The following is a 68,533-nucleotide window of genomic DNA, read 5'->3' as shown; positions in this document are numbered from 1 at the left end:
ATCGTCCTGAAAAAAGTGATCACTCTGAGAAATATTACAATTATTTATTTTTTCTATTGGAATTTCACAGACTAATAACGTCTGGCAGTACAGTCTACTGGAACAGGTAGTAAACAATAATAAATTTTAATATGTTGTAATCCGTATCTTACCATTAAAATATTTATTATTTTTGAAATTGTTATTAATTAATCTTGAACAGAGTATACCATACTTTTATCATATCAGGAGATAGACGCCCATTGTAAAATATAAGTCTATCTAAGATATCTAAGGGATATACCATAATCGCCACGTTTTGACAGGCGAATTGGCGATCAGTGTGGTATATTATCAATATCGTGATAATTTTTTAGCCAATAGAAGCCTTTATCAAGACATAGATCTTTCTAAGGGATACCAGAATCGTCACACTTGTCAGCCGGATTGAAGATCGCAGTGTGGTATTATGGTACGCAGAGGACACTGGTATCCATCCTTTGGAAACTTGTTTGTGATCAGTGGCGATACTATATAATTAATGCACAAAGTGTGAATTATATAAGACTTATAGAGAATCGAGCCCGTGACCTAGGATCGCGAGTCTCAGTCCTCTAGCGCTGGACTACCACTAGTATATGTAGGACAGAAAAATGTACTAAATGTAGTAATGTAAACGGAGTGTAAAATGATTTCTCAACGACGCCTGTATAAAAGAGATAGATTACTGCGGAAGTATAGCTCTTTCTCTCTCATGTAACGCCGCCATTGTGTAAGACGTAATAAAATTTTCTCCTGATTAAAATTTTTAATAATACTAAATTATCGCCTGTTATTTGGAACCACTCCCATATGTATATGAAATAAATAAATCATCACAATTAGCATTGTTATCATGGGGGTGATATGTGTAAATCGATAAGATGTCTGTCTTCTTTGCGAGCATACGTTTCTCGATTCAGGTGTACTACACTGTAAATAAAACCTAAACTTGACTTCATCGAATTTACAAAGGTTTCTTTAGATAAATTATATGTTTTAACAATCTCTAAATCACTAGGCTGTGTAATAACCCTATAAGACAAAGTGTGAATTATATAAGATTGTATATATAGAAGTAATTATTTATTGTAAAATATTTATAATGTAATATTTGTTTAAATGATATAATTCTTAGACTGTTTCTCTGAAGAAAATTGCAAAGTGGAGGAATAATTTTGACATTAAACGCTCTTTAGGTTCCTATTACACACGAACTCTTTTTTATACGTATTTGATTCTTTCTTTTATTTTTATAGCGTTTCTTTTACAAATATATATCAGTATATTTAAATGTCAAAAAGCTTTTTTTATTCTTTATAGGCGAAACATTTTACTGTCTATATATTGTTCTGTCTCACCGTTTTTAAGCGATCACGAGGTATATGGTAAATGCTTGCCTAGAAGTAACCTTATTCACTCTTGTCTTGAAGACTCCTTAGTTATAAATGTCTGGAAACAATGACGCCGGAAGGTTTTTCCACTCCTAGTTGTTCGATCTTTAAAAGTATTAGCAAAACTCTTAGTGCGAGTGGAATGGAATTTCAACCGTGTTTTGTTCGATAGAAAAAAAGTACCACTGTACCATAGGTTACTGTACTAAATGACTTTACATGGTGTTCGCTTCCCTGCTGTTTCTAAGTTAATTAAGTGTGTAATTAATTTATTTACATTTCTTAAAAATATAGTCATGCTGAGTTTCCTTGGCACGTTTTTTGGATAATAAATAAATTTTATGGGTTTAATAAAAATATTGGAGACTGTCCGGATTAGTGGGAAAAGTGTGGTGAGCGTACAAGTCGCGAGCTATCCTGCTCAAGAGCACCACATGGCCCCGCGTCTGGTGCTGGCGGAAGCACGCAATAAACTCTCCGAATTATATATACAACCTGTGCTAACGTACAGAAATAGAAGCGGTTTTTACTCTGTATCATATTTTTCGAACGCTGCCGTGCGTTGGGTCGCAGGCAATGGCATTCTATTTACTTCTCTTATATTCAATTCTACAATATAAGAAAGCATTCTTTCCTTTTATAATATATAAGTACTTATATATACATTTATTATTCAAATTGTCGATTCCTTTTAAACCTTTATTCCACCATATTTTAAGGCTTTGACATTACAAAATACTTACACTTTGCTTTACCGACCGGCGACAGCAATAGACGCCATCATAACACAATTAGTAACAGCGCCATCTATGAAGTGTCAAGGTTAAACAGCCACTGCTTTACCGACATTAAATAACCGCGGTAAAATACAAAAAAATGTTAAAGAAACTAATTTCGTTATATATGTACGTATATATTTGTGTATGTGTATATATATATATATATATATATATATATATATATATATATATATATATATACCCTTATCTTCTTCCAAACTCACCGATACGTAATAATCAACAGGATTATATGACCATTACGCACAAATTGTGCAAACACAAATTATACAGTGTGTGGGTTATAAATGAAAATGCTTGGTTGAACGTATATCTCAATTCCTGTCAATTCATGTATTGAACATCTTATGCAAGAAATAATAGTTTCAAGAAATAATAAATAGTGTAATGATATTACAGCAATGAAAAGTGTTTTCAAATTTCGAATTGAAATATATTAAAATTAATTAATAATGTTTACTTCCTGTCCCTGCACACTCTGTACCTCCAGAAGCTAATGTTCTGCCATATCCTAATAGAAAAAATAAAATAATGTAACATATATACGAATACAAATATGCTATACATTCACTAGTTTAACGTTTTTACACCTATCGCTAATCAACTTGTGTATCTTCGAATTGTAAATGATAGATTTGCTAGCTTATATTTCATATGACCATAAATACTGTTAATAAAAAACGGAAAATTTACATTCTTTTAAGACCGTTTATTGTTTTTTTTTTTTGTGGTTTTCTTTATTTTGTGGTCAATTGACGCAAAACAGGAATGAATAACACGCGGATCATTAATTCTAAATATGAATTTGGTTTATTGCCTTTCTCTGATAAATATATTGTTATAAAATGGTGGCAAGTGCTAAGCTAAAATAATTATTAAATAATAAACACCGGTAGAAAATTGACTGTTGTTGGCTTGTATCGAAAAAACGTCGCAAAAATTTCAAAATAAAATTTTCAGGTGTATTCGTTTTTCCGTTCTTATCATGTTTATTTTTATATTGCGTTAAAATTTGTATATTTACTTATTCTAATGTTAATTAAAAAGAAAAAATTGTAAATAATTAAATTGGATCGTTGAATGAAAAGGTTGTTCACCCCTGACGTACAATATTTAGCCCTGCAGACTGTACTGCGAGAAACTACTGTCCTATCACATTCCAATTATTTCAAAGCAATCAACTTATACATGATGATTAAAAGTAAGTGAAATAGTTTAAAAGCTTTTTCATTTGTTTCAAGTCGCCTTCAATTCTTTAAGATCTTTTATATAAAGGAAAATAAGTTAATAAACATCTTATATAAAAAAAATTCTTACTTTATTTATTACTTCTATTCTAAAAAAAAGTCTTTTATTTATTATCATTTCATTTTGGGCAGTTTAATAATTTATTTCCGGTTCATTTATTATTGTTCTCTTTTATTCCTTTCTATTTACATTACATTTCTAAATCCTTATTTATTTTATTCAAATTTATATGTGCAAGATATCTATTAACCTTTGCTATTAGCCTTTGCTTATACTTTTCGTCTATTATTCTTACTTGCTATTATATATTGCTACTGGTGTATTTCTATTTCTCTACTCTATTATCTACTGCTTTTTATAAGATCCCGTTATTGGGGACCTCGCGTGCGAATTTACTGACCTCTCGTCAACATTTGAACCGTATTCATTTATTCAATTATTCAAATATTAACCCAGAATGATTTACCACGACTTGTGTACATCATGAGAAGAATGAATGAAGAGAAATATTTGCTAAAATCAAGAATCAGATTGAACCTTCCTATAACTAACTTCCTTACAAGTCTCAAAGAACTCTAAACTATTTTTTGTGGTCATTTTTTTCTCTTTTCAGTTGATAGATGGCTACTGTAAGATATAGGTCTCCGCCAAACATCGCCATGATCACCAGTACCTCGTTGCCCGCATCCAGCGGCTTCCTGACCTTACGTTGCCGGTCCACTTAGTCGAGAGTCAACCCACACCGCTTCTACCGGCTTCTGGTCGCCACATGAGCATCTTTCAGTGACGCTTACATCGATTGAAATAATCACTGTCGTATATATATACATACATACGAGTGAGACCTATGCAAGAAAAGGACCAATATATAGCTTAACTTGTGCCAATGCAGCAGTAGTCATGCAATAAAGTGCACTGCTCGCCAGCGAGTTGAAAAACCTGAGGCAAACTGTGTTTGGCACTAATCGGTGTAACATTACTCCCGAGGAGGGATGCAATGCCCCGTGGAGGGGTGAAACACGTGTTGAGTGATTTAACGGTGGTAGTTGTGTAATTCGCATTGTTTGCCGCACGCGCATTTATCAGCGGGCTGACGAGCGGTGCACTTTATTGCACTACTACTGCATTGGCGGAAGTAGTTATATATTGGTCCTTTTCTTACTTAAGATGGACTTCCGCAAAATAACGCCTGAATTCATTAGATATTTCAGACCTATGCATTATAGTGAAATGATTTTCAGCTGAAATGATGATGATAATATATATTCTGACAATAATTATACTTTCTGTTTTTTTTTAATACATTTTTATATACTTTTAAATATGTATTAATCCCGTGCGGAAATATACTAAAAAATGTACAATCAAAGAGTTTGACCACCCATGAACTTGTATAAATGTCTAATCTACTAAAAATTTATTGGTATCTATGGTCTCGTTTCAAGCGTATGGTATAGTACATGTAACTTTTCTGGATTGTACAAAAAGAGCCTGGAACCTTCGAGGAGGTTACACCATGACCTTCCTCCCAACAAAATTCCTGCTAAGGAGTGATCCTGTCCAAGTGGGTTTTAGACCTCTGAGGCGTTAATATGCTGGGAGAAAGAAAAGGTTATGTGGAATCCGGCAAACGCATTGAAGAAAATAGGAGTATTTCTGGAGTAGACACGTGTCCATCCCTGTGGTCCACGCTGCCGACCCAAGCCGCAAACACATCATCAACACTACACAGCTTTACTCGGGTAGAGCGGTTCACTACGTGCGAACGTCATCAACTAGAACGCATCTGTCCAGTTTCTGGTTTATTTTTAAGTTCACGGAACCTTCAGCTCCGTGAACTCAGGTCCGATAATGCTGTAACAACCCCCGGGTTAACACGTTCACTGCGGGCCCAATTTTGAAGAACTTTCAGCTAGTGCGGCTGAGGTCGAATCAGCCTCAAGCTGAACTTCCTAGTAGTGCGGTTGAGGCCTTTTCTGCCTCAAGTTTCAATCATTTCTTTTACAATATTGAGTCAATGCTTCGCAGACATAAAGAAAGCTATATTTGTCTTTGTCATACCTCATACGGTTGAGTGTAAACAGCCGCCGCACTAGAGAGAAAGCACGAGTTTTACGCGCCGCACCAGTGCAAAGTTTACCATGAGGCTGAATCGATCTCAAGCCGCAGTGAACGTGTTAACAACATCAACTTCAACCGAAACCAAGCCAAGTTGTGGATGTTCTTACCATGTCCAGCATGTACTGTGGTAGCTATAATAAGTTGCCTCCGATACTGAGGGTATAGTTTCTCCATGAAAAAAAAAACTTGATAACCTGACATCCTTACAATTGAGCGGAGATCACAGACTAACAAACACATATATATTGTTATATATATATATAAATATATATATATATATATATATATATATATATATATATATAACGTAAAACATCAGCCCACAAGGTGGTCAAACGACCATGTTTGTTTTTTAAAAGGATCTATGTTCCGCAAACATTAGCGTCCGTGTCTCTATATTTACATTTATGTTTAATATTTCGGAACAAAAAATTTTTTTTTTACTTGTTAGTACCTTTTAATCTTTTTACTAACTTATATCGTAAACTATTTGAAACTAACTTAAAGTCAACTTATAATTATGATTTTTTTTTAAATCATTGGTGTATGTAAATTTGTATATGGTTGAGGTAGAAGCAAGTGTTATAACTGGAAAAACTTTCTACGACCTCCTGAAGGATTTAGATCTATTATGATCGAACATTAATTTATTTTCAGATCGAGCTTTTTTCAAAGCAAAGTTGGCAGAATTATTATAATTATTTTCAGTTCGAAAGACATTAGCATCCGTGCCTTCATTTTAAAATAACGTTTAAAATTTTCTGAATTTTTATTTTGCTCGCTTTTCTGCATGTTTCACATTGTAAACTATTTCCTTACTTAAATCTTGAATCGCTGAAGTTTTATTAGTTTCACACGACTCCCTAACAATATCCAGTTTTTAAAATTGCGTCTCGTGCGACCAATTCCTCATACCTCCTCTGTATTGCCATCATCAGGTTGTTACGCTTAATGCTGGATGCATTGTGCTTCTTATCCTTTCAGTGTTCTAATCTACTTGGGCAATCGAAAGAGGTTGTTGAGATAGTTCCAAATTTTTACCATAACTTTCTCACTCTGATCACTTCTCTCTCTCACTGACAAGCTTGCAGTATTATAATGAGTAATGGAAAACTAAAGTAACCAATATCACCCAGCATTTTACCAAGCAGTGGAAAGGCCACGTAGGAAACAAGTGACCACGGGGGCCTCAAGGTGATATTGCAGAGGCAACGAAATAGTAACTACATTGGGTCGACAGTCAACCTTTTTTAAAACCGGAAGACTTTAAATCAAGCCGCCAAGATATCTATGAAGAGGTGTCAAGCACTTGACGTGAAATAACTAAAATAATAATAATATTCCTACAAGAAAGAACACGAAGCAACTAAAGTGATACAGAAATATATCTTTGACATTACATATCGTATTAATAATTCACGTACGTTTTATTACAGTGCAATAAAAACATAAAACTCTCCGTCGTAAAATGTTTACAACTTCTGCATTTTTAACTACGCTTTTTTACAGTTTAAAGAGATATTAAAAAACAAGTTGTGTTATTTTAATTGTTACATCGTTGAATCGTCCGTATTGTGAATAAATATCTTAGAATTATACTTTATATGTATAAATATATTTTTTAGTTTAAATATTACATATGAAAATGTTTATACGCAATCTATATATTATAAATATTTTCATAATGGTAGTCCAGTGGTAGAGTAATCATACTTAAGAAAATCGCAAGTTCGATTCCTGAGATACAATCTTATGTAATTCAAACTTTGTGCATTAATTATATAGGATTGCCACTGAACAAACAGCTAACAGAGGATTGGTAGCAGCGTCCTCTGCGTACCATAATACCACACCGCGATCGCCAACCCGCCTGCCGAGTGTGGCGATTATAGTATATCCCCTAAAGATATCTTTAATGAAGGCCTATGACTTGCAGTGGGATACTAGTATACTTCCAGAAAGTACTATTAATTAGGTTCAGTTTGGTAGAATCTATTTTAAAATTTAGAACCTTTATGTGTTATAAATTTAGGGTAGACATTTTTAAATAGGTTAAAATTTTGATAAATAAAACAACATAATTCGATAATAATTTTATTTCTTTGGTATTTCATTTTCCATATTTACATCTTTGGTTTATCGTATATATAATAGACAGTTTTATAATATATTTAATTATAATTATAAATTATCTACGTACAAATGTGTCAAAGTTTTGGCGCCAAATTTGACAGGTGTCATTTTTTTAATTAACAATTTATTTGTGAGTTAATATTACAATGACATTTAGGAATACGTTTCTATTAGGGGAAGCGGAAAGTAATGTCGTTTCTGTCGACATATTTTACAGAAAAACCAATTGATTTTTACCGCTCCGGAATTGATTTGTATTCTAGACGGCAAAAGGTTGTTGATAACGAAGGTGGATACATTGTTGATTAGAAATAACTTATTAAACATGTAGTCGTGTGAATTTAACTTAATAAAGCGATATTACTTTCCGATCCCTCTAACATATACATTGTAAATATCAAAACATTGTAAATTGAACTATCAAAAATTTTAAATTTCAAATATTTGAATTTAGATTGAAGCAATTAGAATAAAGGTGTTTAAAATCGCTATTACCTATATATTTTTACAATAGAATAACAAATGTAAAATTCTTTGCAATCAAATTTTCCTACCAGTTTTCACATATGTTTTCTTCTATCGAACCTATTTATCTCCTTTAAAAAAAACTAGACAAGTTAACAACTGCATTCTGCATTTAACCTTCAGAGCAAAAGTCAAGGATGTAGCTCGAAGAATTCCTCGTCTGAAGTCACAGTTGGCGGAGTACACCGCTCAAGGAATCGTTAGCCTTTGGGTCCATAAGGCCACGAGCTGGTGGGCGCGGCGTGAGCTCTCCATTAACACGTTCACTGCGGCTTGAGGTCGATTCAGCCTCATGGTAAACTTTGCACTGGTGCGGCGCGTAAAACTCGTGTTTTCTCTCTAGTGCGGCGGCTGCAAAAATATTGATGAACATGAGGCAGAAAAGGCCTCAACCGCACTACTAGGAAGTTCAGCTTGAGGCTGATTCGACCTCAGCCGCACCAGCTGAAAGTTCTTCAAAATTGGGCCCGCAGTGAACGTGTTAAGAGGACTGTCGACATAGTCAAGTTCTCGAGCAACATAAAAGCCTCGGGAGGCTTTCGTGGGCTTTCCTTGCCGTGGGCGTTTATCCTGTGTAAAACTTTGCCTACCATCTTAACACGATATTTTAAATTGCGAGAACTTGAGAGAAATTTTCTTTCTTTTTAACCGACATATGTCCAATATAAGACATAGGTTTTTCCCAAAGATCGACACGATGACTTATCTGTGATGATCTTTGTCAGTCATCCTGGCGGGATGATGGTTCAGTTCCGCATTTACGGATTCGTGATCTTCTTCTATCAATATGCAAGGATTCACGACATCCATACATGGTTGAGATCTCTTCAATTCGCACTAAACGTTTTCCAACTTTTATGGAACTATATGCCGGCGTCGTTGCTTTCTACCTATGACTTGAGAGTCTTCAATATTTAATGGAATCAGGCGTTACCTCGCGGAAGTCCATCCTAAGTAAGAAAAGGACCAATATTTAGCCACTTCCGCACATGCAGTGGTTGTCGTGCAATAAAATGCACCGCCCGCCAGCCCGCTGATAAATGCGTATGCGGCACAGAGTTTCTCTGTGTTTGACACTAATCGGTGTAACATAACTCCTGAAGATGCCCCGTGGAGGGGTGAAACACGTGTTGAGTAATTTGGCGGTGGCGGTTGTGTGATTCGCATTGTTGGCCGCATACGCATTTATCAGCGGGCTGGCGGGCGGTGCATTTTATTGCACGACTACCACTGCATGTGCAGAAGTGGCTAAATATTGGTCCTTTTCTTACTTGAGAGTTTTTAAGTTAAGAGTGAATTGGTTTATTCTAGGCAAGCATATAGCGTCGTACACCTCGTCGCTTTACATCAGACAAGAGAGATGTCCAATGTTTGGCCTATTATCCACACACTGCAGTAAGTGCTTTTAGAGAAAAATAGCACTTTGTATTGTAAAGCACTTGATGTGTTCAAAGAGCTTTTCTTAATTTATGAATACATAGACTAGAAATTTACCTAAGCCCATAATTACCTATATTTTTATAATTATCTTATTATAAATATATTTAAATGAGATTTTCGTATTTGTGTTATATTAGTAAATATTAACATCATTACTGTATACAGGGTGATTGGTTATAGATATAAAGGATTATTGGGGTGAATGTATTCAAATTAAAAATAAATTGATGGAAAAGGCATATTATTTAATAAACGAATATTTAAATGACAAGAATCCTTGGCAGCGATGTCGCTTGATTGTTTTGATTTCATTTAGGCTATATCTGATAAAGTGTATATGTATGTATGTTGTTAAACTTTATTGAAAGATGTATTGTTGTAGAGTTTATTCCTGCTTTTTCTCCAAAACTATAAGACTTTTCAAAACATAATAGTGTCAAAAATTAAATATTTAAAAAGTTGGTGATCAATAGGAATTCTATTAATAATATGAATGTTGAATAAATGAATTTTAACTTTATCTTTTATTCAAAGATCAATGGTTTCAATAACAATAAATAAAGTAATCAAAATTAGTAGTACGACATATTAAAATTAATAATTGTTTACTGTCTGTACTTGCAGACTTTAGTGCCAGAAGTTATTGACCCGTTGGATTGTAAAAGAAAAAAATAATAATAATTTGGTAACATATTTAAAACCTTTAAAGTTTTTGCTGACAATTAAGCATTATTTTATATAACCAAACACGATGTATACTTTGATTTAACTATAATTAGTTTTAAATTAAACTTTACAATAAAATGACCATTGAAAATTGTAACCAAAAGTTTTAATGTTCGAATGTTCTTTGAGTTATCTTCTTCTCTTATGATTAAAGAGCATATATCTATAGCATTCACGCTACGTATAGCTGGCCACTACAGCCACGATACATTTATGAAAAAACATTATCGCGCGTTCAAATTCAAATATCGAACGCCGATTTGAATTCAAACTCCATCAGTGACGTGCTCGCTGTCGTCGTGTTAGGTCGTGTTAATTGTAAATACTCTGTCTACATATGTGAATATTTCCTCGCCAACGTGTTCGATCGGTATCTCACTTCCGCCCACTACACTAAACTATACATGTCTACATTCGAACGCCGATTTGAATTCGAATTTAGAACAATTCTACATAAAAGTATTGTGGCGCTAGTGGCCAGCACTACGAAATGAACGCTTCACACCAATTATTAATATCCAAGAAATAATTAAATACGAGTGAAATAGAAACACACCTGAAATTTCCGAACGAAAGTTTTCTGTGTTGCTATATATTTCAGCAGCGTGTGTAATTCTCCCACTAGGTGGACCGAGAAAGATCGGTATTCGTGCCCACCTTTGGGGGAAGCCTTGCAGTGGGTGTATATACATGATGTTGCAATCGCAACACTAGGTCTGAAGATTCTGTTCACTTTTTAATTCCAACGCCCAAACGTGTTGCGGCCAGCCAGTGCGTCCTTTGGCCTTCTTTTCTACTGCAGCGCTGTTCTGAAACAAATTAAAAAAAATATTTTACTAAACACTGTCTCCAAGGATACCTGTGTTTTGTTTCAACACTTGTCTTATGTTAGTGAACGTATACAGGATGAGTTTTTATTGGTGTAACAGCTTTAAAGCGGTGAATGTATAGCTTATTTATCAATGGTTTCAAAAATAATATATAACGTAATGATAATAAAGTAAGAAAAAGCGTTTTTAAAATTCATATTATTTTTTATTAAAACTAATAATTGTTTACTGTTGTCTGTGTCTGCAAACCTTATATAGATGCTATTGGATTGTCGCATTGTATTATAAAAACTGTATTAATATACAGGATGATGTGAATGAATAAAAATTATGTATCAATGTATAAACTGATTGATCATGATATCTAAAGAACGGTAAGGTATAGAGAATTGAAATTTTGTTAAAAATATTTCTTTTGCAGCCGTAAAAATGAACTAAGAAGTGATTTTATAAAATTCTACACACAAATGTAGTTGCGAAGTGTTGATTGAATTCGCCTTTTTTATAAGAATCACTGCTGTCCAAGTGGCATTTGTAGATTCCGCGGGTACGGAGTGGTAGGAAGCAGAATGCGTCTAGTCCACGACTTCTTTTAAAGTAGCAAAGCACCATGGCTCCCGGGGTGGCGTCGTCTCATGCCGCTACATACTATTTTATCAAATTGGGACTGGGGATTGGGGTTTTTTTTTTTATGATCCCCGCTATTGGGGGCCTCTCGTACCCCTATCTTATGGTGGGACAGGGACTTATTTTACAATTATATTTTTTCACATTCATTTTTTTATTTTCTTTCTCTTCTTTCTTTCTTTAAATTTTCATTTTCTTTCAGTCTATTTTCTCTCTTTCATAGAACAATTCATCTTTCTTTCTTATTCGCTCTATTCAACTTTCATTCTTTCCCCTTTTCTTATTATAATTTACATTTTTTATTTTTATGTTACTTTTTTATTTTTACATTTATTTCTTACTTCATAATTATTTTTCATTTATCACAGATTTATGTTTCCTATTTTATCATTTTATTTTCTATTTTCTATTTATTCATTGTATTTGCGTTTTATTTTTGTCTATAGCTTTTTTTGCAATTTCCTTAGCGAGGGTCAAGAATGTATGTTTATATTCTCCGCCTATCAGGGAGGCTATCGAGTCCTCCCTGATTTGAACGCCAGACCGGCACTCGAAATCGTGCCGGAGTCCCCCGAATGCGGGACACCGGGCCACAAGGTGGATCACGGTCTGGTCCACACCCGGTTCACAGAAGCACGAGGGGTCCTCCTTGAGCTTGAACCTGTGGAGGTACTCAGAGAACCCCCCGTGCCCCGTGAAGAGCTGGGCCGAGACCGCGGGGATTGGGGTTGCCAGGCTCTGACATCGCTTTGGTGAACGGTCCATGGAGTGACTAGCCTTAAGGGTCCCCTAAGGAGGATTTCGGCTTGGTCTGACACATTTAACCCTTAATAGCCTAGAGTTTCAATTTTGATACCAATCTTTTAAACGCAATATTCACATTACTATTAGTTTTTTTTATAGGTTGGCTGTACGAATTTTACTGATGTATAATATTCTTTTCAACGAAATTAAAAAAAAATCTATTTTTTCCTTCATCTAGACCCTCAAGCGAACACAGTAATATTTAAAAAATAAATTTCGTAAATCAGGCTATTAAGGGTTAATAATACCTGCTTAGTATTCCGTCTGGCTGGCGACAGGCGGCTGGCTAATATCACGACTGCCACTTCGGAAAGAGAAAGAGAGTCCACTGGGAGAAGAAAGAGAGGAAGAAACTCCAGAAACGGTTCTCTCTAGTATGAGTAAACTACTATAAAACTACTGCTACTAAAATACCATTGATTATAACATAAATAAATAACATATAACTAACTAGGAAATAAAAACTTTATTAGTAAAGGTGTTCTGGAATTATCAAAACATTTTATTTATGAATAAAGAGATGATCGTGTACAGATATCCCGTTTCACCGCAAATTATATATTACAAGTAATACGATGGGAAAGAAAACGGTGAACAAAAAAAAAAAAAACAACCGTAATTTTTTTTTTCGGGCGCGTATCGTCTAAACAAGAGACGCATTGATTGCCAGCACGTGTTCTCGAGTGGCTGAACGGAGCTTTTGACTTTTGACCAAAAAAAAAAAAAAGCCAAAAAAGTCAAGAGAAAAAAATCGCTCCCGCTTTCATGTTACATCGTTTCATTAAAAAATTGATTTATTAATTAAATCGTGTTCAAAAACTTAATAAATCTTAAAGATCTGCCTGTACGCATATATAATAAATTTTCAGGAGATATCTCAGACCAAAAACTAAAGTATATTAATAAATAAATCTTATTATAGCGTTCATTGAAATTTATCGAAATGTGTGACTACTACTTGGTATGTTGATTCACTTACATGGTTAATATTATTATGTACACATAAAAAATTGTTAAATGTCATTTAAAAAGAGCAACTTTTGTGTTTCTGGCCGACTCTTAACAGATTAATGTTCCGAGTCGATGGTACCTTACTGCTTATAATTAAAGGTACGGAATTTTCGCAAAAAAAAATCACCAATTTCGCATTTATATTTTTCAAAATTTGCAAATTTCGCATAAATTTCGCATTTATACTTTAAAATTATAAAATTTAGGTAAATTAGGCATTTATTAAACAAAAATTTTTGTTTAGTAATTTTATTGCTAAATATGAAAGTAAAATTTAAAAAAATTTTAAAGTACAAGTCTTAACATCAAACAGTTTTAATTAATTCAAAGATAACATTGTAAAAAATAAAGATTCGACTTTTTAAACGTCGTTTTTTGGTCTGTACGACGAGATTTTATATGCAGATGAAGCGTTAAGCGTCCACGCTGTTAATTGCACTATGTAATGCTGCTTCAGCAAAAATACGAAAAGTTGCATTTGACGGCCAACAATATGTCCTGCACATTGGGGTTTTTATTTATATTAATGGACCGAATAATTAACCTATGACAGTGTGCATATTCATCAATTAGCTCATTTTGAGTAAGACCTTGGAAAAAAGAAAAATACCATACATTTCGCATTTATTCGCATTTATGAGTAATTTTCGCATTTATTCGCATCTATTTCGTAAATACGAAATTTCCGTACCCCTACTTATAATGTTAAAATAATCGACAATTCAAAAGCGCATATAAATGCCTGTTTGAATAAAAATGTTTTGGACTTGAACCTCCATAAATATCTTTTTTTGGAATAATTTTATATATACATAAAACTATAACATAGTTATGTCGTATTGGTGATAGCATATCAGCCAAACACCGAGTGATCACTATTTGCACGGTGTAACATTACTCCTGAGGATGCCCCGTGGAGGGGTGAAACACGTGTTCAATTTAACAGTGGTAGTTGTGTTTCGCATTGTTTGCCGCACGCGCATTTATCAGCGGGCTGGCGGGCGGTGCACTTTATTGCACGACTACTGCTATATAGCGGAAGTAGCTATATATTAGTCCTTTTCTTACTTAGGATTCCGCAAAGTAATGCCTGAATCTATTATATATACCACAATGACTTCCCGCGATCTTGGCTAAGTCGTTATTTATGCCAATAACTTAATTTATTTATAGAAGAATTATACTTGAAAACACATGTACTAGAAAAGTGGTAGCCTATTCGATAACATCTGAGTTTTATAGGTTCAAATCCCGGTTGGTTCAAAATCCGAAATGTCATCACAATCATATGACGTCCACGGCTAAACATAAGCCCTTCTTCCACTTAGAGGATTAAAAAGAATATAATATACAAATATTTTACTTTTTTCTTTAAGCCTGGCAAGAAATAAAATCTGATCTTAAATTCATTAAAACCTCTTTATTGAATATGAAAATACACCCCACCTTGAAGATTCCTAATATAGGTCATTTCTACCTGCCATCAAGACAGAATGTTTACAATCAAGCCAAGCACGTGCGGTCTGGTTACCGTCAAACTGCAAGTCATGTTTACATTCCCTGAATTTACAACTTACTGAACAAAATTGTTTTTTATAACGATTTTTTTTTTGGTCATAAAATTCGACGGAAACTTCCTGTGAAACTTGTTAACTGACTTTTTATATTTTGTCTATCTCTGTTTATATTTACATTCAGTTTCAACAAGTCCATGGGACTTATTTAAAGGAATTGAGCTCGAAGGTGAAGGTGTTTCGATTCGAATCATTAGTTCAAATAATGTTTTAATAATGCAAAATGTAATCGCCAATGTAGCTTGCATAAATTTAACATTAATCAAAATAAAAAAACACTTGTCAGGTTGTTATAAAATAAAAATATAGTCTAGTGCAGAGTTCCCCAAACTTTTTTGTGTCGTAGACCCCTTGCCATGTTTTTCCGTGTTGGGTAGACCCCCTACTTACCTGATATTGATTTCCTGTAAATTTATTTTTTTGTCCCACATTCGTATTTATAGAGTGACGAATTGAACAAGTCAGTGCAAGGTAGCGAAGCTCTCAGACTGCGACTACAGGTTTTATTGTATTGCGACCACAAAGCGAATACCAACATCCTACAACTTACACAATTTTATAAACATATATAATAAATTTTTCACTTCATAGGTACTTTTATAAATAATGTAAATGTTTTGATATTATAAGATAGTATGATGTGAGTAAATAGGTACTATCAGTGTATGTGTTGAGATCCACTATCGTGGAACCCCATTTTCATTTTATGGATCCCCAAATTTTTTTTCGCTGACGTAGACCCCTTACAGGTTGTCATAGACCCCTAGGAGTCGATATAGACCACTTCGGGAATCACTGGTGTAGTGCAACACACAAAAACAAACATTGGTTTTTGGTAATATAGAAATCAAATTTAAATTTAAAATTTATTCAAATGCCCTTTTGTATCGTCGATTATTTTAACATTATAAGTAGTAAGCTACCAACGGCTCTGAATGCTATACTAAGCGCCAGAAACTCAACAGTTCCTTTTTTAAATCAAATTGAATAATGTTTAATGTGTACATTATTATATCAACCATGTAAATGAGTCTACAAACCAAATAACACACGTTTCGATATTTAATCACATTATTACAAAAGTAATAGTTGTAATATTAAAATCAAAACAACATCACAAGTACTGGTAGCCCAGTGGTAGAAGACTGGGAATTGCAATCGAAGGAGTTCGATTCCCGTAGACACTCCTCAAAGTTTCCAGAGGATGGGCAGCGGCGCCCTCTGCGATCGCCTATGCTACCACACTGCGATCGCCAAGTCGCTTGCCAAGCGTGGCAATTATATCCTTCTATAGGTGGTGAAGAAGATCTATGCCTTGCAGTGGATATCTAAGGGCTGATGACGACGTTGAGAAAGATTCATCACCTACTTACTGGACAGTTTCAAAATATCACAGTCTTTAAAAGATATCGTACCGAAGAATGTCATGTTTTATCATTTATGACGAAGCGACGGAGAAGATATATATATATATATATATATATATATAGAGATTATTTGTAAATTAATTTCTTTTTAATCAACATCATTACAAGGTATATTGTATCAGTTTACAATTGGTCTTATAAAATACAATCGACATCTGTAGACGGTATTTGACCAGGGTGTGTTGCCGGTGATGACTTGTGAACTGTTGTCGCTGGTGTACTTTATATGAAGACTCCAGGTCATCTAGACAGCATCGAATATTAGGAGCTTATTGAGATCGGATCAGAAAGAAAGACACGCGCAGTCACCGATTTCTAAGAATAGCTTGTACGAAGTTGCAGTGGGCAAGACACATTGCTTTCGTATCCGACGTTATTTGGTATCGAAAGATCATCAAATAATAACCAGGAGGCAGTAGACGCGGTGTAAATAAACCCCCCATTAGGTGAACAAAAGACATCACCGTTGTGATCTTTAGAGGCAAGCCTATGACTTGCAATAGGCATGTAAACACTGACATAATCATAATGATGATGAAACTATATTAATATTTAAAAAAAAAACATTTTGTGATCATATTGTATGTTATTTTAATAAAATCTGGTTAACAAAAGGAAAATAAACTTACATAATAATAATTCAATAAATACTTTTTTTTAAAATACGAATGCCTCAGATTCCATTGACGCAAAAAAGAGGAAATTAAAAAAAAAACCTACGTAACGCATCCTAAACACGGCGCGTGTTTTATTTCCCGCCGTTAAGTTCTTATTGACCAATAAATAGGCGTTAATCTTTAACAGACGCCCTCCCAATCTAATCGCGAAACGCCACATGGCCCTATTGAATTTTCTAGTTGCAGAGATCGCGAACCTTTTTTGTGCGGCGTACAAATTTACTGAGGCATTTTTATTTGAAACACGGCTATTTTTTTGTGTGTTTTTAATGTGTTGCTTGCAGTGGCGTAGCTATGGTATTTGGGGCCTGGGGCAGATTGGGGCTTGGTGCCCCCCCCCCCCCAAAGAGTATAAAAAATTTCAAAATTCAGAACAAAATGTAGTTAATATATATTTTTTTGGTTCCAAATAATAATAAAAATATATAAAATAACATTAGATCTTAATAAAATTTATTGGGAAAATTTAAAAACGAACATTCATCGCTTTTTGGCCTGCAAAGTCATTAATCACATTTTTAAAATCAATAGTGTCGACTAGTTCATGTTCTATTGACATTATTGCAAGATTATTTAATCCATTTATCATTAAATAATCTTGCAATAATGTAATAATTTATTATTTTGTCATTTAGGGCCCTTTTAAAAAACACTATGTGTTTTGTGAATGAAAAGGCTTAAACACTGTGTATATTATAATTTGTAACCGTTTATTTTTTTTAATGTTCATATTATTTAACAACTTTTTTAGCATAAAAATAGTGAAATTCGATATTCTTTTTATGTTATTTACTTTAATTTATGGTTTTCATTTTTCTTCTAACATTTCATTATTCATCATTCAAAAAAAATTCAAAATAATTATTTTCAAATTTGGTGCCCCCCCCCTACTTGTGGTGCCTGGGCCGCCCCCCCGCTCGCAACCCCCTAGCTACGCCACTGGTTGCTTGGTATATATACAATTACCATTTATTATAATAGAACATAGAATAGAACATTCCAGTTTTGTACTGCCCACATTCAGTGTCTTTCAAAGATCTTATTACATATGTCTCTCTGTTGTGAGCGAATGTCCTATTACACGCTCGCCTACCTATGATCTTCGCTCCAGAACTTTAAGACTTCAGCGGCCTTCTATTCTGCGCACTTCAAATAATCCAGTGGACTGTGTAGTTTCGTCATTCTATGAATCTCTTCACTCACAGATGTTTAACAATACATTCTTCTTCTTCCTTCTTTTCAGCCGACGGACGCCAACTTTAAGTCATATGTCACCCAAAGATCCTTAAAGATCCTTAGGAAGAACTTATTTACGTCATCAGTCCACTTAGTTGGAGAGTGTACCCACGCCGCGTTTACCCACAAGTGGGCGCCGCTTTAGATGGGCAATTCTTAGAGCTATGCCAGTGATCTTGGTTCTTCTGTGGATATCCTCATTTTGATTATATCCCGCATCGAAACTCCATAGCCTTTTCAACTGCTATCTGGGTGATCTTGAGCCTTCTTATTAGACCCGTCATAAACCACCACATCTAGGATACGTATGTCATCACCAGCAACACACATTGGTGAAACACCTTCGTCTTTAAACATAGCGGTATTTTGGACGAGAAGAGATTTCAAAAAATCGATTATTAATAGCGTAAATGTAATATATAAAATTCTCGTGTCACGGTGTGCGTGATTGAACTCCTCCGAAACGGCTCTACCAATTTTCGTGAATCTTAGCGCGCCTATCGGCCTGGAATTGGAAAACATCTATTTTTCATAAATCTTAAGGGAGGTCCACTCCTACATTTTTTTTTATTTATTAGGCGAAATTTTTTCCCCTTAAATGTTAAGGGTGGTCCACCCCTACATTTTTTTTATTTATTGGGCTAAAAAATTATTGTTTTATGATACAGCATACAAAAATGTATATAACCCTAAAATTTCTACGATCAATTCTCTACGATCAACTCTTATTTTTTATATGTTAATTAAAAACTTTAATTTTTTTGCAAAACAACGTTTTCATGATCAGCTAGTAAAATATATAATACATTAAAATATGTAACACTTTAATAATTTTATTTAAAAAGTGACCAAAGGTTTGCAAGCACTGGTACACCGTGTCTGGCATGTACGTAATTAGATGAGAGTAATATCTTTATTAGATGAAAGTGTGTCAGAGAAAATCGTGGAAAATTTCAGAAGGAAGTCTTTCTTGTAAATAATTCTTTGTTGGTTTTCTGATTGTGTCAGAAGGAAGTATATCCAGCTGTTGTTTTTTTTTTAAACAGTAATTTTTTTTAAACGTAATGAAATTAACGAAAACATTTTTTTAAAATAAATGGAAATAAAAAACGGTTTTGTAACAACTCATAGTTACTTGATGTCAAAAGTACATGTTTATTATGGACTACATCAAGAATACTATCCTAACCTAACATAGTATATCCCCAATTGTTTTTTCCTGAATAGATAAGTTTTAGTAAATACTGTCAAAATGATAATTAAAAAAAGTCTGAATCTCTGTTAAAATAAAAAAATCGGTAAAAAAAGTATAATTATTTCAAAAAAAGAACGTATCAAATAAGAATTGGGCATAAATTCTTTATTTAAATTCGGACGAAACACATATTACGAAAGTCAATAAAATAGAAAAGGTGATTCGAAGATAGATGCTCTATACCAGGGGTGACCAAGCTTTTTGATAATGCGAGCCATTTTTCGAATTTTTATATTTTTTTACTAGAAAATTTTACAAAAATCATCTTAATATATATAAATCTCGTGTCACAATGTTTATACTCAATGGACTTCTAAACCACTTAACCGATTATAATAAAATTCGCACACCATGTGCAGTTCGATCTAACTTGAGAGATAGGATAGTTTAAATCTCAAATTATAGTCGCAATTTTAATTTATTGCTAATTATTGTCCGTTATTATTTGACAGTCACAATTATCTGTTAACTCCAAATGATTCTAACAGATGTCGATACCTTTCGACTGGGTTGAGTAAGTAATCAATAGATGGCGCTGCTATGGTAAATCTACGAACGTGTCATATAAGCTACATTTTAACAGCATAATTACCACGTGTTGTTGACGCTATAAAATTAATTAAATTTATTTTGTAGTGAACGAAATACCGTATAATTCAATTATTTCCGCTTTTTAAATTTTCACAGCAACGCGTGGCCGGGTCAGCTAGTATATATTAAAATTATTTAAATAAAAGTACAAAACATTTGTATTGAAGTTAGATATATGCACACGTATTTGACAGCACTCCTAATAATACTTAAGATGCCGGTTAGTTAATTATGATCGGTGTTTGTATGTATTTTGCTAAATCACTGGTAGAATAATATTAATTATTTACACCAGTAATTTGTTTCAATTTCCCTGGAGCTGACATGGGTTATATAAATTTAAATATTGAAATAATTCGACAATCAATCGGAGCCAAAAATAATCGTTCGAAGAGCCGCATGTGGCTTGTAGGCCGCAGTTTGGCCAACCCTGCTCTTTACTATTAACCTTATTCTTATGACTCCCTCTCTCTATATTTCTCTCTCTCTCTTATACAAATCGGACACGATAACCTTCATATTCGATCCTTAAATGTCAATGGTACAAAAAAAATTAAAAAGTAAGTTGGATTTGCGTTCTAAGCATTCGATTTTCAAATATATTTTTTAAAATTATAGCGCTAAAATTAGATTATTTTGTTCACTTTCTATCAACTTTTTCGTCTTACTTAATAATTTAAAAATTACTTTGTCACTGGCAACATAAGGCTTTGAGAATTTAAATATAGAAAGAATATACAGTATCCGGCGATAGATATTGCACATCCACCTTTGGAAAGAGACAATCGGCTAATTTCGGCTTCGTAGAGCGTTATCTCTGTGGGTAGTGTGGGACAGAAAAGCTTTAATCTTGTAAACTCATCACCAATTACTCGTATATATACCATCTTTATTATTATCATTGTATTATATTAACACGTTCTCTGCGGCTTGAGGTCGATTCAGCCTCATGGTAAACTTTACACTGGTGCGGCGCGTAAAACTCGTGTTTTCTCTCTAGTGCGGCGGCTGTTTACACTCAACCGTATGAGGTATGACAAAGACAAATATAGCTTTCTTTATGTCTGCGAAGCATTGACTCAATATTGTAAAAAAATATTGATGAACATGAGGCAGAAAATGCCTCAACCGCACTACTAGGAAGTTCAGCTTGAGGCTGATTCGACCTCAGCCGCACCAGCTGAAAGTTCTTCAAAATTGGGCCCGCAGTGAACGTGTTAAATTATGCCGAGTAATGGTTAGCTAAGGGTCTAGTACATATATAAATATATATATATATATATATATATACACACAAATATTTTTTAATATGTGTAATAGCTATTGTTATTTAAAACTCCCAGGCATAAGGAAGGCAGGTTTTTTTCTTAGGTTAGTAGGAATGTCTATAACATTAGCCAAGCGTCTGTTTGTCAAAAAGTTTAATTGTCTCCGAGTTCGCCTGATTGGGCTCCGTGGGATTCTGGTTGTTCAGCAAACTCAAAAGGCTAATGCAGGGACACCGTTTTGACATGATAAGGAAATGAAAATGAGAAAAGTCGAATAAGGTCTTGAAGTCTATAAGGAAAGACTGGAAAAGGCGTTGGCAATTTCATCACACGGGGGTTACTTTAGAGGCGATGAAATTGATTTGAAAAAATTAATAAAAAAAATTGAAATTTCTTTACAAATTCATCTTACTTTTTTATCACAGTTATACAATATATATATAGCAAACAAAATTAAAGATTAGATTTTAAACAAAATGCATCTCTAACTAGCCAACAAAAATTTGTAACTTGTTATAAATATGTGCATAAACTTGAAAATAAATGTATTTATATTAAAAATACATCCAAAACTATTCGCTTTCCAAAAGAGAAAATAAATTAGTATAACACTTTTCTCAAAAATGAGCACATTTGAATCTTGTATACCTATAACAAATCACGCTGTACACAAAAGTAAAATAAAGAATAAAAAAAAGGGTCGCATAAAGCCTTATTACAGGATAAATGGTCAAATACATAATTGGTAATTAAATATATAAATAAAAGTAAAAGTAAAAAAAATATAAACCAAATGTTACCAGCTGTAGATGAAGTAAAAAAGTTGTTGTAAAGAAAAAAAATAAAAAGATTGAAAAAATATATTTTATCCCGAAACTGTAACGTCCCAGCCCACACAAATGGAAGAACGAATATAAAAAAAATTCACGCTGTATATAAGACAGGTTGATTTTAAATATGTTCGTATTTGTTTTGAGTATCGAACACGTGACACGAGAAACTAATTTTAAGATAAATACGATAATAAGTACAAACGTACATCCAACACAAGTGGAACACTCGAATGCATTAGTAAGTTCACTCGGGAAAAATATCTTCTTATCTCTCTGCACTTGGACGAGAAAGCTGTGGCGCCGGCTACCGTCTAACTTCATATTAAACTTGACGGATGCTGAGATACCTTCTCGAGTGAGACGACGTGAAGAGCTTTGAACACCGAAACATTTAATAAACAATATCTTGCATTTGTATATACACTAGCCTTTGCCTTTAAAACTGTACCTTCGATGGTTACTGTGAATTCAACTTTCTAATTATTAACTATATTGGTTAAGGGGAATGAAGGGGTGAGGCGTTTTGGATTGTTAAAACATATAATTTTTCAAAAGAAACCTTTGCAAATTCGACGAAGTCAAGTCAAGGTTACATTAACAGTCTAGTAACCACCTGTAGCGTTGAACGTATGCTAAGGTAGTCGAAGGTCCTATTGATGTACACATATATCATCACCACGACAAAGTTGATTGTGATGACTTATTTATTTATATACGCATTAGTAGTCCAGGGTTAGTGAACCGTGACTTTTTGTTCGATTCACAGATGCAAATCTATTTTCTCACTGTGCCTTAATTGTATAGAATTGCTATATACTATTGTTCAGATATAAGTTTCTAGAGGATTGGCTGGGATCGCCAACTGGCCAGACATGAGTGGCGATTATGGTATATCCCCCCATAGATATCTTTGGGGGGGGCCTGTCTTGCAGAGGACCTCTATGGGCTGATACGACGATTGACCTAATAATCCAAGTTCCAAATATTTCGATCAACTAAACACTCTTGAATGCTATACATAGATTTATTTGATAATAATTTTTTAATTTTAGATTTATAAATGCGAAATTAAAGGTCTATGATACCTTGTGAAACTATTATGTATGCGTACACACAGACATATGGATTTATAAATCTGAGTTTATTTTTTTATATATATATTTATGTTTTGAGGTATAAATAATATGTTATTAAATACGTATTGAGAAGTAACCTATAGACAATGTAGATTTTATACACCGCCTTTACCACTCTAGTATAATATAGAAAAAAATATTTATTTATTACAATATAAATGATCTGTACAATGAACTTATATGTATAAAATTTTCTTTAAAGTAAAATGTATCTCTTTTATGAGACTTTACACATTTTTTTATAATGTATAGTATTGCCACTGATCACAAATAAGTTCCTAGAGGATCCAGCAACGACTGCGTACCATAATACCACACTGCCATCGCTAAGCATCCTTCTAGGCGTGGCGATTATGGTAAATATCTTTGGGATATCTATGCATTGCAATAAGCCTATGCATTCTTGGGCTGAAACGAAGGTATGAATCCGAATTTTGACAACGCTTTTTCTTACTATGTTATCATCACCTTATTTACTGTTTGAAATGCAAAAAACAAAATTTTATTACCTGCACAGTAGGATCAGTAGTTCTTCTCCTCGGCGGTGTGTGATGAAGCTCTGCTCTGAAACCGCCAGCTGGTTCTCCATCAGATTCGAGGACTTTCAGAAGATATGAGATATAAGATGTGGCCAGGCGAAGTGTTTTGATCTGTGGATAAAAGAGATTATATAACAAAAACTGTCTACTTTTCTGCATCAGGGATTCATTTGGGAGGGAGAAATTTTTAGGATCTGAACTAGAATCCTTCTAGGGCAGGACAAGAAGTGCGGTATATTTTTTATTATTCGATTCAAAACTCGGAGTATTCAACAATATTAATAAATGACCGAATGACATTATCCAACCAGACAGACCGAACAAAGAAAAGTATATGACACCATTCGCAAGGAACTATCATCCAAGAGCTCGAAGATATTCGACATTGATATTAAACAAAATAAATTTCTAACGAGATGTCACTTTAAGTGTAGAACTCCGATGTAATTACTCTTCACAAAGTATAATGTAAATATATTAAGCTTTTTAATAATTAAATAAATGCATGTAAATGTAATACATCTACGTATATTCATTCTGGTAAAAAATATGTATAAGAGCGACTATTTTCTCCAACAAACTGCGTGTATTTGTATTTTTTAATTGAAAAAATCGTGAAAAATTGACAAAAATAACCTTATAAAGATAATTTAAAATTATATTACATTTAAAAATTTGTCAAAGTTACATTTAACAGAGGCCAGGGAACCTGACAATACCTGTGTTAAAAATGTAAGGTGAATTTGTCATTTAAAACTGTCGGGCAGTAGGAAGGTATTGATTATTTTTCCTAGATTGGCATGACTGTCTATAACATTTGCGAGACGTTTATTAGTCAAAAGTTAGAACAGTGATTCCCAAAGTAGTCTATATCGACCCCTAGGGATCAAATAGCCTTTTAGTCGCCTTTTACAACAGGCAACAAATACCTTAGCCTTATTCCAGTGAACCCAGACTTAAAAGTAAGTTCCTTTCTAACCTAACCTAACCATTATTTATATCAGGGAGGACCCCTCGTGCTTCCATGAACCGAGTGTGGACCAGACCATGATCCACTTGGTCGCTGACAGTCCCGCATTCGGGAGGGTCCGAATCGAGTCCGAATACCGAGTAAGTATAAAGATTTAAGAGGCAATAATTGTCTCCATAATAGCTGATGAAGGAAGCAGAACACACTTTCTCAGATTCTGAAGGAGGATTGTAGATAGCGTTATAGAAAGGAATAAACGTTAGATTAAAACGATCGGCTAATAATTAATAATAATAATGTAAATGCGAATAAATATTAAAATAAGAAAACAAAATAAATGTAAATAAAACTGAAGATAAAAAACAATAAAATGAACCTAAACTGTATGAATGAGGATACGATGTAAGGTGATGAATAAAAGGTATAAAGATAAATGAATAATGTAACAGAGCAAATGTTAAATAGCGAAAGAAGAGAAAGAAACTTTTAAATAAAAAGAGAACTGAAAAAATTATTGCTCGAACAAAACCCTGTTCCCAAAAAAATAGTTTAAAATAATAATGTTAAATTTCAATAAAAAAATTGTATGTATTTCAATTTGTAGTTTAAATTATTTATTTTTAATTTAAGTTCGTCGTATATATCAAATAGTAGGGTGAATGTAATAGGCTAATGTTGCCCTTCTATAATGGATATAATTTTTTTTTTATTTACAGTTTATGTGGGTAAAGTTCCTATTTTGTGGGCAATTGACCTAAATAAAACCTAAAACTATAACTATACATACACACTCACATATAATAATATATGTGTGTGTGTATTGGAGTAGGCTGAATATTCTGTTACCTTTTACTTTTTTTTTTCTAATTTTTAGACGCTCTTTTATTACTAATGTCTAAGAAAGGCTGTCAAAACAGTAATTAAAACGAGACAACGTGTTTTGTTTTTTAAAAGAATTTTTTAAATTAGTCGCTTATTTTTAATCTCGACTTCCTACATATATTTTTTTATATTTCTGTTTGTTATCTGTGCCTCAATAAAATAAAAAGAATACATTAGAAGTGTCATTCAAGTATGCTTTTATTAAAAATCCATGTCTATTTTATTCATTGTACTACATTTCTCTAATTAAGACATTTGAAACGTTTCAGAGTTAATTTATTTATAATATAACTGACCTTGGTCATCTTTGTATCGGGTAGAACGCTTGGTATTCTGTCCCTGAGGTTCGAGAACGCAGTGTTGATGCTCTGCGATCTCTTTCGCACCATCTGGCGGGCGTACAAGTATAAATGAGATAGCATACAGGTTATTTGACATCTTCTAATCTAGTTCGTAATTTATAAATGGAATTATTTATTCTTAATTTTGGCAATTTTAAACCTCTTTTGGTTTATCGATTTGGAATTCCAAATTTAAATTTATATAGAATGAAATCTACATATGCAATTTTTATTTCTGCAATTATATTAAAACGAAATCGTCTTATTTATTCAATACGTAGAAATTTATTTATGCATTACTAAATCCTCATAATAAGAATTTTATCGATTTAAAAATAAATAGGTCAATAGGAATAAACGTATCTAAATATAAGCGTGATAAAAGTTTCTTCGTATTTGTTTTTTTTTATTTATATATAATATACATGTGACGATTTATTCGACGGTCAAATAGGTAGTGATGTTACTGCAGAAATACCTTAATTGTTTATAATGGATTATTACACGAACCATAATTACTTTCTAAATACCTTTTACATTATCCACTAAGTCTTTGATAGTGATACAATCGTCTCGCGCATTTATAAGCTTAAAATTTTTTCTTCATTTTAACTTATTTCTCAGCTTTTTTTCCCTAAATCTAACATTGAAATTATGTCCAACGGTGGACTTGACCGTGGTGGACGTAATTACTAGCTGTCATGAGTATGGAGGGTTTAGAGTGGCTTGTGTAATGGAAATGGTTAAGAACATTGCTTGCAGCATCATCGCTTCTTTTTTTTTGAGGAGGAAGGGAGCCGTCACAGTTCCTTGCGGTTTTGTTGCAGGGTGATGGGTGATGTAATTAAGCATAACATAATCGTGTATAACAAGAAATCTGGCGAGGGATGGGAGGCGATGCGGGGGTGTAATATAAATGAATGCTATGAGAGTGATGGAAAATATGAAGGTTGAAAGAAGGAAGAAAGAGAGAAATTGTAAAGGACAAGTGAAAGTGTAAAAGAAGATTAATATTCCTGTTCCAAAAATAAGATGATAGAAAGAGACAAAAAACATTAAACATCCATTGGTATTCAGTTTCGTGACTAGTTTTGAAGTGATATCTAGCAACTCATATACACACACATATATATATGTGTGTGTATGATATTTCTTCTCTGATACTATATTTATATCTCAGCAGAAATTTTCTTTGCGGAGACTTCTTTTATAATTGACGCAATGTTGTTACAGTTTCTACTTATAGCCTATTTCAAGATATAGGTACATAAAATAACTTGACACACGGATTGATGATCGTAGTGTGGTACAGTGGCGTACCTAGGGGGGGGCGGTGGGTGCGGTCCGCACCGGGCGGCACTTACCTTGGGGCGGCATTTTTTAAATTTACTTGTAGTTGTAAAAAGCAACATATTCATTTCATATTTATTTTCTTTCTTGAATAATAAATTAAAATTCTGTTCCCAACATTGTAATTTTGTTAAAAATTTTTTTAACAATTTCAATCAGTGTCGGTAGTTGCGAAAGAAGCTTCTCAAAATTGAAGTTGATAAAAAATTATCTTCGTTCTACAATGAGTCAATTAAGACCAAAAACTCTTGCAATATTGCCAATAGAACAAGAAATTACAAATAATTTTAATTTTGTGAGCATTATACACGATTTTTCTAGTATGAAAGCTAGAAAGAAGAGTAGATATTATATAAATATGTTTACGAGTGCATACACATATGTCTAAAAAAATTTACTCTGTGTATTAATTAATATTGATTAAATAACTTAATAATTTATTTATGTGTATTAATTTATAAAAAACCACTATTTGATTGACTTATAATAGAAGGGGCGGCAAACTGGAGATCGCCCCGGCCGGCAAAAGTTCTTGGTACACCACTGGTGTGGTATTATGGTACGTACAACAGAACACTGCTGCCCATCTTGTAGAAACTTGTTTGTGAGCATTGTAAATCTTATGTAATTAATGCACAAAGTGTGACATAAGACTATATTCCGGGAATTAAATCCGCGACCTACGTCCGCAAGTCTTATTAACACGTTCACTGCGGCTTGAGGCCGATTCAGCCTCATGGTAGACTTTGCACTGGTGCGGCGCGTAAAACTGGTGTTTTCTCTCTAGTGCGGCGGCTGTTTACACTCAACCGTATGAGGTATGACAAAGACAAATATAACTTTCTTTATATCTGCGAAGCATTGACTCAATATTGTAAAAAAAATGATTGAAACATGAGGCAGAAAAGGCCTCAACTGCACTACTAGGAAGTTCAGCTTGAGGCTGATTCGACCTCAGCCGCACCAGCTGAAAGTTCTTCAAAATTGGGCCCGCAGTGAACGTGTTAAATATCCTCTATCGTTGGGCTACAACTGCCCTTGTTTCCATTTCGGCCAGATAGAATTTTATGTTGACTGAAGGAAAACAACAAAAATCAAAAACGTTTTAGAATATTCTAAAAAACTAAAACAGAATTTTATGGGTCATATTGCACGCATGGACTAGGAAAAACGGACACCAAAACTAACTACCTGGCAAGGACCAAGAAATAAAAGTTTAGGAGGTAGACCAAAGTAAAAATGGATGAAATAAAAAGCAGGGCTGGTAAAAACTGGATCATCGAAGCAAAAGACAGATTTGAAGCAAAATGGAGGAGGCCTTTACCCGTAGAGGGGAGCCATAATGATTTATGATTTATAAAAATTCATTCTGATTTTGATTCTTTTTCATTTATTTATGATTTAAAATAATAGGTTGTCAAATATCTCCCTTCCGCCTTTTTGTCTTTTGAATTTCGCGGCTATGTACAAAGCGCTACAGAGCTCGTATCTGGCAATACTATACAAAATTTGAAAGGTCTTGACATAACCTACAAAACGATGCTATGCATGATTAGTTTGGATATTGCGTTCAACAGTTATAGACGTGTAAACATGGAGTTCACTAACGCCAAAATTCGCGCTATTTTAAAGTTTTCCTTCGTTATGATTGGAATTATAAATTAATGATTATTAATAGTAATATTATATTTTAATGCATTCACATATTACGTAATAATTAAGAATGTGATATAATTGTATAATATATTATTCGTTATGCAAATAAAAAGGCTATGATAATAATAATAATTATTATTATTGACTGGAAACCGTATGCGGCATGCGATCCGCGAGTTTGACACCCCTGAGTAACGAAAGTTTTATTTAAAATAAAAATAAATAACTTTTACTTTTAACAATATATATGACTAGATAAAAAATAGTTTATAGTGGTATTATAACTTTAGATAATTAATGAATTAATATACATAGTGATATATTTTAGGTGTTTTATATATCAATAAGACATGGGTAAATAGCAGCAAGTTGATTCTATGTTGTGGGTTTGTTTGTTGTCGGGGATACAGTCTTAAATAATTATCATTTTGTGCGATAATTATATAGAATTACCACTACGCATATATATGTTTCCAGAGGAATGATAGCAGCGTCCTCTGGGTACCATAATATTACACTGATCGCCAACTCACCTGTCAAGGTTGGCGATTCTGGTATATCCCTTCAAAGATGTCTTTTGAGGCCTATGACTCTCAGTGAGCTTCTATGGGCTGAAATAACGATATGACTTTATAGAAGATGGCACATCTTCGGAATGATGTTCGACTCCAGGTTTTTTCAATGTTTTCTGCCTGTTTATATCAGATCAGAGGCTTTTATCATCCGAACAGGTAGTAGAATAAACTTGACATCGATTAGTTATAATTTACGGGAACCGGAAAGTAATGTCGTTTCTGTCGACATACTTTACAGAAAAATCAATTGAAGATTTTTACCGCTACGGAATTGAAAATTTGTTTATTAGGTGGCATAAGGTTGTTGATAACGAAGGTGAATATATTGTTGATTAGAAATAAAAACATGTTAAAAATGTAGTCGTGTGAATTTACATTTATAGATACCTTTAGAGAGAATTATGTTTGTCTCAATCTATGGGCTGAAACCAGTCAATGAAATAATAGAAATGATTCAATAGTTGCGTCTGTGGCGTTCTGGTGTGAAGACCACAGACAGACAGGCGCAGTGAAGAGCGTTACTTGACCTAACATCTGCCACCTCAACCTGCAAATCCGATGAGATACACCGGTAACTTTATCTCGTCTATGTATCTCATTTGTGATTTGATCACATTATCTAATATATAAAATTCTCCTGTCACGGTGTTCGAACTTGAACTCCTCCGAAACGGCTTGACCGATTTTTACCAAATTTTACATGCGTATTCAGTATGTCTGAGAATCGGCTACTATCTATTTTCCATAACCCTAAGTGATAAGGGTGGTCCACCCCTGAATTTTATTTTTAATTTTTTTAGACAATTTTTTTGGTTTTTATTTTATTATGATACAGCATACAAAAATACATACAAACCTAAATTTTCACCCCTCTACGATCAACCCTTATCTTACATTTGTTAATTAAAAACTTTTTTTGCAAAACAACGTTTGCGGTATCAGCTAGTTATTTATATAAACTTAGTGATTCTTTCTATATCCGGTAGACCTTGGGTTAATGACATCTCGAAGTCTGAAAGTAGAAGTGTGTATATTCATTTACAGTACTGTACTGTTTCGAAGATGTTTGACCTGTTAGCCCTAAGGCTTTTACGGCTTCGTCTGATATGGTGCGGAAGGGTCCGTGAACTATGCTGTAAACTAAAGCGTTCGTGTTTCAGAACCTATATTTGACATTCTAATGAAGGTTAACACGTTCACTGCGGCTTGAGGTCGATTCAGCCTCATGGTAAACTTTGCACTGGTGCGGCGCGTAAAACTCGTGTTTTCTCTCTAGTGTGGCGGCTGCAAAAACATTGATGAACATGAGGCAGAAAAGGCCACAACCGCACTACTAGGAAGTTCAGCTTGAGGCTGATTCGACCTCAGCCGCACCAGCTGAAAGTTCTTCAAAATTGGGCCCGCAGTGAACGTGTTAAGGCAGCTAAGACGAGGCTTACCTGGTCGTGTCAGTGTTGATGTTGGTGAAGTGCGTGTAGAGTGAGGATTACAGGGCAGTGTGGACCACTCGGCAATGGAAGGATACTGATCCTACCTTGGATCGCGCATACTGTTATTACAATTCAGTACAGTACATCGCACGAGTTTTTTCATGCGATGATCGGACGTCAATGGAGACGAGGACTCTGTGTTTAGCACTAATCGGTGTAACATTACTCCTGAGGATGCCCCGCGGAGGGGTGAAACACGTGTCGAGTGATTTAACGGTGGTAGTTGTGTATTTCGCATTGTTTGCCGCATGCGCATTTATCAGCGGGCTGACGGGCGGTGCACTTTATTGCACGACTACTGCTGCATGGCGGAAGGCTACTTCCTATGTAGCTATATATATTAGTCCTTTTCTTACTTAGGATGGACTTCCGCAAAATAACGCCTGTATCCATAAGATTGTGGAGATATTCATTCGTGCTTCGCCCGTATTTATACTAACGTAGATGAACAATTATATTTCTGTGGAATTCCCCTTTTTCAACGCTCCGCTGACGTAATGTTTCTCCTACTCGCCTTCTCATAAATATACACACTTCTACTTCGTGTTGTTACTACCACAGACCTACTGGCCCTGGGTAGAATCCTACAAAACTTTTTAATTTTAATTGTGCGTTTATTATTTAAACGTTCTAAATTCATATATTAAAAAAAAACTTTTTGGTAATAAATACAGATTGTAGGGAGTTATCCTTGATCCTCCTTCACTTCTTATCTTCCACTACCAGCCCCAACTTTGGAACAACACAGGCTTATTCCAGGCCTTTAAAAGCGCAACGTCGGAAGTCTTCTAAAGACACTAGATCAGTGATTCCCAAAGTGGTCTATATCGAACCCTAGGGGTCTATGACAACCTGCAAGGGGTCTACGTCAGCGAAAAAAAATTTGGGGGTCCATGAAATGAAAATGGGGGTCCACGATAGTCGATCTCAACACATACACTGATAGTACCTATTTACTTACATCATACTATCTTATAATATCAAAACATTTAATATTACGTATATTTTACATAACAGATACAAAATTTTATTTTGAGTAGTTTTAATTTAAATTCAATTAATAAATGTATAAATTAACATGTGTTTTTACTTTAAGTTATTAATACTAAACTTCACTACAGTTAGAAATTTACAGGAAATCAATATCAGGTAAGTAGGGGGTCTACCCAACACGGATTAACATGGCAAGGGGTCTACGACACAAAAAAGTTTGGGAAACTCTGCACTAGATGCGTTCTGCTTCTAATCCGCCTTATTGGAAATCTATAGGAGGAGACCTTTTTGTCCAGCTGTTGATGCTATAACTGAAATTTTCAGTTAAATTATTTTTTTTAAATTAATCTCTAATCAATACTAAAACTATGAATATATGTAAATCTTATCTATATGTTTATTTTTAAATTATATAGTTCATTATGATTTTTTTCTGTCCAACAGTGGACTTATTTTAGCCGAAATTATATTGACATTGTCTAGTCATTTTATACTTTTTAGACTAATCAATGCGAATAAGGTTGTTGTTTATATCTGGTAGAATACTTGAATCCCAGCAGTGGAACTATTAAACAAAGAAGGTACTCCCACTTACCTTGGACAGCTTAGTGTCGGGAGGTACATTGGGTATGCACTCCCTGAGATCAGTGAACGCAGTATTGATGCTCTGCGTGCGTCTCCTCTCCTTCTTATTCGCTGTTGTCCTTCTCTTAACGACTCTTACGAAAGAAGAAGGAGACGGTCTCTCGTATCGGAGCGGAAGAGTCTGCATCTCGCAGTCTAGACCTATTGATGACAATATTATAAATGATACATGTATGAAATAATTGATCCAAATAAATTTTAAAACAGTAATACCCCGCTTTACGCGAGGGATACGTTTCAAAAAAATCGCGTTAACTGAAATTCGCGTATAACGTTGGTTTATGGTTAAACATAGTCAAAAATTATTACAAATAAATACAAATCATTTTAATCAATCACTTTAATTCTAGGAACACTTGCAATACATACTCTAATTTTTTACGGAAAAATACATCTATTGTCTTTTGGGTAACGTTTTGTTTACGTTCTTGTAAAATACGTTCACAACACCCAACACTGTTTTTAATTGTTTGACAGATGGTCAAACAACATAGAGAAGTTGATGACTACATTATATTTATATGCACTCCTTCGCGTAATTCGAGGCATTTGAGCGCGAAATTTGTAATTTGCGTTATAGTGAAACCGCGTATAACGGGGTCGCGTAAAGCGGGGTATTACTGTATTACATCTAAAGCAATTCTTCCCAACCTTTTTTGTGTCATGCACCTTATGCCCCCCTATGAAACATGCTATGATTAAAAAGTAAAGTGAAATTGTCATTTAAAACCGAAGTGGCATCAAAAAATCAAGGATCTGGTTCTTGGAAATCTAGTTGGAATATTATTTGACTGAGCCAAAACCTGGAATGATTTTGTCGGAACTTATACTGGAAGGTAGCTGATGTAACATGAAGTATTATACTCGTAGGTCACTTTTAAAAAAATTCTTAAAAAAGAAAACTAATATTCTGTAAAATTTTAGAACAGCAAAAGTCACGATTTCATATCATTTGCAGGGTAGCATATCTATGTGATTTATTAACAGTAATCATACATGAATATGATGATAAAAGTAGCCTTTATTTTAGAAAAAATCTTGTCCGGAAAAGAAAAAAAAACTAAATATATTTTAGTTAGATTCTTCGCGGATGGAGTCGCAGGCATAGCTAGTATATACATATGATGAAATGATGATGTATATACATATAATGAAATCTCTTATATATATATATATATATATATATATATATATATATAAGAGATTTCTGATATATATATATATATATATGATCTCGTGTGAGATCTCTTATATATATATATATATATAAGAGATTTCCACGTATGACCTGATTCATCAGGATAAACGTCGCACCAACCATATCCTTCCAATACACCCAATTTTTTCAATAATATTCTGGCTAAAAATGGCGAAGATATGCAAAGTTATTTTTTTTTCTCTAAATAAACGAAATAAAGTATGAATATGAATATAAAGATTATAGGAAATAAGTAAAAACTTTACTCCAGTTCGGCATGCTAAGAATAGATACATTTATTACGTTATAAATATTTTCACTGCTTTATGTAGAGAAAATTTTTGAGACAAAACCAATATTAAGTTTTTCGTCTCTCCTGAAAAGTTGCATTTTCAGACTAATCTTTTTATTTGGTGGGAATGACGATATCTCTGAAAACATAAGGCTCAGAGATATGAAATTCATTTGATTTTTTTTTCTTTATCTTAAATTTTAGTATATTTAACTTATTTTTTAATATAAGTTCATAAAAGTTAATTCTTTTGAATAAGCTAATTTACTTTTACATATAAATTGTAAGTGAATTTTCGTTACGTAAATTGATGCTATTTATAATTATTATTATTATTATGTTTTCCTCGTAGTAAATAGGTTATTAAAAAGCGAATCTTTACTTCTCTTAGAAAACTTTGTGTTGCAACTGTAAATGATATTGTTAAGCACCCCTGATCTACGATAATTAAAGTATTATCGTAGATCAGGGGTGTCAAACTCGCGGCCCGAAATAAACAAGTTTGCGTTGTAAATATATCCGAAGCAAAGCGAAAATCAAACAGAGGAAAAAGTCAGGAATTAAATCAGTATAAATCATCTTAATCATTTTTGGAGTTCTGCAACAAGGTAATACAGAGATAACAATAAGAACTTATAAATAAATAAAAAAATAGAAGAAGAATAATGAAAACAATAAACAAGAGTGGTAAAATATCTTTGATAATAGAAATAGAAATTAAATGCGATATAGATATTTAATAAGAATTAAGAATAAATAAATTGTTTAACAAATTATTTAAATAATAAACGTGAAATTTTAAAACTCAAAAGTGAAGACGAAAGAAGTGGAGGCGATGCATGGAATATAAAGTATATATAAAGCATGGAAATAAAATAAAAGAAATATTCCACAAACAACATAAATACTCGAAAAATTCACAAATATACATATATATATATATGTATATAATAAAGTTCGTCTTGACGTTGATTTATGGGAGTCTATGTATTTTAATGTTACCGAAATCGCTATACCGCGCCTGTACGTGTCTGTGAATTTTATGAAATAATAATACTAATAGTATATATATATATATATATATATATATATATATATATGCGCTCCACGTTTGGAAGTACTTATCAGTGTGAACAATAATTTTCTGCTATGAATGGAAATAAACCTCCTATCCAAACATTGATAACGGATTGGGACTTGCGATCGTATATCGCAGATTTGATTCCCGGGATATAGTTCAGGCTTTGTGCATTAGTTATATAGGATTGTCACTGCTCACAAACAACTTTCCAAAGGAGTTTCGGAGTCCTCTGAGTACCAATACCACGCCGAATCGCAAAAGATTTAAGGCAGCCGTCATAAATCTTTATCTCATATTAATATAGCATATACTTTTGTAATAAAAGTAAGGTAAAGTTACTTTTAAAATGTAAATTCTTTATTTATTCTTCAAAATTAATTTCATACTTCATAGTAATCCATGTTCGATAAAACACATTATTGCCCACATTTTTTCCAGCTCTCAAAACCGTCGCAACAGTCTTTTTCCGATGCAGCCTACAAAACCTTTGTCGATTCGGTTTTTATCTCAATAGTGAATAAAAATCGGTATAAAAACTTTTAAATTAAACGGTTTTTTAGACGGTTTTATTTGATACCCATATTGTGGTGGTTGTGGAAAAATATGTATCTAGTCCGCCATATTGGAACGGCGTCCATCTTGAATTTTAATTTTTGACATAATCATCGTGTTTTACTAGTGTAGCCCTTTTATTTGATACCCATATTGAGGGGGTTAAGGAAAAATATGTAGTCCGCCATTTTGTATCGGCGGCCATCTTAGATTTATAATGTGATGATTTTATTATATTGTATTGTCATCTAAATTAAATGTGTGTACCAAATATCAGATCAATCTGATAACGGGAAGGTGCTTAAATTTCAATTTCTTATTTTGACCCAAATAAATAAACAAATAAATTCCGTACGAGTCGAACTAAATAAAACCGTTTAAAAATCGGCGTCACCGCATTGGACTTTTGAGTTTGCTGAACAGCCAGGAGTCACACGGAACCAAATCAGGCAAATGTGGTGGTTGAACGACTAACAATGAGACAATAAAACTTTTGATAAACAGACGCTTGCATGTTGTAGACAGCCCTACCAACATAGATTAAAAAATTATATGCCTTCGTAATGCCCGGGAGTTTTATATGACAATTTCAAAATACGTTAAAACTTTTTAACAAGCCTTAAATAATTATATATTGTAGAAAATAAGTTAAAAGCACATTGTTTTAAATGATTTTAATTTAATTTCAATATATGGGTGCGTGATTCTGAAATTAAATATTGTTATTATTAATATGTATACAATATCCTCACCTGGATTTGCCTGCGCGAAATTGTGATGAATTACATTGTGATGATAGGTGTCGTATGGTTCGTTGCCTGGTATTTGCATGTCGTCGTAGCCTAAACAAAAACATTTTTAAATTAACCTCCTTTCAAGATAAAAATGATTTTTTTTATTTATATACTGTTATATGTAAACCTGCTTATTTTGCTTGCGTGTTATTTTGGGAGCGAAGGAGAAGCAAGAGAAATGATGTATAAAAGAAGGCTAGTATTCCAGAAGAATGGGAGATATTGTGAAGAAAAATAGAGGAATATACAACTGATTTAGTGACAGAAAAAATGTGATTAAAATAAATGGAAATAGACGTGAAATAATTATTGATTTGTTAGGTCTAATGGTTTTATTTGGTCCCTAATAACGGAGGTCACATAAAAAGTATGTTAACGAATATATATATATATATATATATATATATATATATTTCAATATAAACGTGGCTAACATGACAGTGATTATCTGAATGAATGTAAGCGTCACCATCCTGTCTTTAGTGAAACGCAGGGAGTTGGCAGATATCATGTATCTAGCTAAAATTTTAAATAACTCAGACGATTGTCCAGAGTAAGAAAAGGACCAATATTTAGCCACTTTCGCACATGCAATGCAAGTCGTGCAACAAAGTGGATTTCCAATAAGGCCGATTAGAGCCAGAATGCATCCAGTGTCTTTAGAAAACTTCCAACGTTGCGCTTTTAAAAAACTTGGAATAAGCCTGTGTTATTCCAAAGTTGGGGCTGGTAGTGGAAGATAAGAAGTGAAGGAGGATCAAGGATAATATATCCATTCAATCTGTATTTATTACCAAAAACTTTTTTTTTAATATTTGAATTTAGAACGTTTAAAAAATTAAATTAAAATTGAATAGTTTTGTAGGATTCTTCCTAGGGTCGGTAGGTCTGTAGTAGTAACAACACGAAGTCCGAAGTAGAAGTGTGTATATTTATGAGGGGGCGTGTAGGAGAAACATTACGTCATCGTTGGCGAAGCGTCGAAAAAGGGGAATTCCGCAGAAATATAATTTTTCATCTACGTTGTATAAATACGGGCGAAGCACGAATGAATAATATCTCCACTATCTAATAGATTCAGGCGTTATTATGCCAAAGTTCATCCTAAGTAAGAAAAGGACCCATATATAGCTACATCCGCCATGCAGCAGTAGTCGTGCAATAAAGTGCACCGCCCGCCAGCTCGCTGATAAATACGCATGCGGCAAACAATGCAAATTATACAACTGCCACCGTTAATTCACTCAACACGTGTTTCACCCCTCCACGGGGCATCTTCGGGAGTCATGTTACACCGATTAGTGTCTTATTATATATATTAGTGATTGTTCAGAGATTGTTAATTCTATATTTTTACATGTTCCATCTTATTAGCAGAGATATCCTAAGCCATTCTGTTCCTAATGGTCGCAGTAACTGTCGAAATAACTCATTTTTGTTGCGTGTAAATGGATTTTTTTTATTAATTCTAATTTCTATCGCTACTGTTTTTACAATATTTATTTTTCGCTTTAACTAAACGCAGACAGTTGGGAGAGAGTTGCCGCTATTTGATACGGATCTTTCTTCTTCCAGCTGCGAGGCACGAGAGCGTTTTATAATTTTTTACAATTTTTCTTACACAATTTTCCCTTATGGCTAAATACAGCTAAAATTTATATATATATATATATATATTAACAATACAATTTAGAATACTTAATTATATATTAGTTGGAACATTATTTTATTTCAAGTCGCTTCCCAAGCGCTACAGACCATTAAATGCCTTGAGATTTAGGACAATGTGCCGGGCCAACTCGTCAAAAGATTCTCCTGTAGATTTTTTCTTGAGAAGGTCCGGTAAGTTGAACGGAGGCATATTAAGGTTTTCACATAAGGTCACGTGGTTACGTCTTTCGGATGCTAATCGGGAGCAGTGTCTGAGTAAGTGATCAAAAGTCTGTGTCTGTGGAACCGTCACATGGGCAAGTCTCATTATCGATTATTTTAAAACGGTGCAAGTACTGCTTGCAGTGCCCGAGCCCGCTTAGTAGTTGTGTGAGATGGAAAGATGTCTTGATGAGTTTTCGCAGTTTGTTTATGTCGGTGAGTTTCGAAAGGAGTCCTATGGTACGTCGACCCTGAACCGAGCTCTCGTATCTAGTGTAAATGGATTAGTCGATGAATTAGAATTTGTCGTTTTTATTATCCATCCATATGCATGCAATGCAAATACAAGAACAATTTCTTTAATTCTCGAATTTAAAATACAACTTTTTTATTTATTTATACACTGTATGCATGTATATATGTGTGTATATGTTTATGTGTATCTTGTTAGATTGTTGCACATCCTGTACCTTCTATAGAGTAACTTATTATGTAGAATTATGATCTTTTAGCACATCCTCACAGTCTAAATAATGCTAAAGGCGGAAACTTGTAATGACCCATTGTTGTATAAGTCGCCTGTTTTAGTGTAACTAGTTTTTAAGTTTCCTCAGCAAGTAAAAATAAAATAAAAATAAAATAGAAATAAAATAAAATAAAAATGTGGTAGTACTGAGAAGTCGCTGTGAAGTTACCGTGGCGATCTTTGGATGAACCCTATATACCTTGCATTGGTATATTGTTATCAGCTGACATGATAATTTATTCATACAATATTAAAATTGATTTTAAATCTGTTTTTGTTTAGTCATTACATTTACATTTACATTGCATTTTGATTTGTTATAAATAAATATATATTATAAATCTCTTACCATAACCTCTGCTGATGAAGTTGTTGGTCTCGTGGTACAGATCTTGGCCTTCATACTCCTGACCCTCGCCGCTGGAGCTCTGCCAGTATATTCCACCGTCCATGGGACTACCTGATATCAAAAGTAATTTTTTTTTTGTCAAATAATGGCGAACATTAAATGTCATAATAATAATAGAAAGGTATCAATCTGTAATATTAAAAGATAATGATAGAAATGTAAGAATAAAATAAAGATTAGAAATAAAATTGTACCTAGCCACCTAAGAGTAAAATAGATGAGGAAAGGAAGGCGATGAAAGCAAGAAGGAATGAAAAAACAAAAAAAAAAGCCAGATATTGTGAAGGATAAAAGGAAAGAATAAAAGAAATTGAGAAGAATGAAAGTGAGTGTAGAATAAAGATAAAACCGTGAAAAATAATTATTGTAAATAAAGTCCCTGTCCCAAACAAAACAAGGGTACGAGAGGCTCCCAATAGCGGGGGCCATATAAAAAAAAAATAGAAAGGTATCGATAAGGAAGAAGTTCTTCCCGGACGCCATCACAGCTTGTGTACTGCGCACAGTGAATCTGGACACGTATCTGGCCCAAAAGTTCACGGAGCACGAGGGATGCTCAGGGTGCCTGTATAGGTGTAAGCTCAAAGGGGGTCCTCTTGCATCTGTGTCCCAGCGGTGGACTAGACCATGGTGTACGCAATTACTTGCTGTCCCGTACATGGAGGGCTTAAAGTGACTTGCGAAGTGGAAATTGGGATGAGCATTGCTTGCGGCAGCATCGCTTCCCTTTTGGAAGAGGAGAGCCACCACACTCTCTTGCGGTTCTGTTGCAGGGTGATGGGTGACGTAATCAGGCAAAACAAAATCGTGTAACAAGAAGTTTGGGAGGAATGGAAGGCGATGCGTGAATGTAATATGAGTGAATGCTGTACGTTGCATGTTTGCTGAATGATGAATGAATATATGAAGGATGAAAAAGGGAGGGTGAAACTAGGAGATATCTGATATATCTCCCGAAAACAAGATGGGGGAAAGAGTATTAAAAAAAATAGAAATGTTACTACGGTTAAAATGGTCGACTATACGCCATTCTGACCTGTATTTACACTCAAAAAACCACGTACCGAACAAATTATTCCCGTAGTATATAGTCACAGGAAATCCAAAGGGTGATTGGTTATAGGTGTAAAAGTTTTAAAAAGGCAAATGTATAGTTCATTTGCTATCATTATATATACATATATAATCTTCCTATACAAAATCGATCATTTCAGGTGTTGTAAGAAAAATCATTGTGAAAAATCCTCCAGCAACATTTGAAATTTAATAATTGTTTATTATGGATGTCAACCATAAGTTTCTGAAATGTCGCAATATTTTCACACTATCTATATCACGTTTAATTAACATTTTTATTATGAGCTAATTTAACACACATTTATTACAAAACTGAATATAAGCCTAGCGACACTCCTCCTAACTCATCAGTGAAGTGATGTTTTCCTCTTTTCTCTCTCTTAACCAAGACTTAAATTCTGCTCTTACTTTGCGGAATATGGGACAGGAGTAAGTATCTCTAGGTCGCGATCAATGGTAAGGTGATGGGTTAAGGATATGAAATGGTGATGGAATATTACCTTGATGCGGTGGTTGGCAGTAGAATGGTGGTTCATATCTGTCGAAACCCTCATCCGAGGGAGACATGCTTCCATAGCTGGACATTGATTCTGTTGGCAATAGAAATTATGTTAGAGGATTGAATTTATCTCTTGAAAAATCGACAAAAAATATACTTCTTAATAACTGACAAATAACAAAAATAATATATCTCAAATTATAATCAATAATCAATAATCAATATCTCAATTTCCTTCGAAGTATGACTTCCTGCGTAAAAGATAAAAAGATAAAATTTGTTTATTAAACATAGGACCTTTTAACAGAATTTGTGACGACAAAACTTAGGCGAGCTTTCATTGTACATTTGCAACCTATTGAACGTATTAGGGCTACCGGGAAGTAATGTCGCTATCTTAAGTTAAATTCACACGACTACATTGTTTAACAAGTTTTTATTTCTAATCAAGAATATGTTCACCTTCGTTATCAACAACCTTTTGCTTATACAAATCAATGCCGGATCGGTAACAAATCAATCGGTTTTTCTGTAAAATATATCGATAGAAACCTTAATAATAAGTAATAAGTTACTGAACAAACGGATATTAACTCTTATTGATGGTCAACTATCTATTTACACTTTACTTCGCAAGTTGTTAAAGTTGTGTAGAAGAAGCAGGAAGAAAATCCATAATACAACAAACATAAAGATTTTTGAACGTCTCCGTTCCCCCGTGGTGTTTTTTATTTTATTCTTTATTTTCACTTTCTCCTTTCATCTTTCAGAATCTCTTATATTACAATATTCTTGGAAGCGATATACATGAAGCCTCTTTCTACAATCATAATAAAGTCGACTGTCAACCTTATGAGGGAAGTCTTACACTGCGTTTGCTGTTCTATTGTGCCCACATCTGAACCCTAGCACCCCAATAGCTTTCCGTTCTGCGTGCAATTACGAAAAAAAAGTCATAATTTTTTTTTTAAATAAAAGCTATTAAACTAAAAAACGTTTTAAACTAGTCAATAAGAAGAACTATGGATGACATATATTATATATGTAAGCCGGAGATCTATTTATGTTTGATATATAGCATGTATGCACAGATCGCAGCCCGCCGGTCGAATACTGGTGGCCCGCCGACAGCAAAAATAATTCTCTCGTACAATCGAAAAATATTAAAATCTATTCCAGAATAAAACCAAAAAAAATTTCTTTAATTACCTATACTTCTGGCGGCCGGCCCGCCATCAGTTCATGATTTGCCCGAGTGGCCCCTAGTCTTAGAAATTCTGTGCAACCATGATATATAGCCTGCTTTAAAATACGTGAGTAGTTTCATCTAGGAAGTGTTATATACACAATACAAATCAAAAACAAATAAATCGTTTCTAAGATTTGACTTAATGTAATTAGCAAATCTTTCTATGGAAAGACGACTTTACAATAAAATCATAGATAATGTTAACAAAACAATCCTAGATAAAAAAAATAATTCGTGTGTTCGTAATGACAATGAAATATTTAAACTGTACGATATTTTAAAATATTCTGACTAGAGCCGGACAGAAACATCACAGTTGCTCTTCTATATATATAAAAATGAATGTTTGTATGTACGTTCTTTATATATTTTAATACTCTTTCTTCCCATCCTTGATTACCCAGATGTCAGCTATCTAGACCTCACTGAAAACCAACTAAATAAAATTGGGCGCCTGCAAATCCTCTGTATTCGTTACATATTTGGATTACAAAAATATGATGTTTCGGAATTTCGCGCTAAACTCAATTGGCTACCTATAAGGCTTCACCGGAATGCTCACATACTTTATCTACTCTATAATATTCCTTTCAGTCCACTCACTCCTTATCTCAAATCAAGGTTTCAATTTCTTCACGATATGATGAGAGGTCTTTGAGATCATCAGAGAATCTGAAATTAAAAATGGCGGCGCATTCTTCTTTGTTTATGGCCAAATCTTTTACCAAACAGGCAGTTCGATTGTGGAATAATTTACCGCTGAATATAAGACGTGCTAACTCACTACCTAATTTTAAGAAAATGTTTAAGAACTATTTACTAGACCTATGATTATTTATCTGTTAATTCATTTATTTTTCTTCCTCTGTTTCTTTATACATTCTGAGGCAATTGCGATCCAAATCTGTTTGATGTTTTTATTCATTATTGTGTTATATATATATATATATATATATATATATATATATATATATATATATATATATATATATATATATATATATATATATATATATATATATATATATATATATATATATATATATATATATATATATATATATATATATATATATTATTACACCTTATTTAAGTAAGAAATGGACCAATATTTAGCCACTTCTACACATGCAGCAGTAGTCGTGCAACAAAGTGCACCGCCCGCCAGCCCGCTGATAAATGCGCATGCGGCAAACAACACTCTTGGCACTAATCAGTGTAACATAACTCCTGAAGATGCCTCGTGGAGGGGTGAAACACGTGTTGAGTGAATTAACGGTGGCAGTTGTGTAATTCGCATTGTTTGGATGGACTTTCGCAAGGTAACGCCTGATTCCATTAAACAACTTATTTATTATAAATATATATACTTCAGTATGTATGTATGTTTGTATATATGTATGTTTTGTACACGTTAACTACTTACTACTTCTACTCTTTCCATACTATAGTTGTCTGTGAGAGATTACATCATGCGATAAGAGTGTCCGTTGTACTATTTTGTTTATTATTATGAAACTATTCAAATATCTCCTAGCGTGCAAAATAAAGAATATTAAATAAATAAAATAATCGTAAAGTGTGAATTTGATTATTTGAATCTGCATGAGCAAACAAAGCTTTTTAAGTTAGTATGACGCGCCTATCGTTTCAATGAATTTCATATATCGCCGCGACAGTTCATGCTTATTTTTTGAATTGAAACGAAAACAGCGAAAGAATGAAAACGTTTCGAGTTGTGAATGACGTAAAAATTTATTTAAATTATGAAATAAATGCTCACATAATTAAAATAAAAACGAAAGGAATACACTAAATATTTCTTTTGTTAAATTCCACGCGAAGTCGTGGCGCAGTTAGATTTATATGAAATTTAACAATTTTTTATATGTAATATCAATCATAACATTGAGCTAAACAAACCTATTTAATGGAATCAGGCGTAACCTTGCGGAAGTTACAACGATTAGTGCCAAACACAGACTCTGCACTGGCACTGCCACTAATCGGTGTAACATAACTCCTGAAGATGCCCCGTCGAGGGGTGAAACACGTATTGAGTGGTTTAGCGGTGGCAGTTGTGTAATTCGCATGGTTTGCCGCATACGCATTTATCAGCGGGCTGGCGGGCGGTGCACTTTGTTGCACGACTACCACTGCATGTGCGGAAGTGGCTAAATATTGGTCTTTTTCTTACTAAACAAATCTAGTTCCATACATTTCAATCAAACCAAAACTTTTTGAATGCTTTAATATATTTTACTTTTAATTACAGATTTAAAACTAAGTAAAGTAAGGTCTAAGGAATCTTGTGGAGTTTTATATGCGTACACTTAGACCCATGAAGGATTTTGTATCTTTTTAACCCTTTCGTCACCAGCGCCGGACCACCCGTGTACCAGCGACATCCACCTTATAATGTGGGCTTATATGTAGATCCCCGTTTTAAAATTCATCACAGGCCAAATAAATTACTAACAATCATCCTTCTATTTTTAATTAATATACCAGTGAAATCTTTAAATATGCAACACAAATGAGAACTCATTCGAACATCAGCCCACCGCCATGCAATGTGCAATTCGCGGCGCACATGCACGGTTCAGTAGCGTCACTTCGACGGAACGTACTGCGGTAATGAAAGGGTTAATTACGAAATATAGGCTTTACGAATTTACTACATTATTTAAATTTTGATGTATGAACAATTTTATTAAATATTTATTGAAAAACACTCCTCAGAATACCAATTTCTTTGAAAATATCTTTCAGAGAATCATTAGATGTTTAGATATAAATAACCCGCACAGGTATTTATATTTGTAAAATAAATATAGATTTAATTTTGACAGCGATAAAAAAATAAATATAATTATAAATATCTATATATAAAATCCGATGAGTGTCTTCGTTTTTTTATATTATAACTAGCTGATCCCGCAAATGTTGTTTTGCAAAAAAAATTAAAGTTTTTAATTAACAAATAAAAAATAAGGGTTAATCGTAGAGGGGTAAAAATTTAGGGTTGTATGTATTTTGGTATGCTGTATCATAATAAAATAAAAACCAAAAAATTTGTTTAAAAAATAAAAAATAAAAATTAGGGGTGAACCACCCTTATCACTTAGGAGTATGGAAAATAGATAGTAGCCGATTCTCAGACCTACTGAATACGCATATAAAATTTGGTAAAAATCGGTCGAGCCGTTTCAGAGGAGTTCAAGTTCAAACACCGTGACACGAGAATTTTATTTATTAGAGATAGTGGTAATACCACTCCCGCAAATGGTAAAAATCTCATCTGCAGTGTCCTTTGTACTAGTGCCTTTTTTAAAGCAATGAACTAAAGCAGCAAATGCATCTTTTAGTTCTCCATATTGAACGATGCAGAACAAATTATAAAAGAGACTTTTTTAACAAAGAATCGCACTTTAAAAAAGCCTTGAGAAGAATGAAACCAATGCCATGAACTAGAAGGATCACTCATGACGTGACGCAGAAAAAAAAATTTCAACCAAAATCCTTCTAGAAGACATAACTTTGAATTGCGATACAATATTTTCTCCAGGTTGGGAAGTACATGATGTCTTTCTTCTCTTCTTTCTTTTAAAGTCGACTCTGCTACTCTTGTTGGATGTTACAGCTTCTTCAAAATTAATTCACGAAAACACAGTAGTCCACGAATTATAAAAACATGAAATCTTTGTAATATGTATTCTTATATTTGAGTGAAATTTTAAAATTTGGTAATACTGTTTATATTTGTAATTGTGCATTAAATAATGTAAGATGTAGATATTATTATAGCAAAACATAACGAAAATTACACGACGATATGTAGTATATATATAAATGACAATTATGTATATAATAGGGGCACCGGAAAGTAATGTCGCTTTCATAAGTAAAATTCACACGACTACATTTTTAACAAGTTTTTATTTCTAATCAACAATATATTCACCTTCGTTATCAACAACCTTTTGCTGTTTAGTGTACAAATAAATGTCGGAGCGATTAATCAATCGGTTTTTATGTAAAATATGTTGACATAATGGCATTACTTTCCGTTTCCCTTCATATATACGTATATACACATATATATATCTATATGTATTTACGTGAAAAGAAGTATAACATAAATAAAGAAACAATAGATATTTTAAACCTTCAATTTAAATCTAAAATTAAAAGTGTATTATTAAATAAATCATTTGAAAAAATTTATTTAATCTAAATGTGAGGAAATTAATTTGTTATTTCATTTACATAGATTTTATTCAAATGTGTATATTAAAATTCTCTTATAACAACTACATATAAAGTTACACAGTACAGTACCCGGCGATGAATATTGCAGATCGACATTTGGAAAGAGACTATCGGCTAATTTCGGCTTCGTAGAGCACTATCTCTGTCCCACACTAGCTATGTGACATTCTGCCAGTATTTCGAGCGACAGAGATAACGTTCGAACCCGAAATTAGCCGATTGTCTCTTTCCAAAGGTCTACGTGAATTATTCATCGCCGGGTATTGTACAACAACGTACAGTTTTAGTTACAATTGCAATAATGGATTTCCGACAGAGAAGTCAAATTACAATAATTGTGCAAACAGAGTTGCAAAGTCAAAGGTCTCAGCGAAAGAAAGTGCACAATCGATCCAACAAACATTATTGTATATAGTTTCATTTGTACCAGTACAGTCTGTAACTTCTATGGCTTTGGAATTAATGTAACAGCAACATAAATACAAAACATTGCCTAAACAAGTCAAAGACATGTACTAGAAACGTGGGTATTTTTTACATGGTCCCCGCTATTGGGGACCTCTCGTTCCTCTATCTCGTGTGGGACAGGGACTTTTTTATTATTATCATTCTTCTCTTTCATGTATCATATTATCTATAGTATTGTCTCTTTTGTTCTACAATTTTCCCAGTCTTTCTCTTTCATTCATTTAGCCATGCATCCATCCTCAACCACTACATTCTAAGTTACCTTACTATTTTATTTTGCAACATTACATTTATTGTTTTATCATATTATATTATACTGTTTATTGCACTATTTTTGGTACTACTTTATTTATTTTATTTCTATATTTTAGTGTTTGCTTTACTTTTTTTAATTCATATTCAAGTCTATTTGAATCTATTACTGTGTTTTTTTTTTACCTATGGTATTTATCACCACCTTCCTGCAGTAGCTGAGGAAGCATTCTCTCTCCCTTTTTTCTTGCATGATGGCCGAGATATTTCTTTCCTCTATCTTTTTACCCATCCGGCATTCGGAATCTGCGCGCTGTCTTCCGAACGCCGGCCACAAGGTGGATCACGGTCTGGCCCACGCCCGGTTCACAGAAGCACGAGGGGTTCTCTTTGAGCTTGAACCTGTGAAGGTACTCAGAGAATCCGCCGTGACCCGTGAAGAGCTGGGCCAACATAAGATATTACTACCTATAATGTCAAAGTGATCATTTGAAAGCAAATGCCTTTTGGACGAAATTATTTTCAAATAAATTCTTCTCAGACAAGTGCGCGATGGGTAACCTATTAAAGTTTCTATAATATTACAAATATGAATCCTAGAAATATTTTAATTTCTGTTCATTTATATCGCTACACTAAGAAAACACGTTCATATAAACAATGTTGTGGGTACGAACGTGTTAACCACGTGTGGACAGCGCTGCTGCGTAATGTGGGACATTTTTTACTGATTTTGTTAGTAAATTCAACAAATGTTTCAAATACCGGTGTATTCATTAAACTATTTCATTGCACACTGTTTTTATTTAGATCATTTTTGATACAACTTCCATTCTATCTAAAGTATATTATAATCATTTATAAAACGACCTTGTGAAGTCGTTAAATGCCGCATTATAATTATATATATAATTATAATAATATAATATATTATAAGCGCTAGCGGAGGTGCGGTCAACATTAACAAGAAGCTACCGAAGAACAAAAAGCTACCGAAGAACAAGAAGCTACCGAAGGACAAGAGGCTACCGAAGAGCAAGAAGCTACAGAAGAACAAGAAGCTACAGTACTACGACCACTCCTATAAACCCTTTCCATTCCAATGTAGAGTGTCACTCAACACTGATTTTGTTCCACAAGCTCCACTGTCGAGTGATACACGACATGGTGTAATACTTCTTTTTGCGGAAAATTTTAAAACAGGAAAGGTTTTTGTTACTAAAATGTTTGAATCACGAATGAATGAAACATATTCTAGAATCGCAAGATACTATAGTTCAATTAAATTTTATCGATGCTACATAACAGCCTTGGAGTGGAAAGGGTTAATGTATATGTTGTAAAACTTCTTTATGTTCAACTGTATATGTCTATAGCTGAACGCATGTCTTCCTCATAGATATCTAATAATGCCGATTGGAAGCTTATATTTACCGTATTCTGACAAACACGATCGTTTGTCCACTTGTGGGACATCTCACCCTGCGCTTGCAAAAGACTTGATGATTAAAGCTATATTGTTCCAATTGAGAGTCTGGTAGTGTAAGATAAGAACGGTGGAGTTGAGGATAACTCCTTTCAATCTGTATTTCTTATCGAAACGTATATTTTTATGGATTTGTTAAATATTCTGAATATATATACAGGGTGTCCGGTAATGAATAGATAACCTTGAAATGTCTTATAGTACAACTTATGTCCGTTTTGAAAAAAATACGAAACATAATATATCACAAGTAGTACCTTTGATATATTTTTTTAATGAAAAGTCGATTTTTTTTCTATCTTATTTTACTGTCTTGAACACTATGACCAAAAATGAATGATTTCTATTGGTTTTTTGTTATTTTATTATTATACACAAACTGTGCTAATAGATAAAAAGTAAACAGTATGAATAGCTTTTGCAGTTTTTATTTAAAAACATGTATATTTATATTTATATATATATATATATATATATATATATAGGTTTATGCTTTTTACTGTAGGCCTCTCGTACCCCTAATTTGTTGGGATCAGGGTCTTTGTTTACATATAAGATTTTCAAATTTTTATCTTTATTCTTCACTCACTTTCATTCTTCTCAATTTCTTTTGTTCTTTCATTCCTTCTTGCTTTCATCGCCTTCCTTCCATCATCTTATTACTCTTATGAGGCTAGGTACATTTCTTTTATTCTTTATTTTATTACTTATCCTATTTCTATATCACAGTTTTCTTTTATTGGGTTTGACTTTTATAATATTATACAATCTTACTTTTTTCTTATTCTATTTTTAGATTATTTTTCCTATTAATAATTGACTAGTTATTTGTGCAGTTTATTTTGTACCTACTTATCTATACTGTTTTATTCCTTTTAACAGTATCCCTCACCACCCTGCAAACGATAGGAATGATGGGCGAAGGTTGTCGTCGCTCATCATTAAGGCGATGCTCTCAAAATCTACTTTTAGCTTTACTTCCGTTTCCAGGGCACTGCGCATCCTTGTATGTGTGGGACAATAGGCCAGAAGGTGGGCCACGGTCTAGCTCACGCCCGGTTCGCAGTAGCACGAGGGGATCCTCCTCGAGCTTGAACCTGTGAAGGTACTCATAGGCTTATTCAAGTTAAATAGGTTAACTTAAATAAGCTCATAGCTTTGTTCTCCTCCTTCTTCTTACTTTAAACTTAACTATTTGGTCGGTCCACGTAGTGAACGGTTTACTTACGCCCCGTCTATAGAACCTTTCTAGCCTCAACGGCTATCAGTTGCACGTGCCATATGCCACGCCCACTTCCACTACAGACAAGCAATTCTTCGGTGATCTTGGTTCTTCTACGGATCTTCCCATTTCTGATTCTATGGCGCAGCGAAACTTCGAGCGTGGCCTTTTCCATTGATTTCTAGGTGAACTAAAGCCTTCTTATGACGCTCGTAGTAAATGATCACCTCTAGGATCCGTATGTCATCATCAGCCTATAGCTTTAATCACAAACGATACTGGAACCGGAAGACTGTATCAAATGTAATTGTCAGTTGATTGAAAAGAAAATTATATATATATATATATATGTGGTAGTATGTGATATGTCGGAAGTTACACTGCAAGCCATTTTGCCATTATTGCAACTTCGTTGAAATTGAGCTCGCGGATACAGAGATCCGTGAGCTAAAACCTTTAATCTGGTAGATCGTATCGCAGCTAAAATGGTTCTAGTTTTGGAACGATCTTTACATTATAATATGCTGTTCATTTCCTTATTTTATAATAATTTTTACAATTTTTCACAGTAAGATTATTAAATTTATTATATATTGTTTATATATTTTATTACTATCTTCATATTTTGTTATATTTAGGTACTGTTGCGTTTGATCACGTCTTCGACTGAGGCGCTGTAGTGTTTGAGAAACACAGGCGTATCTTTATCTTCATTTACTAGTGAGTTTTTCCTAGCAGGAGCTTGGAATAGCATCAAAGTCCTCCGAATGCAGGACAGTTCGTCACCAAGTGCACCAAGGTCTGGTCCACCTTCAACTCACAGAAGCACCAGTGACTTTCCTTGAGCTTAAGTTTGGTTATATACCAAACTTAAGCTCAAGTTTGGTATATAGTGTTGTGAATGAAGTGTACTGTAAATATTACGCAGTGAAGACCTCTCAGTGTTTGAGTCATTAATGCCTTCTAGAGTAGGCTCTGACTCTGTGTTTGGCACTAATCGGTATAACATAACTCCTGAAGATGCCCCGTGGAGGGGTGAAAAACGTGTTGAGTGATTTGGCGGTGGCGGTTGTGTAATTCGCATTGTTAGCCGCATACGCATTTATCAGCGGGCTGGCGGGCGGTGCACTTTATTACACGACTACCACTGCATGTGCGGAAGTGGCTAAATATTGGTCCTTTTCTTACGTATTTGTTAAAGTCATCAGAAAGTGCTGGATGCAAACAGCTTCCTACCGTTCAATCTATTTCCAGCGTTGGACATCATTGGGCTAAAATCATGACAATGAAATGATACATCCGCATGTGCATGTTTGAATCACATATGTTCGACATTTAGGTGATGAAAATAACATACCAGTTATATGAACCTTATACGTATATAATACAAAAATACAAAATGGAACGTTCCCGAATTTAAATGAAAACGAAATAAATTATATGAAAATAATTTACGCGTTTACTGCTTTTTGTATACCAACGTCATTCAAAATTCTTTTTTTAATTTTCTTGCAATAATTTTTGTCGACGTCACACCAAAGAGGCTAGAATGTTCTATTAAAGTAATTACAATACATGATAATATTTAAGAAATATATTAATTTTAAATACGTAATTTAATTGTTTTATAATGTAGCGATGTTTTTACTTTCATTAGTGTTGTTTTTAAATATATATAGAGTTTCTTCCTACTACCACAATAATAACACCTTGCGAAGCAGACACAAATATAAGATAGATTAAAAAAAATAAGTTAACGATCAATAGGAGTCTAGTTAGAAGTTCTAATATTAAATAAATGAATTTTATCTTTAACATAATAAATATTATTAATAATTTTACATCTATTTTCAATCATCCTGTAGGTGATTGAAAATGTATGTAAAATCTTAAAAGTTTTTTACGGAAGTAAAAATATTAACAACCCACCTGTTTAATATATTTGTTATATTATCAACAAATCACATACACCGGAACATCACTAATCAATAAACATCCAACACCACTGAACTAACCGAAATTAAAATAAACACTAAAACAAACTAAAACAATTTTTATTTCGATGACAATTAGAAAAAAAATTCGCGCCAAAAACTAAATGACGTTCAGTGCGGTCACGTGACAACGCCGCAAACTTTTTAAAAAAAAATATTTGATACTTTTTTAAAATTTCTTTTAATTATGAATCGGTAAAATTCACACCCGTCTCGAGTCCCGGCTTTGGTAAACTAACACGTTATACGCCTGAACCCTCCGCGTCAATTGTGGGAGGAGCTATATGATACAGGAACGCCTCGTTATGGAGGGAAAACGTCTTAAGCGACTGTCACATCCATACCGAACTTCTGTCAGAAGACCGGCCAAAAAACAGATTATAAATTATTTATTTATATACCAGCAATACGTTTAAATAATGATTCTGTTATCTATTTCTTTATAAGTAATAAAAAATTAAAATTTGCGTAATACAAATTCAAATTAAAAATATTTTTATTTACGATAGATTACATATATTTTTAATCGCCTCTGCTATTAGGGATAGGCACACCCTATTTCGGAAAGAAAATGTTTTTTTTACAATTCAACAATTTTTTCACTTCTGTTTTTTTTTTTTTTTTGTTATATATGCCTCTATTTTTCCACCGTTCTAGCTTCTCCTTTACATCTAAAACATCAAAGTGGCTTTCACACAACATAGTAGATTAAATATATTGTAACTGTCAATTTGAGTTTATTATCTGTTGCGATGAAATGTGACAGACCTAAGAAGAAGCGAAGAAAATTTAGCTAGAAGCGAACATATCTTTCTGAAGTTGTACTGTATGTATATAAGCTACCGTTGACTCGGAACGCTGATTTGCTAAGAGCTGGACACTAAACAGTTGCTATTTTAAATTAAATTTAACAATATTTCATGTGTACATTATATATACCATTTAAATGAGTCAACAAACCAATTTCCGTGCATTAATATAACTTTTAGTGCTATAATAAGATTTATTTAATAATATATTAGTAATTTCAGATTTAAAACTAAAAGAAAATGATAATTAATTAATAAAATTGTAATGGTTCACGTCCCAACAGTGGAACTAAAATAATAAGTGTGCGACTTAAGCCCAAATGTGAAATACAGGGATCGACCAATCGCATTGGCGGGCTAACTCCGCCTTTAGACGAATATATCTTTCTCTTTTTAACACATGTTAACGGTGGTTCTTGTATGATATTATTAAAATGTAATAAAACATTATGTAAGCTATGTGGATGATTAGTTATAGATATAAAAGTTTTTACACCAATATCTAATCGATTAGTATAAAATTAACGCTTTGAAATATGTTACGCTTATTTGTTTTTTTTTCTAACAAAATACGACAGGCCAATGGCTTCTGGCAGTACAAATTCTACAGAGATAGATAATGAACAATAATTAACATTAATATGTAGTTATATAAATTTTAAAAACGCTTTTTTCTTACTAAAATCTTTGATTATTGCATAGGGTGTATCATACATCAATTGACAGCAAATGATCTATACATTCACACCCTAAAATATTTTACACCAATAACCTATCAACCTGTATATTATTAACAAAGTAAATTACCAACAACCGCACATTTAAAAAAAAAAACCAATTATATTATGTGACAAAATTATGTAGTGCAATAGTATACTGGGGAATTCAAGTCGACAACTGTTTTTTTTATTTCGCCGTCTAATCTGACGCCATGATAGTATGGATTCTTGCCTGTTTATTTAATGCTGTTAGGCTTTGTATAGCTTCGTCGAAATGAGTCCGCGGAGCCAAGGTCAGGGGGTAAAAATAGATAATATTTCGTAGCACCAGTACATCAAAGACCTGGGCATGAAGATGGATAGTCTTTTTTAATGTGTACTTTTTACGTGCGTTTTTCTATAGAACGTATCCGTAGCATTAAATAAAACACGTCCGTTTTTAATAACTTTATTTCACACATTATATTTACAATTGATTTTTCATAGCTGAGACATCACATGAAAGTCTTTCGGAGTATCTATTATATTTCTATATTTAATAAGAAAAAATAGAAATTTTTTCCATTACGATAGGGTCATTCGTAGGTATGATTTTCGGGAAGTAACTTCGTAATCCCAAAAATAAGTCGTCATTGTTTCAACCCATAAACGCTCACTGCAGCGCATATGTCACCTCCAAATATATATATATATATATATATATATATATATATATATATATATATATATTTATATATATGGTACGCAGAGGACACTGCTACCCATCCTCTCGAAACTTCTTTGTGAGAAGTTGCAATCCTATATAATTAATGAGAAAATTAATCCCGGAATACAACCCGTGACCTATGATCGCAATTCTCTATCTTTTACCTGGACAAGTAAAAAAAGGACCAATATTTAGCAGAGTCAACTTTGTGTTTGGCACTAATCGGTGGAACACAACTCCTGAAGATGCCCCGTGGGGGGGGGGGGGTGAAACACGTGTTGAGTAATTTGGTGGTGGCGGTTGTGTGATTCGCATTGTTTGCCGCATACGCATTTATCAGCGGGCTGGCGGGCGGTGCACTTTGTTGCACGACTACCACTACATGTGCGGAAGTGGCTAAATATTGGTCCTTTTCTTAAGGATGGACTTCCGCGAGGTAACGCCTGATTCCATTAAATCTCTACCTGGACTACATTGCTCCTGTACATTATGTATGATGTACTATCTCGGAGAATTGACACCTATGTTGGTACGGATAGATAAAAAGTTTTCTATAAATGTTATTTAATAAATCTATGTGAAACTGATACAAGGATCAGATTAAATCAGATAAAGAAAGGAATGAAAAAAGTGTTCAATCGTTTTCCAAATGTTTGGTGGGTAAAAATATATAAAAAAGCTTCACTAAGTTTATTTGAAAATTGTGGTTTAAGATAAGCGGGCAGTTTTCGTCCCTGCGACATCGCATCGCTACGAACTTTTCACAGAAAAGTGTTAATTAGATGCTTGTATTGTTTATTTTTCATTATTTTACATTTGAGACATTTGGCAATGTGTTTGCCCATTTCGCCACTGAAGAGAAGAAGCCACGCCCGCCACGACACTCCGTGCCTGGTCTTCCATCTTCCCAGGGTGACTGTGGTCGAAAGGTCTGTGGAGTCTTTTCTCTCATCAGGCTGGGCAGGAATTTTCATACTTACTCATCATAAAGTCCGCTAATTTACACCTGCGAATACTGGCTGAAGAAAGAAAGGAAGGTTCTGTTTCTTAGAATTGTTACAGTTAAGATATTGTATGTACCAACAATGGGGACAACTCAACTATGTATTGCAGCAAAAGAAAAAAAAAAGAAAAAAGCTTTTTTTATTTTCTTCTCTTGGACTATTTTTACAGAAAAAAAATTTCGCAAATTTTATATTATGCGTTCTCGTCTTTTTTCCTTTTCAATGTCATTCATTCATTAAATTTTTATTCTCCACAAATTCTTCATTTCTTTAATGTTTTCTTAATCCTACAGATTCACATTTTGTTATGTTTTACTTTATTTTAATTTCTTCATTTGCTTTACATTTACATATCTACATAAATTATTTTTTAAGTTTCATTTATTCATATTATTTTGACTACTCTTATGCACTTTTTTTGCCTATTTGTTCCTATGTTTCTTCCGCTTATAACCCTTCTGCACTACTCTATAAATGTCCCGTGATTTTCTTCGTTGTCTATTAGTGATGCGACGTTCCTTTCTACGGTCCCTTAGGGGACAACCAGTGAACAGGTGAACAACCGTCACATCCACCGTTAGGTCACAGGTGATGTAAAACTCTTCTTGAGTTTAAACCTTTACTTTGCGTAATTCCGTGCCCCGTGAACATCTGGATCAGAACTGTGTCCAGCTGTAACAGGCAAAGTAGACGGTATGATGAAACGGCGTTAAGGAAAAACATCCGCGTGGCTGAAACCATCGTGCCTCTGGCATACCTCATATTTCATTAACTAAGGAGGTCCAGCATTAGCCGTGTAATTCGAATTTTAAATCTTGCTACCGTTATTGCTCGCATGTGTAAGTGAAGGTAGGACCTGGGAAAAAATACATAAAAATGTATAGAAAAAAACTGAACCAGGTATATAAATGCAAGCACACAATTTTCTAAAATTCATCACAGTTAAAAAGATTGGCAACATTGAAGAAAAACTGAATGGTAAATTCAATACATAGATATTTACCAGGGGTGGCCAAACTACGGGTCGCGAGCTAAATGCGACTCTTTGAACGATTATTTTTAGCTCCGATTGATTGTCGAATTATTTCAATATTTAACACGTTCACTGCGGCTTGAGGTCGATTCAGCCTCATGGTAAACTTTGCACTGGTGCGGCGCGTAAAACTCGTGTTTTCTCTCTAGTGCGGCGGCTGTTTACACTCAACCGTATGAGGTATGACAAAGACAAATATAGCTTTCTTTATGTCGGCGAATCATTGACTCCATATTGTAAAAAAATATTGATGAACATGAGGCAGAAAAGGCCTCAATCGCACTACCTGGAAGTTCAGCTTGAGGCTGATTCGACCTCAGCCGCACCAGCTGCAAGTTTTTCAAAATTGGGCCCGCAGTGAACATGTTAAATTTGTATAACCTATATCAGCTCTTGGAAAACCTGACCAAATTACTGGTGTGAATAATAATTATTATTCCACCATAAAATTAGCGAAATCCAAACACCGATCATAATTAGCTAACCGGCATCTAAAGTATTATTAGGAGTGCTGTCATATACGTGTGCATTTATCTTACTTCAACACACATATTTTGTACTTATGTTTAAATAAATTCAATATGATTTTTGTAAAAAGACATTCTATTGCGTGTTTTAAATGCGTATTCAATTGCGGCTTGCAAAGTGGCTCGCGTTATAAAAGAACTTGGCCACCCCTGATATATATAATATTGTGTTTAAAGTTGTAATAAATAAAGTTTATAATAGTTTACTGTTACGGGTATTGATTTATGTATTGAGATTTAAAAATGGAATTGTTTTTAAAATGTTTGTCAAATAAAAAGATCACCATTGCCACGCTTGTCAATTCAAAACACAAAATATACAGAATTCAAGACAAAACAAAGCATCATTTGTTTTATTGTCTTGTTTTGCTAGACTAAAAAATAGTTTTTATACATATTTAGTTTTATTTTTCTTTTGCATGCATGCATTTCAAATGCATGTTTCACAGCCATTTTGATAGTTAACACACTTAACAATTGTATACTTTTAATAAATACTATCACACACTAAAAGCTATGCTTTAACAAAAATATACTATATAAGTGTGTAAGATTTTTTTGCACCAAAAATTATTCAAGGTTAGGTTGCCCAATAAACAGTTGAGGAAGCTCCGAAACTTCTCCTAGTCCAAAATATCGCAATGTTTGATGACGAAAGTCTTTGATCAAATTTCTGTTACCGGTTATGACAGAGATCTAATACGTGGTCACTTAAGAGGGGCTTCGGAAGAAGATTCAAGAGACCAGAGAGCAATGGAGAAGAATACACTCGGTGTTCAACTATGAGACGCATCAGACATGATGAGGTAAAAGAACCGATATACCCTAGGGCATGGTTGCACAGACTTATTAAGACTAGGGGCCATTCGGGAAAATCATGAACTGATGGCGGGCCGGCCGCCAGAAGTATAGGTAATTAATTTTTTTTGGTTTTAAGAATTCAATATTTTTCGAATGTACGAGAGTATTATTTTTGCTGTCGGCGGGCCACCAGTACTCGACCGGCGGGCCGCGGTCTGAGCATCCATGCCCTAGCGTATTGGTATATTGTAATGTAGTTGGCATGCAAAGTAGCTTGCACAATAGATAGACGCTGAAGCCTTAAGGTTCTGGAATAAAGACCATGGACCAGTAAGACGTTTACCCACATGGTGGACAGGTGACCTTATTTATGGCCTCCGTTTTTGGGGACCAATACTTGTGGGATAGGGACTTTGTTGTTCCTTTTTTCGTGTTTCGAATCTTCTTTAGTTCTTTCACATCACTCTCCTGCTTTCCCAAGACATCAGAGATTTAATTGTTGGTTTACGACTTGCAACCATATCTTCAGTTTTTTGTCGTTTTTTGTGAACACTTTAGGACATAGATGACTTTTAAACTAAGGTAATTAGAAAATGTTGAATGTAGATTTCTAACCAGTACTTGTGAATCTGTGCGGGTCTCTATATTTCGGGCATAACCCTTCCCATGGCTTGTTGAGGGACTGTGGACTTTCCAATGAGGTCTGAAATTTGGACTCCACGTTTCTATTCCGTAGATCAACACTGACAATACACATTGGTTGTAGATATACAGTAGATATTCCTACACAGGTATAAAAATTTAAATTGTTAAATACATAGCTCATTTACTGTTAGTCAATAGTAAAACATATAAGTTTATTTGTTTTACTATTGACTAACTTAACTTTACAGATTTGAGAAATAATACATATCATAATGATATTATAGTAAAGAAAAACGGTTTAAAAATTCAGATAACTTTATTAAAATTATTAGAGCTTGAGATATAACAGGTTGTCAAATATCTCCCTTCCGCTTTTTTGCTCTTTATTCAATGCTTTATAAAAAGTGTTACAGTGATCGGATTTAGTTCAAATATGAGCCGTTTTGTTCGATAATCTGTTTCCATCTAGACGGCAACTTCATAATACCTCCCTCGTAGAAGCCCCCCTCCTTATTTGCGAAGAACTCGGACAGCCACTTTTCACAAACCTCTTTTGAGTTCAACTTTACACCACCAAGGGCGTTCGCCATGGACAGGAACAGGTAGTAATCACTTGGCGCTATGTCCGGGCTATATGGTGGATGTGATAAAACCTCCCATCCGAGCTCCCGTAGCTTCTGACGAGTCATCAACGAAGTGTGTGGTCTGGCGTTGTCCTGGTGGAACACTACACCCTTCCTGTTGGCCAATCCTGGACGCTTCTGGTCGATCGCCTGCTTCAAGCGGTCCAGTTGTTCGCAGTTGATGGTAGAATTAAGCGTCTGGCCATATGGGAGCAGCTCATAGTGGATGATTCCCTTCCAATCTCACCAAACACACAGCAAAACCTTCCTGGCCGTCAATCCCGGATTGGCCTCTGTTTGGGACGATTCACCGGCCTTCGACCACGACCGTTTTCGCTTGATGTTGTCGTATGTGATCCATTTTTCGTCGCCAGTCACCATCCGCTTCAAGAATGGGTCGAGTTCGTTCCGTTTCAGCAGCATATCGCAGGCGTTGATTCGGTCCAGAAGGTTTTTTTGCGTCAAATCATGCGGCACCCAAACATCAAGCTTTTTTTTGTATCCAGCCTTCTGCAGATGGTTTAAAATGGTTTGGTGACTAACTCCCATCTCCTGGGCGATGTCACGAGATGCCACATGCCGGTCTAACTCGATGTAGTCCATGATTTGATCGGTATTCGTCGTCACAGGTCTTCCGTCGGCTGGCTTATCCATGGTGTCGTTTTCGCCCGTTCCGTTTACACGTCTATAACTGTTGAACGCAATATTCAAACTAATCATGCATAGCGTCGTTTTGTAGGTTATGTCAAGACCTTTCAAATTATGTATAGTATTGCCAGATACGAGCTCTGTAGCGCTTTGTACATAGCCGCGAAATTCAAAAGACAAAAAGGCGGAAGGGAGATATTTGACAACCTTTTATGAGGGACTGTCAAACAAAATGGCGGCGGTCCCGAATACCGGTCTCTATTTTATTCTTAGCACCGTAAGAATCTTTTTACTTTATATTTCTCGTGACATGACATCGAATCAATTATCAATTCTTTCAAAAGTTCGGCGGTACTTCAGCTCTGAACAGCTGCTTAATCTTTACACTGCTCAAGTTCGATCCTGCATGGAATACTGCAGTCACCTCTTGGACGGTGCAGCCAAATATCATCTGGAAGCTTTGGACTCAGTTGACCGAAGAGCCCGTAGGTAAATTAACAACGAAAAAATCTCAAATAGCAGACTACACACCCTTGAGCATCGTCGTCAAATTGCCAGCTTATCGGTCTTTTTATTGGATTCACTTTGGAGAGTGCTCGAAGGCTCTTTTCAAACTTGAGCCATCTCCATTCCTTTCTCGGACTACTAGGCGCAGGCAAAAGTTTCATCCATACGTTGTTGACATACCCAAAAGTCGAACTAAACTGTTTGACAGCTCGTTTTTGGTGAGAGTCGCCAAGATTTGGAACGACCTGCCTGGGTCTATTTTTCCTGAGAAGTTGAACTCTGGAGCCTTTACGAGTAGAGTGAACAGATTTGTTTTGGAGGGGCGTATACCACCTTCGTCTTCATCTACACTTTCCATGAAGTGAGATGTGAGACAAACGCCTATTCTATTACAAGTATATAAAAAAGTTTATTAAGTTATAAGTATTAAATAAAAAAATATTTTCTTTAATCGATATATATGTATATATTCACCCTTTTATATATTTTTCATATATAACCAATAACTTTACATTAAAGCTTTAAGTGTACTACAGCCGTTAACATATTTTATATATTTACACAGGTTCATATGTATGTTGACGCATTTAATATAAAAAGGTGTGTAGAATATTATACATTACGAATCGGCCATGTATTATATCAACATGAAACTTGCATTCCTAGTGCTGGCGGTCACCGTGAGTATAAAACTGCATAGTTGATTAATAATTAAAAAGAAATATATTTCCATTTCTTTCTAAAACTGTAATATACAGAATATAAACACTAGATTGCAATTACAAATTATTTGTACCTAGGAATCGACTTATCGTATTAGCAAATATTTCTTTGACACTCTTTGAAACTTTTACGTCGGAGGAATAAGTTTGAAATTAAAACCTCTTTGGTTGCCTAAATTTATAAGCAAAATATTTCGTCTTACATACAATTAAAGACGTCATATTTGACGTTTGATTTTTGGTAATAATCCAATTATAAAATATGCCAGATAGTGTTTAAAAATCTTCCATTGATAGATTTAAAAAAAGAATTTCAAATAACATTTTCGTGTTATAAGTTAGGGGAATAATGTGTTAGCTTCCTATTTCAATATTTATAAAACTATTTATATTTTTTATTATCTGTATTTCTTTCGTCTGTTTTACTAATGTCTGTGGCATTTCATCCCAACAGATGAACTCAACTAGACGTCAAGACATGTTGTTTTTAAATTAAATTACTTTATTAAAAACTAAATAAATTGTAGGAAGAAGCTAAGAGAAACCTATAACAAAGGTTCATACTTCACTTACAAATAGTTTACTGCAGTATTAATAGATATAGGTACTTTGTATAAACAACTGCATTTCTATATACAGGATGTTTGAATATACGTAGTGAAACTTAAAAGAGATATTTTCATTTATTTATTTATCATTATTACAAATTTTGTAAAGTCGGTTTTAATCCCTTAACAACCAGTCTACCCAAAATGGTGCAGAGATAATAAGTAGGCAGGTGACCAAATGTTACAAAAAATTTATTGGTTAATATATACATTTTAATAATCAAACATATATTTACGTATTCTAAATTATGTATTTAAATGTTTCAAATTGGCATATTAATTTTTTTATTTTATTAGGTACTGGTGACTGTAAATGCTAAACCAAGTAAGTGATGTACCTGATTTTGAAAAATTTACCGTTTTTTTTTTAAATATTTTTTACACCACAAGCACTGTGTTCTCGTTGATATAACAGGGGTGGCCAAACTGCGGCTCGCCGGCCACATGCGGCTCTTTGAACGATTATTTTTGACTCCGATCGATTGTCGAATTATTTCAATATTAAAATTTATATAACCTATATCAGCTCTTGGGAAATCTAACCAAATTACTGGTGTGAATAATTATTATTATTCCACCATAAAATAAGCGAAACCAAAACACCGATCATAATTAAATAATCGGCATCTCAAGTATAGTAAGGAGTGCTCAAGTATAGTAACGTGTGCATATATTTAACTTCAATACATATTTTTTGTACTTATTTTTAAATAATTTCAATATGATTTTTTGTAAAAAAAAACATTCTTTTGCGTGGTTTAAATGCGTAATTTTTGGCCACCCTTGATATATATAGTTGACCAAGTTTAAAATGGTACAAGAAGCTTAGATATTTGTACAGTAGATGTTTAACCAGTTTGTGGATGAAGGTTCTACACCGCGCTTAGGGGCACTGCCACTTACCGAGCTGCTAGACTGTCGGAGAGATAACTTAGTTAAGTTAAGAATGACACTTGATGTAAATTTGGTCCAATTGGTCCTAAAACAATATATGGGGCAGACCTTTGACCAAAAGTCATCATCCTACGATAGAAATGTAAATGATAGCCAGTAAAAAGAAAAAAGAAAATCACTGATTTTCTTTTCTATGTAGTCATACAATATATATATATATATATATATATATATATATATATATATGATATGATATAATATACGATTGATTTTTACCACTCCGGCATTGATTTGTATACTAGACGGCAAAAGGTTGATGATAACGAAAGTGAATACATTGTTGTTTAAAAATAAAAACTTGTTAAAAAAGTAGTCGTGTGAATTTAACTTAAGAAAGAAACATTACTTTCTGGTCTCACTAATATATGTTTACAATTTGATATATTGCTCGCACATATATTATTGATAATTATTTATTTTACAGATATCCAGTTACCAGGTACGTATGAACAATCTAAATATAAAAGACACGAGAGGCGACTAGAACGTCTAAAAAAGTGACAAGAGAATAAAAAAAAAATCTTCATGTTCATCACAGAGTAAAGTTAGTAGTCATCATCATCACAAAAGTAAGACGTCTACTGCTGACTTCGCTCAAAGGTTTTCAATAAATTTCAAATTTCTATGTTCAATTGCATCCTTCCTAAATTACAATCATATTTTTCACTTTATACCATCAAAGATCTTATTCACGGAACGATTCAAAGCGATTTTCTTCAATTCACAAATAATATAAAATAAATATCAAAATATCCCACTGATCACTTTTTTGAAAAATTTCTTTCCTACAGACTGTGACATCAAAACAACAAAGACGACACCGAAGCCAACCAAGACCACACCGTGTACTGAAACGACAACACCAAAACCCACAAAAACTACACCAAAACCGACGAAACCAACTAAAACTACGCCGTGTGCAGAAACAACAACAATAAAACCAACAAAACCTACAAAAACTACACCAAAACCTACGAAAACAACACCGAAGCCAACCAAAACTACGCCGTGCGAAGAAACTACAACACCGAAACCAACTAAACCTACAAAAACCACACCTAAACCAACAAAAACAACACCGAAGCCAACTAAAACTACGCCGTGTGAAGAAACTACAACACTGAAACCAACCAAACCTACAAAAACCACACCGAAACCAACAAAAACTACACCAAAACCAACAAAAACAACACCGAAACCAACTAAAACTACGCCGTGTGAGGAAACTACAACACCGAAACCAACCAAACCAACAAAAACCACACCAAAACCAACAAAAACTACACCAAAACCAACAAAAACAACACCGAAACCAACTAAAACTACGCCGTGTGAGGAAACTACAACACCGAAACCAACCAAACCTACAAAAACCACACCAAAACCAACAAAAACAACACCGAAACCAACTAAAACTACGCCGTGTGAAGAAACTACAACACCGAAACCAACCAAACCTACAAAAACCACACCGAAACCAACAAAAACAACACCAAAGCCAACTAAAACTACACCGTGTGAAGAAACTACAACACCGAAACCAACCAAACCTACAAAAACAACACCAAAGTCAACTAAAACCACACCGTGTGCCGACACAACAACGACTACTCCGAAACCAACCAAACCAACGAAAGCAACACCATGTACAGATACAACAATAAAACCAGAACCAACTTATACCACACCATGTGATGAGAAAAAAACTACAGAATCCACTAAAGAACCTTACGACGATGAAGAAGACGATGAAGATGACGAAGATGATGATGAAGATGACGATGAAGATGAAGATGGCGATGACGACGAAGAAGATATTGCCAGCGCCGAGAGCAGTGCAGAGAGCGACGCCACGAGTAATGGAGGAAAATCTTCGGCCGTTGCAATTGCTAAAAGTAAAGCTCAGGCAGGCAAAAGTATTGCAACTAGCTTAGCTAAAGCTTATAGTGACTCCTAATAAAAGGCATTTAGGTAATTAAATAAATGATTGAGCATCCTTTATGAGTTTTTTTAACAAACTTTTTGGGGCATCCCTTTTTAATGGTAACTTAAATTTAACTTAAAATTTAAGTTTTTTTATTAGTTCTAATTTGTTTCGCTATTGTCTTTTTTCACAATATTTTTTTTCGCTTTTACTAAGCGCAGACTGTTGGGAGAGGGTTGCCGCTATTTGATACGGATCTTTCTTCTCCCAGCTGCGAGGCACGACAGCGTTTTATAATTTTTACAGTTTTTCTTACACAATTTTCTCTTATGGGTAAATACAGCTAAAATTTATACATATTAACAATAAAATTTGGGAGTTTTACTCAATTATATATTAGTTGATACATTATTTTATTTTAAATCGCTGCCCAAGCGCTACAGACCGCTAAATGCCTTGAGGTTTAGCTCAATGTGCCGGGCCAACTCATCAAAAGAATCTGCTTTAGATTTTTTCTTGAGAAGGTCCGGTAAGTTGAACGGGGGTATATTAAGGTTTTCACATAAGGTCACGTGGTTACGTCTTTTGGATTCGAATCGGGAGCAGTGTCTGAGTAAGTGATCAAAAGTCTGTCGTCACATAGGCAAGTCTCATTATCGATTATTTTAAAACGGTGCAGGTACTGCTTGCAGTGCCCGTGCCCGCCTAGTAGTTATGTAAGATGGAAAGATGTCTTGATGAGTTTTCGCAGTTTGTTTATGTCGGTGAGTTTCGAAAGGAGTCCTTTTTTTTGTTTCGGTGGGGGAAATCTTCGGGTGTTCAAGATGCCCTACCTCTGTGGAGAGGATAGAAGTATGTGGGATTCCTACCCACTAACCCCCCCTCTCTCCGGTGGTCGCCCTCTGCGCTATACGGGGGACCGCGGTATCTCCCGGTCAGGGTTCGCCACGCGGTCTTCCCGTCGCGGTAGCCCGTCCCGGAGTATGCGTGTATACGCTACCCCCGAAACCCTCGTGGTGCTATCACGATGATTCGAAACCACGTCGAACCATCGTCCGCCTCAGAGTCACCGAAGCTAGTGGGAGTTTAGGGCCCCCACCCTAAATTCCCGTCGAAAGGAGTCCTATGGTAAATCGACCCTGTGCCGAGCTCTCGTATCTTGAAGGTTATGCTAGTAACAGGTCAGTATTTTACAGGTGAACAGCGGTAGCTCAGTGATAGGGGACAGAAACTGGCAATCCTAGGACGCGGGTTCAATTCCTGGAACACAATCTTACACGATTCACATTCTGTTCATTAATTATATTCCTATATACTACTACTGCTTATAAACTAGTTTTCTGAGGATGGGAAGCAGCATGCTCTGCGTACCAAAATATCGATGGCTAGGTTATGTTCCTCATTAGATGTCTGGAATAATAAATAAAGTACTTATATTATAGCAAGAAAACACAATTTCAAAATTCGAATCACTATATATTATAATAAATTATTGTTTACTACGTCCATGCAGACTTTAGTACCAAAGTTATTGGCCCATCACATTGAAATGGATCACATGAAGTTTGAGAGTGATCACTTTCGTGGTGATTAAAAATAGTTGTAGTTTCAAAGCTTTTCGTTGACAATGAGCTAAACATCCATAGTTATAAAGCTTTTCAATAATGCCTGTATAGACAGCATTATTAGTTATATTAGGGGGACCGGAAAGTAATATCGTTTCTGTCGACATATTTTACAGAAAAACCGATTGATTTTTACCGCTCCGGCATTGATTTGTATGCTAGGCAGCAAAAGGTTGTTGATAACGAATGTATATATATATATATATATATATATATATATATATATATATATATGTATAGAATAGAGAGCACTCCTAATAATACTTAACGCCAGTTAATTAATTATGATCGGTGTTTGAAATTCGCTAATTTTATGGTAGAATAATAATAATTATTCACGCCAGTAATTTGTTTCGGTTTCGTAGGAGCTGACATTGGTTACAAAAATTTAAATATTGAAATAATTCGTCAGTGAATCAGAGTCAAAAATTTAGTCAGTTTAGCTACCCCTGGTATATATATGCTTATCGATATCGTATTTTAACAGCCAAGGAAGTGCTCCTTTACTATATTTTTAAAATCTGGCAGCAATTTATCGCGCTTGTTTGCCATTGACAATGTATTCCATAATCTGACATTGAAAATAGTGAAAGATTTGTTCAATAGATATAGTAAAAGGAACTGGCTTTATAAATTTTAGGATCTTCTATGATCTGAGAAACTTATCATGACAGTCATATATAAACAAGTTTGAATTTATATGAGAGAGCAAAAATTCAAAACTCTACAATATGACGCCACACAATAATAAATAAAAGATTATTTTAAATCACAATTAACAATTCAGAATCTTATTCATCTCATTTACAAAGATAATAATTAAATTATAAACCCATTAGGACGGCCTGGTCTTATCTCATAATTATATTATTATCTGCGTAACACTAAACCGCAATCAAATATATTTCACTCCATTATTCTTTTCCCTCCAAATGTTTTGACAGCGCGACGCCATTTTGATAATCGTATTATCACATTTGCAGGGGTCATGTCTACCATATTTATAACGAGAGTTTGAGCAGTTAAAAAGGACGAATATTATCCTTTTATTTATATGTTTTATACTCTTTATTTATATTCAGAAAAGAGATATAAATGCAAAATTAATTCAAAAAAAATTTAAAGGGCGACCATTTTTCTTCCATAAAACCTTTTCTTTTTAAGAAATTATATTATATTTCGTTTTAAGAAATTAATAATTATTTACTAAAACTCATAAAGATAGGCTCTGTATCACAAATATATGTATTTATTTATTTTGAATAGACAACCTATGAATGCTAATATGAAAAAAATTAATGTTAGTAATAATATGATAGCAAGAGATCTACGGACACCAATGTACCACTAATAATACGTCAGATTGGGTATTGCTCGGTTTAGTTTAAAAGGTTTACGAATTGTCACTATGATCCATGGGTTGGCCCTGAACTTTGTTTACCCCTTAATGCCTCTAGCACCAAGTGGCAGAGACTTTTTATGTCCGGTAATAAGGTTTGCTTATTACATTTCTTATTTTCCTAAACTGACCGATTCTTACACTCTTCTTTGTTATTACACATTATACCTTCCATGGATCTAATTTTAATTTCTTATTATTAAATAAATATTTGTGTCAACTGATTTTATATATCATGTATCTTCTTCTTCTAGACTGCTTTCCTTTCTATTGTGGAAAACCATACGGCTTTTTTTAGATCTTATGTGTCATTTATTCTGTATACATAAGAAATGTACTTTGTAGTGATTGTCAATCTTTTAGTTAACCATCTAATATATGTATGTAAAACTACTTTTGTTACTTACTTTGAGTTTATTTTGCCTACAAAGCTTATTTTCACTACATATATTCAAATAAATACTTAATGGAATCAGGCGTTATTTTGCGGAAGTCCATCCTAAGTAACCTCTACTTTCTACACGCATATGAATATACATACTAAGTAACAAAAGGACTAACATATAGCTACTTCCACCGATGCAGTAGCAGTCGTGCAACAAAGTGCACCGCCCGCCAGCTCGCTGTTAAATCCGTATGCGGCAAACAAAGCGAATTACACAACTACCATCGTTAAACCACTCAACACGTGTTTCACCCCTCCGCGGGGCATCTTCAGGAGTAATGTTACACCGATTAGTGCCAAACACAGAGTGATAATAAATACTTCACCAGGGAACTCAATGGGAGCACAATTTTTTTTCATATGTATAGAGTACGGGAATCGAACCCGCGATCCGACTTTTTTATACCTACGTTATCTTATATAGTACCTTAATCTATGTTTATAGAGTTCAATTCACATATGGCTTTACTAGAAGAACC

General features: G+C 34.1%; 2 protein-coding genes across 3 annotated transcripts; one reads left to right on the top strand and one right to left on the bottom strand.

Annotated features, from left to right (window-relative positions):
- Nucleotides 1-10,266: 10,266 nt before the first annotated feature.
- On the bottom strand, nt 10,267-52,474 carry LOC137927411 (uncharacterized). Of its 2 annotated transcripts, XM_068771212.1 has the most exons (8): nt 52,291-52,474; nt 41,414-41,503; nt 39,777-39,887; nt 36,988-37,077; nt 33,063-33,253; nt 26,359-26,451; nt 24,181-24,321; nt 10,267-11,211 (listed from the first exon to the last, which is right to left on the bottom strand). In XM_068771212.1, the coding sequence occupies exons 2-8, from the start codon at nt 41,496-41,498 to the stop codon at nt 11,113-11,115; spliced, it is 810 nt and encodes a 269-aa protein (XP_068627313.1). In that variant the 5' UTR covers nt 41,499-41,503; nt 52,291-52,474; the 3' UTR covers nt 10,267-11,112. The 2 variants fall into 2 exon arrangements, with proteins under 2 accessions (XP_068627313.1, XP_068627314.1); XM_068771213.1 differs by lacking the exon at nt 26,359-26,451.
- An 8,550-nt stretch (nt 52,475-61,024) lies between these two features.
- Nucleotides 61,025-64,618, top strand: LOC137927252 (uncharacterized). The gene is made up of 3 exons (XM_068771030.1): nt 61,025-61,057; nt 62,005-62,032; nt 63,453-64,618. The coding sequence occupies exons 1-3, from the start codon at nt 61,025-61,027 to the stop codon at nt 64,616-64,618; spliced, it is 1,227 nt and encodes a 408-aa protein (XP_068627131.1).
- The last annotated feature ends 3,915 nt before the right edge of the window (nt 64,619-68,533 follow it).

This window comes from Battus philenor, unplaced genomic scaffold (assembly GCF_028537555.1).
Source record: "Battus philenor isolate CCGP_79_NKW_IND1 unplaced genomic scaffold, ilBatPhil1.0.hap1 SCAF_30, whole genome shotgun sequence".
In the NCBI taxonomy this organism is placed as follows: domain Eukaryota; kingdom Metazoa; phylum Arthropoda; class Insecta; order Lepidoptera; family Papilionidae; genus Battus; species Battus philenor.
This window is presented reverse-complemented; position numbering and strand designations above follow the sequence as displayed.

Bases quoted from the DNA above. Each gene is read 5' to 3' on its own strand.
- LOC137927411 (XM_068771212.1), bottom strand. From the start codon at position 41,498: ATGTCCAGCTATGGAAGCATGTCTCCCTCGGATGAGGGTTTCGACAGA. The intron at 33,254-36,987 runs GTGAGGATATTG...TGTCATCAATAG, and splicing joins TTTCGCGCAGGCAAATCCAG to GTCTAGACTGCGAGATGCAG. The intron at 24,322-26,358 runs GTCAGTTATATT...TTTTATCCACAG, and splicing joins CCGATACAAAGATGACCAAG to ATCAAAACACTTCGCCTGGC.
- LOC137927252 (XM_068771030.1), top strand. From the start codon at position 61,025: ATGAAACTTGCATTCCTAGTGCTGGCGGTCACC. The intron at 61,058-62,004 runs GTGAGTATAAAA...TTATTTTATTAG, and splicing joins TCCTAGTGCTGGCGGTCACC to GTACTGGTGACTGTAAATGC. The intron at 62,033-63,452 runs GTAAGTGATGTA...TCTTTCCTACAG, and splicing joins GACTGTAAATGCTAAACCAA to ACTGTGACATCAAAACAACA.